At 33.3% G+C, this 72089-nt stretch overlaps 2 protein-coding genes across 12 annotated transcripts in view; one reads left to right on the forward strand and one right to left on the reverse strand.

Annotated features, from left to right (window-relative positions):
• Window positions 1-1011: 1011 nt before the first annotated feature.
• Window positions 1012-35438, reverse strand: LOC145333055 (neo-calmodulin-like). Of its 5 annotated transcripts, XM_080178200.1 has the most exons (12): window positions 35312-35438; window positions 29239-29300; window positions 12003-12067; window positions 11525-11564; window positions 9556-9600; window positions 6624-6647; window positions 6225-6274; window positions 5441-5476; window positions 4857-4909; window positions 3744-3799; window positions 2257-2331; window positions 1012-1715 (listed from the first exon to the last, which is right to left on the reverse strand). In XM_080178200.1, exons 1-12 carry the CDS (start codon window positions 35397-35399, stop codon window positions 1635-1637), a joined length of 675 nt encoding a protein of 224 aa, XP_080034326.1. In that variant the 5' UTR covers window positions 35400-35438; the 3' UTR covers window positions 1012-1634. The 5 variants fall into 5 exon arrangements, with proteins under 5 accessions (XP_080034326.1, XP_080034328.1, XP_080034329.1 ...); XM_080178202.1 differs by lacking the exons at window positions 29239-29300; window positions 35312-35438 and adding an exon at window positions 29119-29171; XM_080178203.1 differs by lacking the exons at window positions 29239-29300; window positions 35312-35438 and adding an exon at window positions 28999-29054.
• Window positions 35439-49000: 13562 nt separating this feature from the next.
• LOC145333729 (uncharacterized) overlaps window positions 49001-72089 on the forward strand; it is a 27593-nt gene continuing 4504 nt past the window's right edge. For 4 of the 7 annotated variants that reach the window (XM_080178939.1, XM_080178938.1, XM_080178936.1 and 1 more), the window contains exons 1-5: window positions 49001-49094; window positions 49803-49864; window positions 50319-50378; window positions 60754-60831; window positions 61236-61279. In XM_080178939.1, the coding sequence (XP_080035065.1) occupies window positions 49036-49094; window positions 49803-49864; window positions 50319-50378; window positions 60754-60831; window positions 61236-61279 (303 nt within the window). In that variant the 5' untranslated portion in view covers window positions 49001-49035. Of the gene's footprint in view, window positions 49095-49802; window positions 49865-50168; window positions 50229-50318; window positions 50379-60753; window positions 60832-61235; window positions 61280-72089 lie in introns of all 7 variants that reach the window. The other 3 variants (XM_080178940.1, XM_080178937.1, XM_080178942.1) reach the window with 1 other exon arrangement.

Below are 72089 nucleotides of genomic sequence, written 5' to 3' on the forward strand. Positions count from 1 at the left end.
TTTCAGTTTCCGCTGGTCCCCAAAGTCTAGTACCCAAAGTCCTATCCCTATATGCCTGGTGTGTCTGTGTGCATATGAGTGTAGAAATGGTTTCTCTTGGCATCAAGTGGCCAAGGTTTACTCAAATAATAATTATTTATCCTAAGGTATCACAGACAGCTTTCCGCGGATATTAAGAGGCAAAATTATAGGATTTTAACCAGTTTTGTTAGCCCAGAGAGGCCCGGGCTAAAAAACTTCGTGTCTTTATGTCTTTAATATGATGCTATACATGAGTTTTCAGTATAGCTGAGAACCAGATCTAAGCGGATATTGACCAGTTTTAAAGCCATTTTTGTCAATCAAAAGGCATAAGACAATGGCCCATAAATTGATGTTCATACCCCATAATTATTTTGTCGAGTTAAGTGCCAAACATTTCAACCATTGATTATAATTTACGGAAGGGGTAATTTGTGAATAATCATTGGATCAATTTATCGGTCATTGTCTTATCATTTTGAATCCCTAGATAATATAAACATTTTTTTAATGATCCATTTGTTAACAAGATCTTTTTATACAGACAGACAGACATACAAACATACATCCTTTTTCATATATACGCATCCTTATTTGTTGGCCCCGAATTAGTCGATTTGGCCACCTTTATACTGTGACGGACTTTAGAGAAAGTAGTTGTGCGTGTGTGTGTGTGTGTGTGCGTATTGGTGTGCGTATGTGAGTGTGTTTGTGTGCGTATATGCGCGTTTAAGGATACAACGATGGTGGCAGAGAAAATGTCGTATCTCGCGTTCGCGCAATTTGAAAGATAAAAATAAGTAAATTCAAATAGACGTACGGACAATCTGGTTACGATTATAGAGTTGCCAATCGTTCTAAACCGTACCTAAATACTACAAGAAGCACCATGCCAAATTCGATAGGACAACTCTAACATGCCTAAATAGAATTATGGACGTATGGACCCTAAATATATAAAAGCTTCGGTTTAAAAAAAAAAACATAATATAAAAAATTATATTTATTAAAGGTGATTAAAAAAGGGTCAATATATTATTAAATAAAAATAAATGATTAAATTAAGAGATATGTCATTCAAAGAAAAACTATATTTCCTCCAATTTTCCGCAAGTTAAGAATACTAAAAAAATGGGAAAAAATTGTGCCTTCATAAAAAGTACCTTGTTGAGCATTGAAAATACCATTAACCCTGATCCTTTAAAAAAAAAGAATTTAAATTAAAAGTTTTTTGAATGTTTTTTCAATACTTTTGGACTGGGCTTGAGCATAGAATATGTCATAATAATCAACAAAGAAATTATTGCGATAGGAATATTTATTAGTATTATTATTAGTATGGCTTTGAAACCGATTAATATCCTATCGATAAGAACTGGTTCTAAAAATCGTGTATAGCATCGTATCACAGACAATTTTCTACAAATATTAATATAAAAATCATAAAATTAATACTTTTTAGCCCCTAAGGGTTTTAATCTTATATTTTTTATATTACTATCCGCGGAAAGCTGTCTATAATACGATGCCATAAATAACTATTCCTGATTAGCGGAAAACTTGGAAGCCGAGTTTACAATTTTTCTTGAGGTGAAAATCCCATCCACAAAAACTTAAACAATATTATCATCCATAATGATACTCATTCGCCGCTTTCTCTCCAATTTCTCGGCTGAAATTGAGCCGTGTGGCCGCTGAAATAGAAAATAAATTAAAAGCTGCGCTCTTAACATTATGTTTGTCTGTCTGTCTATTTGTTATTTAAATCTTCAGCATTATTTGCAGTATTGCTTCCAAAGCGATTAATATCCGCTGGATTCAAACCTTGTATTCGCCCCATGATGCGGTAGGGGTTCGATTTTTTTTTTTTTTTTGGGGGGGGTTATAGCCTAAACCCAACACAGGACCAGTATAGCTAAATTCCCTTGATAGTAGAGCCTAATCGGTTCAGCGGTTATAGAGATAGGCAGACATCGTTCTACTTTGTTTTATAGATTATGTTTTGGGGTGGGATTTTTCCTTTCTTTGGGGAGTGTGGATGTCCAATCAACACGAAAATAGATTAAAACCACCACAGGACCAGTAGGTATATTCCCTGAAGAGTAAAACCATTCGTTAGCTATATTCCCTAAAGAGTAGAGCCCAATCGGTTCAGCGGTTGTCGAGATCTTAAACTTCAGACAGACGGATAGACATCGTTCTTCTTTGTTTTATAAATAACTTTTTTATTTGAACCTTAAAAAGCATGGTAACAAATTCTTCATAGTTGACATTTCCATCCCCATCTATGTCTGCCTCATTTATTAACTCCTAGGATAGATAGATAGATAGATAGATAGATAAATAGATAGATAGATAGATAGATAGATAGATAGATAGATAAGTATTTTATTATAGACTAGCGGCTTCGCCCCTAACAAACTGCGTTTGATCAACCCAATATTTTGTATTTTAGATTTCAAAGAAAAATTTAGGGGGAATTTTTTTTTGGAGAGGGGGGGGTAGTCGACCACCCCCTTTTTTAGTTTAGTTTTAAAAAGCAAAATTATTTTTATTTTGGTGGGGGGGGGGGAGTGTCCCACTTCCCGTGAAAATAGCTTAAAACCATCACAGGACCAGTAGGTATATTCCCTGAAGAGTAGAGCTCAATCGGTTCTGTAGTTACTGAGATCTTAAGCTTCAGACAGACAGATGGACAGACAGACATCGTTCTACTTTGTATAATTGATTTTGACTCTAATTGGACTACATAAAGATAGCTAAACTATTTATAGTCCTTAAAAAATAAATATTAAAATAAAATTAAAGTCTAAGGGCCAGTTAAATTACGGTGTATTTGTTTATTATCTATACAAAACATTTTTAAACTAGCTATTCTTTCCCTATAAGATTGATTTGATTTTTAGAAAACAGATCTATAATTTTAAAAATTTAACAAAATTTAGAAATTTAATGAGGTATAATACTTTATTTTAAGTTGAACGAAAAACAATTATTTGTTTAAAAATGTCTGAGCCTCTATTGAGTAAAATAAAAACTAATATTTAAATGAAAACTAATTAAAATTTTTTTAACAAGTGTTTTCAACACAAGTGTAAATTATATACACAATATATTACTACAATACAATACGTATTGATATAGAGACTAACAAGGATGACAACTTCTAAGTAGCATAGCACATAAGATCTAGGGTGGTAATACGGATAAGAAGATTTATAAAGCATTGGTTGAGATCAAGAACAAAAAATGTTAAAACCTTTCTCAAGTATTTCATATTTTTTTTTAATATTCATATTTTACAGCATAACAAACAGACTGACAGACAAGGTATATTACATACTGGATGCTCATTAGTTTAGACAATATTATCATAAAATCAGACTTAAAATCATAAAATCTTGAGAAATTACATATCCCCCATAGGGAAACGTACTGACAAGTTAAATTATTGAGTAGGTTCGCTACAAAAATAAAAAAAGGATATTACAGGTGTTACTTTAAGTATTTCCTTATACTAGCAAAATTTTTGAGTGGGTTGCTTCATTTTAATTAAAATTTAAATTTGGACTTGTATTATGGTTTAAAGTACATATTAGGAGATAAATAGAAAGATAGATGGATAGACAGATAGATTGATAGATATTTATATAGATAGATAGATAGATAGATAGGCATCGTGTTACTTTTATACAAGGATATATATAGATAGTGATACAAACCTCTGTTTCTTCAATTGATAATTTTTCACCAAGATTTTGTAAAACTGATGTCAAATCTAAAAAACAAGGACAATTATGCAGCGCAATTTCACTAAAGAATACTTTGATTATATTCATTGTTAATGGTGAAATATTGGTGGAAAGAGAATAGGCAATTTTTTGCTTACAATTAACGAATTTTCAATTAGAATTTTTTTTCCAGTTAAAACTTTGATTCGAAATATTTATTATTTTGAACACAGTAATAGTGTCTGACTGATTATGACGTAACAAAAAAAATTAGCCAATGAGAGGCCGTTATTGACCAATGGTAAAATTTATAGTGGCCTCTCATTGGCTAATTTTTTTTGTTACGTCATAATCAGTCCGACACTTTTACTGGGTTCAAAACTTTGATTCAAAATATTTATTATTTTTTACAATAGCATATTGTAATTTTAATCAGTAGCAAATAAGGAAGGATAAAAAATGTAATACTAGGTTGGCGAAAAAAGAGTTTTCCTTCAAATAAACCTTCCAACTTCACTGGCTTCTTTATTTTAATATAATGCAGCTTATTATTTATGATTTTAAAAACCACTGTTTTTAAGCAAAGCTTCTCTATAATTATGAGGGAGAGAGAGGACAAAGTTTTATTTTAAAGTTTTCTTATTCGTGGTTTAACATCTTTGGACACTTTTAATAAATTTTTATTAAGATATGTTATTATTTCAACCACTAATTGTAATCTACATAAGAGGTAATTTTGTGTAACATCATTTGGGAAGAACGTAAATTTGTTTGCCATTATCTTAGCCCTTTATATCATTTAGTGTTCAAATGTTTGAACTACTAATTGTAATTTACAGAGGGGGTAATTTTGTGTTTTAAGGATGAACATCAATTAATTAACCATTGTCTTATTCCCTTTCGATCCCGGAGCTGGATCTTTAAATCATTTTAGTGGTAAGCCAGATCGGGGTGAGCCAACTTTCCACCAATGAAAGCATAGCATTTTATGAAATGCCGCGCTGTGATTGGCTGAAATTCGGCTCACCCCGATCTGGCTTACCACTAAAATGATTTAAAGATCCAGCTCTGGAGAATCAAAGCTACTTTACAATTAATAACCACCTGTAGCTGTAATGAACCCGTGTCCTTCCCTGTCAAATACTCGGAAAGCTTCCCTAAACATAATAAATTTTATTTATCGCATTTTATCATAGACAGCTTTCCGCGGATATTATATACATAAGATTTAAACCAGTTTTGTTGGAACATCTTTAATATTCGTGGAATATTGTCTGTAATATGATACTCTACATGATTTTTTAGTATGGCTGACAAAAGGATCTAATCCATCGGATATTTGGTTGTTTCGAAGGACTTTTCGAATTATATATAGAGTAGCTTCGCTAATTGTTAGATTATACACCAACTTCCCAAAACCCGCCTATAATTAAAAGAAGTACGTATTTAATTCAAAGCAGAACGATTTCTGTCCGTCTGAAGATTAAGATCTCGGTCCAAAATATTAAATTTCCCCATCATATAGGTTTGTTCATTTTTTTTTACTTTTGTAAACAAAAACTTAGTCTTAGAAATACATCTATGCCCCAAGAGTTTACGGGTAAAGCTATGGCTTTAAATCCCATTGATTTCCCGTCGGATTAAAACCGGTTCAGAACTAAATTTATAGAAAGAAAAATAAACATTACCTTATTTCTTCTTCAATATCTGTATCGTGAATTTCTCTAAAAATTAATTTAATTTTAAAAAATTCATTAATAAACAAGGATGGCAACATCCATAAGTAGCGAAGCGCGGAAAAAATCTTAGAAAACCTTTAAATAATGAGGATTATGTCTTTCGAAGCATGACCGAAAGTCATACGAATAAAAAAATGTATAGACTAGATGAACATATATCTTAAGAATTTTCACTGAAATTCAGGTGTCTATCTTTAATTATCTAAATTACATCTAAAATTACATTTCTCCCATAGCGTTATGGACTGACTAACTGACGGATGGACTAACAGACAAAGTAAATTATAGAGTAGCATCGTTACTAAAAATTTGATTAAACCTAATCCACATTTTTAAATAAAATCAAAAGATCAATCTTCGAGAAATACTCAGGGGGGAGGGGACATTGTGATGTTTATTACACTAGTCCCCAAAGTTTAATAATATTCTCATTCGTTGGATTAACAACTTGGTTAATTGATTAGTTCAATAACTTGAGTGTCCAAACGTTTCAGCCACTAATTGTAAAATACAGAAGGCAGGTGATCTAAAGGGATAAGACAATGGCCGATATATTAATATATACCCTTGCTGTACATTAAAATTTGTGGTTGAATCGTTTGGACACTCAACCTAATGAACCAACAAATCAGAAGTCTCCAAATTTAATAAGCCAAAAAAAGAACAAATTTTATCATAAAATTTTGGGGACTAGCGTAATAAACAGCCCAATGTCCCCTCCCTCCCTGATTACCTTGTCATAAGCCAAACAAACTCGTTAAAACTTATACATCCGTTTCCATCCTAAGATTAAATATTTTTTTATATTAAAAAAAAAACAAAAGTTATCCTTTTTGAAAAATAATTTGTCTATATTAGAATCAGCTGTTTGTTTAGCGTGTCCCCTAGAAGCTCTTTTAAATATTTTTTTTTCTGTGGGGGGATACTAAAGAGAAGGGGAGATTGATTCTTTTGTAGGGGTATTTCTCTCGGGAGGGTGGTGGTACCATCCCAAAATAGTTATAAACCTTCCCAGGGCTAGGAAAAACTACATTGTAAAGAAGAACCATATCGGTCCTACGGTACGAACAGACCCACACACAGAGATCCTGTTACTTCATTATAAGGATATAACTTATTTATAACTTATTACCTGGTCTATCTCAGCTATCAACTCCTAAAAATACAGAAAAAAAAACAAATTAACAAGAACATATAAGTAGCGCCGCAATAACATGATGACAACAATAATGAAATAAAGGGAATCTATAATACAAAGTAGCTTGATGTCTGTCTGTGTGTCCGTCCGTCTGTCCGTCTGAAGCTTAAGATCTCGGTAACCACTGAACCGATTGGATTCTACTCTTCAGGGTATATACCTAGCGGTCCTGTGGTGGTTTTAAGCTATTTTCTTGGGGGGTGGGACACCCCCAACCCCCCTAAAAATGAAAATCCCCACCCCAATTTTTTTTTGCAGAATATTTCCTTGGTCCTTTTTTTTGCAGAAGATTTCCTTGGTCCTTTTTTTATGCAGAAGATTTCCTTGGTCCTTTTACGAATTTCGCCTAAATTTATTTTTATCTCCTCTTGGGGCAAAGCCCCTAGAGGCTAGGGGCGAAGCCGCTAGTAAAAGATATAAAGAAGTAAGGTTTTTTTGCAAAGGTCTTACTAACCACTGAAACGATTGCGTTATTCATGTTCTAGTTAATTGACACTTAGGGGACACTGAGGTGTTTTTAACAATAGTCCCCAAAGTTTTATAATAACGTTTACTTATTCGTTGGCTCAACAACTTTAGGGACTTTTATTGAATTTTGATTAATTGGTTTATGCATTTGAGTGTCCAAATGTTTCAACCACTAATTGTAATCTATATACAAGTGATATTTTTGTGTATCATAATTGGGATTGTACATAAATTTATCAATCATTGTCTTATCCCTTTAGATCCCTGTTATAAATGTAACTTTGATTCTCCCAATATTACCAAAGAACAGAAAAAGGAAAGTAATTTGGTTCAATCCTCCATACAACTCTGCAGTAAAAACTAACATTGCTAAGGAGTTCTTAAAGCTAGTTGACAAACACTTCCCTAAAAACTCACCACTCCATAAATACTACAACAGAAACACATTGAAAGTTTCATATTCAACAATGGCTAACATGGGAAGTATAATTCAAAGCCATAACAAAAAACTACTGGGTGAATCAAACCTACCTACAGAAAAGGGTTGCAACTGTAGAAATCCACAAGATTGCCCCCTGGATGGAAAATGCCTTACAGAAAGTTTGGTGTACAAAGCCCTTGTCACAGATGAAACAAACCAAACTAAATACCAATATATAGGGCTGTCATCTGGACCTTTTAAAAACAGATACTATAAACACTTGCACTCATTTAGACACAACAACAATGGTACTAAGCTTTCTGACTGCATTTTAAAGCTTAAAGAACAGAACAAGCCACACAGCCTAAAATGGTCAATAAAAGCCCTTGCAACGACTTACAACCAAAAATTCAAGAAATGCCAATTATGCCTGACAGAATGCGTTTCCATTGCCCATGCTTCAAAATCAACCACAACATCTCTCAACATGAGAAATGAAGTCCTCAACCACTGCATACATCGGAAAAAGTACTTACTGGACCAAACTTAACCTTGTATGGCCATATTATAGCAATTTTTTTTATATATATCATGCATAATATTCATTACTACAAAGTACATATTGCCTTTTTATGTGTTTAATAAGAAACATTAGTCATAATTAAATGGTAAAATTTAAATACCTCACCACCTTTCCCCTTTTTTATTACGCAAAATCACCCCCCCCCCCTCATTCCTTACCTCCACTTGAGGAAAAAAATCATCTTTTGTTTTTTAATAAACAGTATAAAACTTATGCTCATTAAAGCATCATGTCTTTTTATTTATAACCAACTGAAGATTGTTTTTTAACATGAAACACTGTGTATTGGACTTATCAAATAAAAATAACATGTTTAATTAAACTGTGTTGATCACTCTATGTAATATTATCAAATTAGAATATTTCAATTTCAATGAGAAAAACAGGGAGGGAGGGGACAATAGGCTGTAAATTATACTGGCCCCCAAAGTTTTTAAAACACATTCGTTCACTGTAAAATGTTGGGGCATTTATTAAATATTGATGGGTTGATAAAAACTAGCAGTGTTCAAACTTTTCCACCATTGATTTTAATCTACAGATGGGGTAATTTAGGATATCATAATTGAGAATGCACATCAATTTAAGTCTTATCCCTTAAGATCCCTTGGAAATCTTCATTTCAATGTTAAATTGAATTTAATGTTATTTCTCGTATTCATTCGAATCCGGTGGATAGGAACCGGTTCTCATCCATACGAAAAAACTATGTCTAGCATCGTACTATATCCAGTTTTCTACGAATACAGAAATGTACAATCATAAGATTAAAACCAGTTTTTTTAGCCCGTGCCTTCGGCAACTCGGGGCTAAAAAACTAGTTTTAATCTTATAATTGTACATTCTATATCCGCGGAAAGCCGTTTATAATACGATACGAGAAATAACTATTAAATATTTGAAAATAGAATTTCTATAGCTGAAATCGATTATATGTAGGAAGGGACGGGACATTGGACTGTAAATTACACTGGTACCCAAGGTCAAAGATTAATTAATTGTTTTAGTTTTAATTGGTTGGTTCCAGTTTAGCATTGTTTAAACTTTACCACCATTAATTTTAATCAACAAAAGGGATAAATTGCATAATCATTATTCATTATTATAATTAATTATTCATTATCCCTTAAGTTCAACAAGCTATCATTTAACAAGGTTGAACAAATGGTCAACGTTGACATATTATCGACATGCTTTTATGCAGAATGTCTATTCCAGCAGGGATCTAAAGGGATAAGACAATGGCTAATAAATCGATGTACATCCCCAATTATAGTAATAAAAAATTACTCCTTCTATTGCTTACAATTAGTGGTTGAAACGTTTGTAGATACTTAGATAAAAAAAGATAGATAAATATAAATATAGATAGATAGATAAATGTTATGACCCACCTGTAGTTCTCCCTCTGATGGATTCCAGCCAAATGTTCTCATCACCTGAACAAGATAAATCGGTGCTTTCTCTCAAAGTTCCATATCGAAAAAAGAACCCCCTCTCCACTTTTTAAAATAATTTGAAAACAAGGGTGAGGGGGTAGCTTTTTTATGCCTAACCACTACGGGGCCTATTCCTGCCGTGCTACTTAATACCCAATAATACCTTACCTAACCTGACCTAATGTATTAAACAAACAAATGAAAAACTATCATCCCCCCCCAATATTTATTTTGAATTTATTTTAAAATAAGGAGGGGTGGGTTCTGTGCTCAACTAGGCTTTTTGGGGGAAACCGCCAAAGAATCAATTATAGCGATACGTTAATTGATAGTAAATTAATCTTCTTACAAAAGAGGGTGGATAATAATGATTTATTGTAGCTCAGAGATGTTAGTAAATCAACCTGCTGGGCTACCCAGTTCCCAATTTAACCCAACCTAACCTTACATAAAGTACTAAACAAACAAATTATATACTACCCAGAGAAAGAGAGAGGTCAATGGGCTGTTTATTACACTAGTTCTCAAAGTTTTATAAGAACGTTTTCTTATTAGTTGGCTTAACATCTTTGTGGACTGTAGTGAATTTTGATTGGTTGGTTTATTAAGTTGAGTGATCAAACGTTTCAATCATGAATATTACGCTACAGAAGGGGTAATTTTGTGGATCATCATTGGGGATGTACATCAATTGTATTGGCCATTGTCTTATCCCTTTAGATTTCTACCCCACTACTCTTAATTAGATTAATATATCATCCAATGTCCTATCTCTGTACCATTGTGTATTATGTTGAAAATAAAAATATATTTTTCCTTATGAAACTTTCACAAACTCGAGACAGGTCCTAACTTAATTTTAGAAAGAACAGGGCCATAACAACTGAAGAAAAAACTTTTTTGTGCTTTTTAATGTTAACAGTTTAGATAGTTCTATGATATAAAGTAACAGGATGTCTATCTGTATGTCAAGAAAGTTCACGTAAGCAAAATAATAAGGGAAGTTTAGTATTAGTCAAGAGCAGGTTTTAGTTTATTTATGTAGGTAAAAGACCTAAAGTGATAAGACAATGGCTAATGAATTGATATACATTCCCAATTATGATACACAAAATTACCCCTTCTGTAGATTACAATTAGTACTTGAAAAGTTTTGACACTCTTTTTTATGAACTAACCAATCATATTTACTAAAATTTTGAAGCCAAAAAAAATATGTTTTTATAAAACTTTGTAGACTAGTTTAATAAACAGTCTAATGTCTTCTCCCTCCCTGGGGATATGTATGTTACTAAAAGGACGTCTAAGCTTTCTATTTTTTTTAAGGGGGGGGGGCGGGGAGGGGGAGGGGGAGGGGAATTAAAGGTTTTTGGGGGCTTTAAATTATTTCTTCTACATAAAAATAAAATAACTATGTCCCCATTCTTTTTTAGTTCAGGTGTTAATTACACGTTAATTTGAGACTAATTTGTTAATTGAAACATATTCAGTTTCAATTCATTTAAGGATCATCCTGTTAAACTTTGCTTACATTTTTATATCAACACAATACATCCATTATCAATGTATAGTGTACAGTATATCCAATAAAATTGCACATTGTACATCCATTATCACTGCTTGGCTGACATGCAAACCTAGCCTAACGTGTAGCGCATCCTATAATCGTCGGAGAGGTAATTGGTTTGAATCTCGGCTCAAAAAAGTGTCAGAACTAAAGAAGTTGAAAATACTTAATTCAGCTATTATGTGAGATGCGTGACATTAATGGATATCAGTAGACTTAAAGTGTTGAATGCCTTGGCCTAAATCAGGCGCAACTAAATACCTTGCACAGTTAGCACTTAAAGACGACGTAATTGACGAGGTGAGACGGACGTACAGACATACCAAAATTCTAGAGTAGCTGCGACGCAAAACATACCTGTCCTAATTCAACGCTAGTTATCGTTCCACCTCCATCTCTAAAATAATAATAAGTTATTTATCTTATTAAAGAACAGCTTTGCGCGGAGAAGAAAACGAAATATATTATATTATATGAATAATAATCAGTTTCTTAGCCATACTGTAAAATAGATTGATTTAGTACGTTTCTCAAAGTTGCTGTCGGGCACTACCCCCCCCCCCCCCCCTTTCCCCTTCAAAATAGATTGAAATAAAGATGATAGCGGGGGCATTATTTTTTCTTCATCTGACTAACTCTGCAGTGCTTCCCATTACCCAATAAAACTTTACCTAACATGACCTGAAGTTATAAACAAACAAACGAAGACTTACCCATCGCCCCTTTACATTAAATTTTTTTTAACAACAGTCACTTTATCACTTTGACCGACAGAAAGGTCGAAGAAAAATGTAATTCTTGGATCACAAACGTCTTTTTCTTTGAAAAATCTTACCTGTCAAAAAATGAGAATATTTCTTTATATTCTTCTAACTTTTCTTTGGACAATCCTTCTGTAACCTAAAATAAAATAAAAATTATGTTCGGATGGTCCTTTTAAAGTCATTAAAAAAAGGTAAATTTTCAATTAAACAGTTATTTGGAATGTAACAAATATAATAAGTCTTTAACTTCTTTGAAAGATAGATTATACTTTGTTTAAGGATCTATTTTTTATTGATTCTCAAAAAAACTAATTGCTTCACCCTTAGCTATTAGGGGAGAGGGAGAGCAGTTAAGATAATTAGCTTAAAACCACACTAATACATATAAAAAGCTTCCATAAAAAAGTACAAACAAAACTACTGACTATAAAGTCCAATATAATGAGCGAAGCATGTCTATAATTTAATCCTAAAAAGAAAGTTTGTCCTTCATTTAGTCCTTACTGTATTTTGCAACAAATTTATGTACAAGTTTGTTTAAACCTATAAATTTATGTTCTGCTTTTTAAGTTCACACAATTTCTGACACTCTATAATAGTTATTGTTCGTTTGACCTTCTTTTTTATTTTAGAGCAACGTTTTTATGGATGTTGTCATCCTTGTTTATTAACATTTTCATCTAACTTTCCTTTTGTGAGAGATTCTATGCTTATACGAGTTTATAAAATAGATTTTTACAATTAATCGATTATATTCAATATTTAATATTCAACATCATTTAAAAGTGTGAACTTTACTCAAATAATTAATAAACATTTTAATACTTTAGAATAGAGATTCTTCGTTTATAACAGTTTTTGCTCTATTTTCTGTTGTGACACAATAAATCATAAATCATTCCAATTTGCAACAAAAAGGTACTATTTGAAATCGGGACTTTTTAATGTTTATAAAGTCTTTTATAAATAAAATACTCTATGTTGCTTATATTAATAAAGGTACTATTTCTATTCTTATATTTTCTAAATACCATTAAGCGTACGAATAGATTCATATAATATGGCTAAAAAATTCATCCGAATGTCATTGTCCTGTAAGAGCTCAGAAATAACTGCTTAATAATAATGGATATAGAATAAGTGGATATATGTATTGAAATTGTGTTGTCAATTTGACTTGCCAGCAAAGGAGAAACCATGAAGTAAATATTCAATGTCTAAGCCAACCTACTTCATTGCTTGCTTTAAAATTACATTTTTGCGACAAAATACAAAAGTATATTTTGACAACATTGTTGAAACACCTTTTAAGAATGTTATAACAACATGAAAGGTTTTTGGAACATACGGAATAAATCAGGGATCTAAAGGGATAAGACAATGGCAGATAGATTAATGTTCATCCCCAATGATATTACACATAATAACCCCTTCTGTAGATTACAGTTAATAGTTAAAACATTTGGACACTCAACCAACCAATAAAAATTCAATAAAAGTGTCCAAAGTTGTTAAGGCGTTAATATAAAACTTTCAGGACTAGTGTAATAAACAGCCCAATGTCTCCTCCCTCCCTGGAAACATACGGAATAAATAATTCAGAATGTAAAATGTGAAACAAGCTGTAGGGGATTTCAATGAACAAGGACGTTCACAATCTATAGTTTGGATATAGGATATACGTGGATATATTGACAGGGGAAAATTTGTTGTCAATTTAGCTTGATAATATGGACTTAACTTATTGGTCAGTAGTAGAGGTGATATGGGTAAATTTGCTGAATGGTATTGGTATTTTAGCCTCCTGTAAGTTTCACTTTATTAGAGTACAAGATAATCTGATGTAAGATCCAGGCAATAATATATCCACTAACAGGCTGAAGATTTCAATGTATTAACAAGAACGTTCAATAGTTTGAAGAATATATATAGAAGCGGGGATACTTTATAATTAGGATCTACCGTACGTTTATCTGTAACTTGTTATATTTCTAAAACATCCTCTTTTGGGTGAATCTTGAGTTTGAGATTTAATAGAATAACATACAATTTAGGAGCGTTTAAAACAAATATCTATATTTAAAAGAAAAGACATGCATATAGAGTGGGAAAAGCAAATCCTTTTAGAACATGTATAGATATTTTAATCAATTCTTATATAATTCTTGTATTATCTATATATTGTCATGCATTTTAGTAGCGCAGCTACTCTATAACTAAGCTTTGTATGTCAGTTTGTCCGACAGTATATCTGACTTTGGCAGATAGTCAATTAAACGGAATACAACTACCTTTCCAGTATTGCTTCGAAACCGATTAATACCCGCTGTATTAGAACCGATTCTAAGCCAAACTTAAAATTCATGTATAGCATTGAATTCTAGTTATTTTTCTATGAATATTAAGATAAAAATCATAAAATAAATAACAGTTTTGTTAGCCCGGTCCTTTAACCCCTCGGAATAACAATACTGGATTAAATCTTTAAAAATTAAATGTTAAATATCGCGAAAAGTTGTCTATAATACGACGCGATAAATAACTATTGTCTTAAAATGTTATTAGGGGTCCATATTTGGATGACGGGAAGTTGCCCAGAGAGAGAGAGAGCTGTTTATTACACTAGTCCAGGAGTCCTCAAAGTTTTATAATAACATTTTCTTATTCGTTGGCTTAACAACTTATGATACTTTGTTTCAACCACTAATCTTTATCTACAGCAGGGAAAATTTTGTGTATCTTCATTGGGGATGTACATTAATTTGTCTTATCCCTTTAGATCCCTGGAAGTTGCTTTTGATCCTGCCAAAATATGTTAAGAACTAATCTCCCAAAAAAGAATGGATATAATATTACTTGGACATTTTCAAGTGATACTTGCAGCTGGCTAAAATAACGATACTCCCTTTACCCAATCCCCTCCAACTAGATAAACGAACAGACCATTTAATAACGTACATATAAGAAACATAAAGTGATGATAAATTTTCCCCTGTCATAATATCCACGTATTATATCTATCTATAAAAGAGATTAAGGCACAATCTTTCATATCTCAAGCGTAAGACCACCCCCAGTGATCTAAAGGGATAAGACAATGGCCGATAAACTAATGTACATCCCCAATGATTATACACTAAATTATCCCTTCTGTAGATTAGTGGTTTGAACGTTGGAAAATTTAACTTAACGAACCAATCAAAATTCAATAAAAGTCCTCAAAGTTGTTGAGCCAACAAAAAGGAAAAATTTTTTATAAAATTTTTGGGACTAGTGTAATAAACAGTCCAATGTCCCCTTCCTCCAAGCCTTCCACAACCTCAAAAACTACAATTATTTATTTATAAAAGAACAGTTAATAATATTACAGTTAGAAAAATAAAAAAAAACAGACAAAACCAGAGAGGGAGGAGACATTAAGCTTTTTATAAAACTAATCCCCAAAGTTTGATAATAAAATTTTCTTATTCGTTGGTTTAACAACTTCAGTAATTTTATTGAATTTTTGATTGGTTGGTTCATAAAGTTGAGTGTCCAAACGTTTCAACCACTAATTGTATTAACACCACTAATAAGTAAATTGCTGATTTACTAACATATTAACCAACTAACCTATGTTTGGTAAACGAACCTAACTAACACGAACCTTAAAAAATAAAGGATGCTAACCCAAATTAACTCTAAATATAGATACAAATTATAATTATCTACATATCTTAACATATGTAGAGGGAGGGGGGGGGGGATAGTCCAATAAAAAAATAAAGGAAGCTACCCCAGATTAACTCTAAATATAGATAAAAATTATAATTATCTACATATATTAACATATACTCCCAGTGAGTGTAAGGGGGGAGGGATAGTCCAATGAAAAATAAAGGATACTACCCCAGATTATAACTCTAAATATAGGTACAAATTAGAATTATCTACATATGTTAACATATACTCCCAGTGAGTGGGAGGGGGGGGGGGGGGATTGTACAATGAAAAAATAAAGGATGCTACCCCAGATTATAACTCTAAATATAGGTACAAATTAGAATTATCTACATATGTTAACATATACTCCCAGTGAGTGGGAGGGGGGGGGGGGTTGTACAATGAAAAATAAAGGATGCTACACCAGATTATAACTCTAAATATAGATATAAATTATAATTATCTACATATGTTAACATATACTCCCAGTGAGTGGGATGGGGGGGGGGGGATAGTCCAATGAAAAATAAAGGAAGCTACCCCAGATTAACTCTAAATATAGATACAAATTAGAATTACATACACATGTCAAAATGTTTAATCTCATTATTTTTATCAATTAATTCATCTGTATAAGTTTGAACCGTTTTTATCCTTATATAAAAGTAATAGGATATTTCTATGTCTGTCTGTTCCGAAGGACCTTGATAACCGCTGAACCGATATGGTTTTCCTTTTCAGTGTAGATTCTCTTAGGTCCTAGGAAGGTTTATAACTATATTCAGTGAGGGCGCCACCAATACTAAAATATAATTACCCCCTACAAAATTTTAAAAAAAATTTAAAGTGGGAAGGTCGACTCTCCCCTTCACTATCTCTGAAGTTTTTTTAGATGCCTCTAGGGGCGTAACCGCAAGTAAGGTATAATCTGGGAAGTGTAGCAACTTTATAAACAGTTTATTGAAAGTAAGTATGTCTTTCATCTACATCTACATTTGAAGGGGGAATTGGTGGAATAACAAAGTAAGTAAAAGAGTAGCTCTGCTGCTAATAATATAAAAAAATTATAACCAGATAAATCACAAGTTAATCCCTTATGAAACCAGTATTCAATGTAATAACAAAAGTTTAAATAGTTCCCAAAAAATTTCAATCTCAATTCGGTTTTAACTTTAAAAATGGATATAGAATACGTGGATAAATGTATTTTCAATTAAGGTTGCTAATAATGATCTCATGTATTGGTTAATTCGTTCATCCAGTATAAGGGGAGGGGACGGGTTATTGTTATTTCAGCCAGCTGTGAGTATCACTTTATTAGAGTACATGAAAATCTAGTGCAACATCCAAGTAATAATAAATCGATTACTTTAAATTGTTGACTCGTAAGAAAAGTTTGAAGAGCTTAATAATACGAGGAATCATCTACAGATTTAGGGCTGCTACTCTATAATATGAGTCAGTTTGCGAGTCCATAAAAGGTCCAATTTAACTGGTTGTTTATCGAGATAGACTTCTGTTTTGTTGTGTGTAGCTTTATGCACTACTTATGGTCATTATTGTTCTTGTTAATCCTTATACTAAAGTAACAGGATGTGTGTGTGTTTGTTTGTACCGATGGATCTCGCTAACCGCTGAACCGATCGGGTTCTCCTTAACAGGGTAGCTTCTCATAGGTCCCGGGAAGGTATATAACTATTTTCTTGGGGGGTGGGACACCCTCAACCCCCCCGAAAAATGAAAAATCCCACTCCCCCCCAATTTTTTTTTTATTTTTTTTTTACTAAAATTAAAAATTAGGGGAGGGGCATCCCCCCCTCCCGAAAAAATTTTTTTTTTCGCCTCCCCAAAAACTTATTTTTTTACTTTTTCTTTTAAAATCTAAAATAAGAAATTGGGTTATCAAATTCGACTGTCCCCTCCTCAAGTGCCCCTAGAGGCCTCTAGGGGGCGTAGCCGCTAGTTCTATTATGTAAAGTAGTAAGGTTTAAATGTCTGAAGCTTAAAATTTCAATAACTACAGAACTGATTCAATCTACATGTGGGGACTTATTTAATAAACAGCCCAATGCACCCTCCCTTCCTGGTTTATTACACTAGTCCCAAAAGCTTTATAATAAAATAACGTTTTCTTATTCGTTTGCTCAGCACCTTCAGGGACTTTTATAGAATTTTATTGGTTTGTTCATTAAATTGAGTATCCAAACGTTTCAACCAGTAATTGTATTCTATAGAAGGGGTAATTTTGTGCATTAGCATTGGGGATGTATATAAATTTTATTGGCCATTGTCTTATACCTTCAGAACCTCTGTTAAGGTTATAAGATTTAATATTCTGGACTTGTTCCTCTGCTAATCCCAATATTGAACATGATATTCATATGTAAGGATGACTACATCCATGACAGCAGCTCATATAGAAAGACATTGCTTTAAAAAATCTTGTTGCTATGGATAAAAAGAGTTGCATATTTTTCCACAATTTGGTAGAACTTTAGCTGACGTAAAGAATATAAAGGGAGGGGAGATAGGGCTGTTTACTACTTTAGTCCCAAAACTGTATAATAACGTTTTCTTATTCGTAAACTGTTAAATTTTGATTGGTTGGATCATTAATTTGAGTGTCCTAACGTTTAAACCGCTAACTGTAATCTACAATTGGTAAATTTGTGTATTATTGGGGATGCACATTAATTTATCGACCATTGTCTTTTTCCTGTATAAACAAGCATAAAAACTCTTGATTAGTGTTTGTTAGACTAAGACAAAGCATTTGATATTGTCTTCGTGAGATATTCATAGTAAAATAGATATATTATTACTTGGATGTTTCACCAGAATTTCATGTACTCAATTAAGTTATAATTCCAGATGGTTAAACAAGCTATACCTCCCATCTACCCACTTTACCCCAACTCCCTTCCCTCCTACTGTAAGAACGAACTAACCAAGATTAGGAATCTAAATTTATGATAAATTTTCCCCTGTCAATATATCCACGTATATCCTATATCCATTATGATGAATGAATATTTGTAGGTCCAGTAATTCTGATCATATTTTGTATAACATATTAATCAGTAGCCACTAGGAACACTGAAGGGGGGAGGGGTTGAATTCAACAAACAAATTTGTTCTTAGGGAGGAAAGGGATTTAATAACATAATACCTAATCTTTCTAGCAATCAATTTTACAAAATAAAGTGAATAGGAAAATTATTAAATTTAATCTAATTCAAAATTTTAAACTCAGTTTTTTTTAAATAGGAATTATTTAAAATAAAAATAACCTTGAAGACACTTTGCTTTATATCTTATATTTGAGAGGGAAATTCCGTTCTACAAATGTTGCTTGCAGTGAACTGTGTTTATTCAAGGATCTAAAGGGATAAGACAATGGCCGAAAATATTATGTACATCCCCATTGTCGATACACACAAAATTTTGCCTTCTGTAGATTACAATTTTTGAAAAGTTTGGACACTCTCCTTAGCGAACCAACAAATATAAATTCAATAAAATTCCCAAAGTTGTTAAGCCAACAAATAAAAAAACGTTATTAAAAAACTTTAAAGACTAGTGTAATAAACAGCCCAATTTCCTCCCTTTCTCCCAAGTGTCTATTACATAAATATTCTTAATAATATATATGCAGGGATCTTAAGGGATAAGATAATGGCCGATAAATTGATGTGAATTCCCAATGATAATACACAAAATTACACCTTCTGTAGAATACAAATTTTTATAAAGTTTGGATATTCCTCTTAATAAACCAACCAATCAAAATTGAATAAAGTTATTAAAAAACTTTGGGGAGTAGTTTAATAAACAGCCCAATGTCCCCTCCCTCTCTGATGTCTATTACATATATATATTCTTATTAATAAAGCAATATATAGGGCTGACTCAAACTAATTTATGCAGAGCTAGCTATAATAGATTTATGTCTTTAGATGGTCAAGCAGACCCAAAAATGCGTCCAAATTAATAAAAAAAATATAGCAGACGATGATTTTTGTTTATATGTATTTAGTCACATCCATAATATGAGTGCAGAAATTGGTTTTCCAGTATGGCTTCGAAACCGATTAATATCCGCTGGATTAGAACCAGTTCTAATCCATACTAAACATCATGTGTGGCATCGTATTATATCCACGAATGTAGAAATGTACAATCATAAAATTAAAACCAGTTTTGTTAGCTCATGCCTCGGAGCTAAAAAAAAACTGGTTTTAATCCTAAAATTGTACATTATATATCTGCGGAAAGCTGTTTATAATACGATGCGATAAATAACTATTACAATTTAATCTTCTTGAGCCAAGCTACTTTGTCCTGAAGCTACTTTGTCCTGAAGCTACTTTGTCCTGAAGCTACTTTGTCCAAAGCTACTTTGTCCGAAGCTACTTTGTCCAAGGTCCATTTCCTACAAAATTCTACTATTTGTCATATTAAATAAAATAAACAAATAACTGCCTTTTCGTACCAAATGTGTACACTGTATAACCAATAATATAGTAGGATTGCATGTGCACTAAGTTCCCATTGGCCTTATTATGGAATTGATCATCTAAACATTCTATATTTTTTGCCTATACCCATTCCAGGGTTAAAGAAATTGTTTAAGAAGTAGAAAAACAGTATTTTAGTTATTAATAAGCAGGAATTAGACAATGGCCGATAAATTGATGGAATTCCCCAATGGTGATACACAAAATTACCCCTCTGAAGATTCGATTGGTGGAGATTCAAGTTAAAGAACCAATCAATCAAAGTCCCCAAAGTTGTTAAGCCAACAAGCAAAGATGTTATAAAACTTTGGAGACTATTGTAATAAACAGTCCATTGTTCCCTTCCCCCCTGATTAATAAGTCTATGTGTCTAATTAAGTTGTTTCATATGTCCGTTTGTATGTCTTTAAATCGTTTATGATTCATTGTTTCTTCAGGGTGGAGTAAAGCTTATAGGGGAGGGTTGGTAGTTCTAATTTCAATACCCAACCCTTTAAGAAAATAGCTTAGAACCACCGCAGGTACAGTAGAATGTTTCCCTTAAGAGTAGCCCAATCGGTTCAGCGGTAGTTGAGATCTTAAGCTTCAGACGGAATAACAGAATACAGACAGACTTCGCACTTCTTTGTATCCTTAAAATAAAGTAAAAGGAAAGGATGTTTGTCTGTTTGTTAGTACTGATTGATCTCGGTAACCGCAGAACCGATCGGGTTCTCCTTTACAGGGTAGCTTCTCATTTTTTTTTCTTTTTAAAACTAAAATTAAACTAGTGGGGTCGGCCCCCTCCCCCCCCCCCAAAAAAAAAAAAAAAATTCTCCCCCAAAGAAAGGGGCGAAGCCGCTAGTAATAGATATAATAATGATGTTATTATCATTAGTTTTATGCCATGATTTACTTATCTAAATGTTCTGTGCATATCTTATTCAAGTATTCAAGTATTACTTTCTTTATTAATAATGGAAGACAAAAACTCATACAAAAATACTTTTTAGCGACAGGAAAGCTTCACTGAAGAAAAATATATCTGTTTCGCGAATTTATGTGCACTGAAGAAACATTTTACCGTGAATCGCACTAGATCCTTTCTTTTTTTCAAAGATCCTAAATGTTTTCTATATGAAATATATGAACAGCAAAGGTGGATTTTTAAAAATTAAAAAATATTTTTTTTATAAAAAGCCTTTTAATATGCATAAAAAATTTTTGTAATATGTATATAGTATAAAATCTTAAGTAATATCGAATTCTATTTCAAATATTTTTTATGAAAAATCGAAAGACCTATTAGCTTTTATTTAAGAATCCAACTCCGTACTTTTTCAATCCATATTTGAAAATATTTTAAATAGAATATTTAAATATACATATTTTGCCTCAGAAATAGAAAAAAGAAAAAAATCAAGGAATGCAACATTTGTAAGAAATTTATATTCGAATGTCCCTTCACTCCCAAGTATTGTAATTTAAAGTTTTTTTCTCGAATCCGGTGGATAGGAACCGGTTCTCATCCATACGAAAAAACTATGTCCAGCATCGTATTATTTCCAGCTTTCTACGAATATAAAAACGTTCAATCATAAGATTAAAACCAGTTTTTTTAGCCGGTGCCTTCGGCACCTCGGGGCTAAAAAAAACTAGTTTTTATCTCATAATTGTACTTTCTATATCCGCGGAAAGCTATTTTTAATACGATGCGAGAAATAACAACTATTCTTTTATCTAGGCCACGCTTATTCTAAATGCATTCTTACTTGTTTTGTTGCATATAAGCTAAAATAATCCGCATATATAAAATGATAATGGATATAGAATACGTGGATTTATTGACCATGGAAATTTTGTCGTTGCTAATAAGGACATCATTTATTGGTCAGTTAGATTATCCGGTAGTAGGGGAGAGAGAGTGGACATAAGTGTATAGTTATTTTAGCCAGCAGCGAGTATAACTTTATTAGGATAGATAAAAATCTGCTGCATTATCCAAGAAATAATATATCGATTAGAATAATATTACTTTTGTTTCATCAAATATTCATTAGATTACTCTTACATATACGAGCGGCTTTGCACCTAAGGGCCATAAAAGGGATAGAAAAATAGCTTAAAACCAGTCCTTAAATATGAAAAGAAAACAGCCTAGAACCATCACGGGACCTATGTGAAGCATCTCTAAAATATAGAATCCAATCAGGTAAGTAGTTATTAAAATATTAAGCTTCAGACAAAAAAACCTTACTACTTTATTAGCAGATCAAAAGGGTCTCCACCACTTGGGCCAGGTAGATGCCTGGATTTTGAATATTTACTTTTACATTTATTATCTATACTAAATTTAGTGCAATATCTTTTCAGATCTTCCTTTTTAATAATATTTTTTTGGGGGATGGGGGAGTATTTTGTCCAATGAATTTTTTAAGGGAAATTACTTTGATATTTGTTTATAAATATTTTGATATTAAAATACATGTAAATGCATTTTATAGATTTTTGAGAGAAATATACAAAATTTTCCAAAGATTAATACCTAATAGAGATTTTATTTAAGGATCTTAATGGATAAGACACTGAAAATTGGTGTACATGTAAAGAATACCTAGTTTTTGTCATAACGAATATAGCAATGTGGTTATAAAACTTTGGGTACTTTATTATTATAAGGTTTTCTTATCCGTTATGGACTTTTATTGAATTTTGATTTGTTGCTTATTTGAGTTGAGTGTCAAAACCTTTCAATCACTAATTGTAATCTACATAAGAGGTAATTTTGTACATTATCATTGATGAAGTTCATTGTACATAAATTTATCGGCCATTGTCTTATCCCTTAGATCAATTTAACCTATATTGTCCTAACTTAAATAATACCCAATTAGTGTTACTTCTTTTTTAACATGAAAAGTATTCAATTATAGACAATGCAATGGCCGATAAATTGATGTACATCCCCAATGATGATACCCAAAATATCCCCTTATGTTAAATGCATTAGTGGCTGAATAATTTACACACCAGACTTAATGAACTAACCAATCAAAATTCAACAAAAGTTCAGGAAATTGTTAAGCCAACGAATAAGAAAACGTTATTATAAGACCTTGGTGACTAGTGGAATAGTGGAATTTTCCCTCCCTCCTCCTTGTAGCCAATTAGTGTTTCTTTTTTTGATGAAAAGTATTAAATTATAGTTATAACAAAGGATCAAAATTAGATTCCAATTATTTTTAGTGGCGAAGCTACTTAATAGATTATTATGTCTGTCTGTCTGTCAGTCCGTAACGCTTTGGAGAATATGTGATTTTCTCAAATGCAATTTAAAGTAGTAGCATGTTGCTATCATATATTTTGGTACTTCCCTTATAGTAAAAAGTATTAAGGTTTTTTTTTGTCTAAAGCTAAATAAATTAAAAAATGCTCTTCCTAATGGGTGGTACTTTTAGGAATCTTTTTGTTTGTCTTGTGACAGTTTTAATCTATTTTCCTAAGACCCCCTCCTCCCCCTATATAGGATAGGGTCGAAGCAACTAGTATCTTTTTATTGTCTTTTAATTGTCTTTTTATTATGGTATTTAGAATATTGATGTAATAAGCTAAGCAACTATATAAACAATTCCTAAAATGTAAGTACGTCCAATATATGATTTTGTATAAAGGAATTTTGTAACATGTTTCGCTGTTATGGATGTTGTCATCCTTGTTTTTCTAACATTACAAAATATTTTTTTTGTTAATTAAAGAGTTTTCTTTTGTAGAAGTTAATCAATGTTATTTACCAGAGATGGAGGGGATATCTGTCCCCAAAGTTTTATTTTAACATTATCTTATTTGTTGGCTTAACAACTTTGGAGACTTAAATTGAATTTTACTTGGTTTGTACATTTAGTTAAGTGTCCAAACGTTCAAATCATTCATTTTAATCTATAGAGGGGGTAATTTTGTGTTGCATCATTGTGGATGTAACGAACTGACCATTAAGTGAGGTCCTACTAGCAACCTAAGAAGTAATTTTTTATCATCATTTAGGATGTACAGTAAGACCCTGCACGAGAAAAGTATTTTTTAGGGTTTCAGCCATTTTATAAACTTTGGCCTTTAAAATCTCCGTGTATCTGGACTAAATTGTATAGGAAACAAAAACAAATGGTGCTATTGATACTTTAAGAAATACGGCCTAAAAAATACTTTTACGTGGGTCTTACTATATATTCAATGTCTTATCCCCTAAAATCCCTGGGAAACTGGCTATACCTGGTTCAAGTCCAGATCCTGCTCTTCCATCCCAAAATCCTTGACACAAAGCTTTTTATAGTGCCTACAAAAAATGACGTCACACAATACAAATGACCAATGGTTGGCCAGTATACAGGCTAAATTACCTATGGCAGGCCAGTATACATTTTAATTTACCAATGATAGGCCAATACACAGACTAAATTACTATTGGCAGGACAGTATACTTTGTAATTTACCAATGATAGGCCAATACACAGGCTAAATTACCAATGGCAGGTCAGTAAACAATTTAATTTACCAATGATAGGCCAATACACAGACCAAATTACCAATGGAAGGCCAGTATAGATTTTAATTGACCAATGGCAGGACAGTATACTTTGTAATTGACCAATGGTAGGTCAGTATGACGTCATTTTTTAAAGGCACTATAAACCGCTTCCCTTGAGACAACTAATTTTGTCAGATATTTTTTACTAGCGACCACAGGAGCTCAACTAATTTTTTTTCAAAAAAAATCAAAACACTGGTCAATCAAAATTCACCTTTTCTATGTTTTTTTTAATAAAATTTAAACACACTTATATAAAATTCTAAATTTTAAGTGAAAAGCTTTTTATAACATTATTCTGAAAAAAAAACATGATATAAAAATTTGAGGTAAATATTTATCTTTTATGGTGCGCAGCTGCTCTGTAATCATTGTAAATACGTCCTTATCCTTATATAAATGTAACAGGATATGTGTCTGTCTCTCTGTAGAGTATGATCTAGCTTTCAATATGATTCTTCTTTTCAGTGAATCTTCTTATAGGTCAAGTAAAGTCTTAACTTAGGGAACAAAATTTAATTCTACAAAAGGAGTAATTTTGTCTATCATCCTTAGGTCCGTACAATTATTTATAATCCATTGTCTTATCCCTTAAGACCCCTGTAAATTAAAAGGCTGAATACTTTCCATATTGAAAAAGGTTAAGTCAAGTAAGGTTCCATAAAGGTCCCGCAGGATAAGAGCTACCTCTAAAGGTAATTAGTTTTAGGATATAAGGGTCATTAAATACATATTTTAAAAAGATTTGGTTTGCTAAAAATGACAAAAAATATTTCAGGTAAAAAATTGGATGGTCTAAACTATCAAGTACCACTGAACTTGGATACCTATAGGAAACTACACACATAGAGTGTGTCAAATCACCACTCACACACACATACACACACACACACACACACACACACACACATACACAGACACACACACATACACACACACATAAATACCTTACTATACTCACCTCTATACATTATATTGATATTAGAACCAAAACAGCAAAAAATATTTGATAAATTAGCAAATTATTAAAAACATCCCCAATGATGATAAACTAAATAACCCCCTATGTAATTTGAAGTTATTTATTGAAATGATTGGACGCTGATATTTTGAACCAACCAATTAAGATCCCCAAAGTTTTTAAGCCACGAATGGGATATTATGATCTTATGAATCTTGGTTACCAGAATAATTTACAACCCAATTTCCATTCCCTGCCCCCTCTGGATCGTCTAAAGGGGTGCTAATTATACTAAACAAGTATTTTTTTTATGAAAAAAGGGATTTAACCCCCTTAATAAATTTAGAGGGGGTAATTACGTCTACATGTAAATTTTATTAAATTGTGTTTTGTTATACAAAATGTTTGTCAAGTCTTTGACAATTTAGATATCCTGTTAGATATTATTATTTACCGCTATATTTATGTATATTAATGTTTTTTTTATGAAATTGCTTTTTTAAATATGTTTTGGTCCGGATTATGTGGACACCCCTCTCATCGGAATACCATGATTCCGTGAGAGAGAAAGAGAGAGAGAGAGAGAGAGAGAGAGAGAGAGAGAGAGAGAGAGAGAGAGAGAGAGAGAGAGAGAGAGAGAGAGAGAGAGAGAGAGAGAGAGAGAGAGAGAGAGAGAGAGAGAGAGAGAGAGAGAGAGAGATAGAGAGAGATAGAGAGAGAGAGAGAGATAGAGAGAGAGATAGAGAGATTTAACGAGGATTCTATATCATGGATAGATAGATAGTATAATAGTAATTTATCGCATCGTATTATAGACATCTTGCCGCAGATATATAAAAGAACAATTGCAAGATTTAAACCAGTTTTGCTAGCCGCGAGACAATTTGTGGAAAATTTAGTATAATACGATGCTTTACATGTTTTTTTTTCAGTATGACTGGGAACCTGTTCTTATCCAGTGCATTTTTAACGGTTTCGAAGCCTTACTGGAATACTGATTAAATTACCCTACAACCCTTTTTACACCCAATAATCATAATGTAATACATAAGTATTACAAGGATGACAACATCCATAAAAGCGAAGCACTGAAACAGTAGGACAAACGGACATGAATACTTATATAGTGTCAGAACTGAATAATCAGAATGTAAATGTATAAGAGTCGAAGCAAAGTTGTAAGTAAATTTGTTGAAAAACTGCTTTATACAGGATTAAGTTTATGGACATACTTACATTTTTAGGACTTGATTATAGAGTTGCTACGATATTAACATTATACTTTGTTGTCCCAGGAATCAATATACCAAAAATCAGATCAATCGGATGATTAGATCACATAAAAATTTGTTGTTACAAAAGTAAAAAAATCAACATGTTTAAAATGGACGTACGGACATTTTGGTAATGATTATAGAGTTGCTACGCCTTCTAAATCGTACCTAATTACTAAAGGAATCACCATTCAAAATTTGAAATCGATAGGACAATTCTAACATGCCTAAATTAACGAAAAAACGGACGGACCGACCCTAATTATAGAAAAGCTTCGCTTTTAAAAAACTAAATTGAGGGTATTGATTGATATATTTCCTAACGTCCTGTCCCTTTATCCCTAAGAATTTTGTACCATTCATGCTAAAATAGTGAGTGAGAGAGAGAGAGAGAGAGAGAGAGAGAGAGAGAGAGAGAGAGAGAGAGAGAGAGAGAGAGAGATAGAGAGAGATAGAGAGAGATAGAGAGAGAGAGAGAGAGAGAGAGAGAGAGAGAGAGAGAGAGAGAGAGAGAGAGAGAGAGAGAGATAGAGAGGAATAGAGGGAAAAAGAGATAAAAAGTAGGGATCTAGGGATAAGACAATAGCCGATAAATTAGTGTACATATCCAATGATGAAATGATGATACACAACGCTAACCCTTCTGCAGATTAAATTATTGTTTGAAATGTTTAAACACTCATCTTAATGTAACAACCAATCAAAATTCAATAAAAGTCCCCAAAGTTATTAAGCCAACGCATAATAAAATGTTATAATAAAACTTTGGGGACTAGTGTAATAAACAGTCCAATGTCCCCTTCTTCCCTCAATAAAAAGAGATGAATAGAGAGGAAGAGAAGTATTTAGAAATATCAGAAGAATGAAGAAAGAAAAATGTGATTCAAGTTCATAATTATCATAAATCGCCAAATTTTTCGCAGTTATAGCGTAAATTTTAGCAACTAGGGTTTTAAGTAAACTGGTTTTAATTTTATAATTTTTCATTCTAATGTCCACGGAACGCTGTCTAAAATACAATTCTCTAAATAACTATTAAAATCTGCCGCTAATCTAAAAATGCGGCATTATAACCCCTTATTTTATGTTTTTATCAATATATGTTAAAAATATTTAAACAGGATTTTAAGTTTAAATATACATTATTTCAATTTTTAGCAGTTTTAAAAGCAAAACATTTATAAAAGTAAATTTAGGTTAAATTCATTAGAGAAAATATTTTATTTCCTGCTTTTTTCAATAAGATTTTTTTAAAGCAAAGGTTTTCTTTAATAAGGGTCGGTACGTACGTACGTCCTTCAGTAACGGTTAGCTCTATTCTTTAATCTATTCATGTTATAATTATCGATTTGAAACATTAGTTCCTATAATAGTTAGATACGATTAAGGAAGCGTAGCTACTAATCAGTACAGAATGACTTTCTGTATGTCTTCCAAACTCTCGTAAACACATCATATCACATTGTCCAGGGAATGTTTTAGGCTATCTTGATTGAGATTCGATATCCCATCTTGGACACAATAAAAACTGTCCCGAATTTGTATTAATTTTGAGGAACACGACTCCAGTTACGTCAGAGGGGGAAAGAAAAAAAGGGAAGTGGGGGGAGAAAAAAGAGATGGGAGAAAAGGGGGTTTTCCCCATCTCTTTTGAAGAGATTTTCTTCCCCCCTTCCCTTTTTTCGGGAAAGAAAAATATGACGTCACTGGAGTCGTGTTCCTCAAAATTAATACAAATTCGGGACAGTTTTTATTGTGTCCCATCTTGGAGATATGGTCCCCTTAAAATATTTTCTTTTTTGAATGAAAAAGATTTCTTGTACAAAGAAAATATATGTCGCCTTTTTTACAAAGCAACAGCGTAAAACACACACACAGACGTACAGACGGACATATACTTGATATAGAGTAGCTGCGCTATCACAAATGTTATACCTTATCAATTTTAGCCTTGACATCCCCATTGTTATCTTCGTAATCCATTAGGCCAAACAGACGTACATACGGACATATTCCTGCTAAAGAGTAGCTGTGCTACCACAAATGTTATACCTTATCAATTTTAGCCTTGACATCTCCATTGTTATCCTCGTAATCCATCAGACCAAACAGACGTACAGACGGACATATTACTGTTATAGAGTATCTGCGCTACCACAAATGATTTTATACCTTATCTATTTTAGCCTTGACATCCCCATTGTTATCCTCGTAATCCATCAGACCAAACAGACGTACAGACAAACATATTACTGTTATAGAGTATCTGCGCTACCACAAATGATTTTATACCTTATCAATTTTAGCCTTGACATCCCCATTGTTATCCTCGTAATCCATTAGGCCAAACACACCTGAAAAATCATCAGTTATAGAGAAGCTGCGCTATTTGACATTACTAGCTCTTTCGTCCCTAGCCTCTAGGAGGGTTTGGTGGGGGTCTAAACATACCTAAAAAATAATTAGTTTATAGAGCAGCTGTAACAAACACAACTGACTTAATACGAAAAAATATTTTTAAATTTCAGCAGATCTTTTTGTGTTTTGGGGGGCGACGCGTCGTAGTAAAGACGCCCCCAAATATTTTTTTATATTTATTTCGCTATACCTTATTCCTGGTGATAGTTTAGCTGCGCTTCAGACAACTAAAATCTTACTACTTTTTGTAATAGGAGTATGAAAATAGAAGATATTATAATTCATAGGTAGAGAAACAATGATAATTATTAAAAACTTTAGGATAAATTGTGTATTAGGAGCTTCAAGAATAAAAAAAAACCAGTTAACTACAATTAGACAAATATAAATAGTTCTAAACAAAGTTTTTTTTTAAATGAAGGGAATTTTATATTTTAGAACGAAGCTAGTAAAAGTGGCTGACTCAGATTATGACGTCAAAAAAATTAACCAATTAGAGGTAGTATACACACTGGAATTGACCAATGGTAAAATTTATAGTGTCCTTTCATTGGTTAATTTTTATTGACGTCATAATCTGAGCTTCTACTTTTCCTAGCTTCCTTAGAACACTAGTAGATCCAAAATAAGATATTTCCTTAGAATCAAATCGGTCCAAAGATTTCTGAGATCTTAAGCTTCAAATGGACAAAGAGATGAACAGAAGTACAAATAGACATTATTGTACTTTGCAAAAGTAACTAAAAAACAAAAGAGGAAATATAATATTGTTGATTTTTCAGCTTTGGTCAAAATGTATTCATATATTAATACTATGATCTTAAACTTTTTTTTTCTTATAAATCGGGCTAAAATTCACTCGTTCTACCCCTTTACCACATCCCTTCTACTGGATGACCGAACTGTTCAATAAATAAGTTCCATATATCCATTTTAGGCAAACATACACTCAGTAGAACATTGCAAACGGGAGATTCTAAGCATTAAAGTACATGCATTGCATGTAAAGAATAAGATTCTATTCAATTGAATAATTTATCTATTAAACTATTCCATACATAAATGTGAATTAATAATGGATATAGGATATACATGGATATATAGACAGGGGGAAATTTTTCGTCAATTTAGGTTGCTAACATAGACCTCATTTATTGGTCTGTTCGGTCATCCAAAAGGAGGGTAAGGGATAGATAGGGAGTCTCCATTTTTCAGGTAGTTTCACTTATCCTATAAGTAGTAAGCTTTTTTGTCTGTAGCGAAGGATCTCGCTAACCGCTGAACCGATATGGTTCCTCTTTACAGGTAAGATTCGTATAGGGCTTGAGATGGTTTCATAAATAAGTCTGGGTATGGTTTTATGTTATTTTTCTGCCCTTTCATATCCCTTCGAATATAGAACACCTTAATGATAGGGGCGTAGCTGCTAGCAACACATAGAGTACTCATGTAGTTCTATTTTCATTTATAAAAGCAAAGCTACATATATAAACTAAGTTTCATAGGGCTTCCCTGGCCATATAAGAAGCTTCATTGTAAAGGAAAACCATATCGTTATAGACAGATGGACATGCTGTTACTTTTATATAAAGGTTGATTTTTTGTTAATAAACAATCACTAGACTTTCTCCATTGTTCTATGATTTTAAGTTTCCATGGAGGTAGGGGACAATGGCTGTTTATTATACTAGTCCCCCAAAGTATGAAAATACCGTTTTCTTATTTGTTGGCTTAACAACCTTGGGGACTTTTATTAAATTTTGATTAGTTGGTTCACTTAGTTTAGTGTTCAAACGATTCAACCACTAATTGCAAGGGTCATTTTATATATCATCATTAAAGATGTAAATAAATTTATCAGCCATTGTCTTATCCCTTTAGATCCCTGAAGTTTTGTAGCATGAAATGTCAAGATCCATATAAAATGCTACAGAAAAAACTTTTTTTTGATGGAAAATGAAAGAGAAAACTTTGCAATTATATTTTTACTTTTTTTATGAGGGGAGAAGCTACTCAATAAATGTGTAAGTAACAACCATTTAAAATGAATTACAGCACATAAATCTATCTAAATTCTAAGGTTTGTCATTTAATATCTTGAATAGTGGATGCGCCCCTAGTATTAATTTAAAGGGGTATTCAAAAGTGTATAGAAGGGGCAGAAAAATAGTCAAAAACCATCCAAAGGCTTGAATTTAAAAATAAAACAGCCCAAGACTATTTCAGTACTTATATGAAGCTTTTGAAATGGAAAACTTTTTCTGTTCCTTGTAAAAAGCGAAGCTTTTCTAAAATTATGGTGGGTCCATCAGTTCGTAACGGATAGCTAGGATCGTTAATTTTAAGATTTAAGACGTATAAGCAGTTAGTTATAATTATGAAAGCGTAGCAACTAAAAAACGTAAATAATGTATGTTCATGAATTTAAAACCTATTGTTTAATTAATGGATATTATTTTTGTGGTCATGCTTTCTTAAGACATATTCAGATTTTTCTAAATTTATATATTTTGTTTCTTTCATATTTATTTTTTGTCTGGCTTATTAAGCTTTATTTTAACCATTTTTCCAAATGGCATCCGAAACGATTAATATACGCTGGATTGACACCGTACTGAAAAATTATGTATAGCGTCATGTTTTAGACAATTTTGCACAAATATTAAAATAACAATCATAAAAGTAATAACAGTTCTAATCTTATGATTTTTAAAATTTTCTTATTCGCGGAATGCTGTCTATTATACGAAGCGATATTATATTAAATTAAGTTTGTTATTTTTTAATGTTAGTTTGTCCATCAGATTTATTGAGCTTCGCTTTAATGATTGTTGTCATTAAGTGCAGTCAATATTCTCTAAAATGGCTATAACATTTGGAATGATTGTGCAGCTATTACCTTTTATGATACAAATAAGGATTTTAATTGCCAATTATCTGAAAAGTTTATATCTTTGAGCTAAATTTTTTTTTTAATTTTATAACTCTGCTAACCCTAAATCTTCATGCGGTTTTTAATATCTTTGTTATGATTCAATCCACGCATATAACGATTGCTTTAATCGTTTTCCAGGTCCCATAACTGTGCTGCTAGACCTTTATTTTTTAAAAATCGGTTCAGAAATAAGGATTTTAGAAGCTATAATATTAGAATATATATCCTTATCCTATTGGGGAGTCTGATGGAGGTCAGGAACAAAGCCTAAAACCAACCCTAAGACATTTATAAACCTTCCCTTAAAAGTGTAACCAAATTGGAACAGTATTAGCAAGCTGTTTTCGTTATCGGCCGGCCGGAAATCGGCCGACTTCGGCCGGATTCGGCCGATGAACATAATCGGTCCAAATTTTCTTCATGTTAAGTTTAAAAATATCGTATTCGGCTATTCCTCAGCCGATTTAGTCGTCTAAGGTGGCAAAAAAATAGTCCTGGTCGTAATAAATTCAAATCCGTTGACCAATCTAAAATCCGTCCACTGGTTGTCGCGTAACGATGTTTTTAAAGTTGTAGACATGATAATAATTGCATAAAATAGAAGTAAAATTTAAAAATACCGTAGCCGGTTATTCCTTGGCCGATTTAGTCGGCCAAGGTGGCAAAAAAATAGTCTTGGTCGTAATAAATTCAAATCCGTTGACCAATCTAAAATCCGTCCACTGGTTGTCGCGTAACGGTGATTTTAAAGTTGTAGACATGATAATAATTGCATAAAATAGAAGTAAAGTTTAAAAATACCGTAGCCGGTTATTCCTTGGCCGATTTAGTCGGCCAAGGTGGCAAAAAAATAGTCCTGGTCGTAATAAATTCAAATCCGTTGACCAATCTAAAATCCGTCCACTGGTTGTCGCGTAACGATGTTTTTAAAGTTGTAGACATGATAATAATTGCATAAAATAGAAGTAAAATTTAAAAATACCGTAGCCGGTTATTCCTTGGCCGATTTAGTCGGCCAAGGTGGCAAAAAAATAGTCCTGGTCGTAATAAATTCAAATCCGTTGACCAATCTAAAATCCGTCCACTGGTTGTCACGTAACGATGATTTTAAAGTTGTTATAAATGCTGCGTATATTATAAATATAATAATGTCGTCTTCGAAATGAAAATGTCACTCTAAGAAAATTTTTGAACTACAAACAAGTAACAAATGTGATTTAGATGGACCTTTTACCATAAAATTACTTTTTCATAAACTAATTATTATTTAACTACCTTTTTTAAAGTAGCTGCAACCATTTTCCACCCAAAAAAAATTATTGACTGCACTTAGTTGTCATGCTTGTTTAAATTAAAATTATTGGTTAATTTTTGTTGTACTTATTAGTTATTGGAAACATTCAGGGTCCGTCCGTCAGTCCGTCCATAACGCTATGGGGAAAATAGGATTTACTCAGCTCCTATAAAAGATAGAATGCTGAAATTTTTTGACAACATTCCCATCATTAAGGAGAACAATTGACCGCTTTTTAGCAGGTTTTAGGCTATTTTTGTATTTTTCACATTTTTCTCCATATCTTCAGTGTTTATGGTCCGATTTTCAAAAATTTTTCAGTTAAAGATATCAAAATTAAATTTCCCGTCGTTTAAAGAAAAACAACCATGAAGGGCAGACTGCCTTTTATCAGGTTTTTGGCTATTTTTATATGTTTTACATATTTCCCCATAATATTTGGTATTTTTGGTCCAATTTTTAAACTTTTTTTGGATATCAGTATCAAAATAATTTTTCCCATTGAGAATCTTTTATGTAATTTACTTTGACCGTTGTCATCAAACAAAATAAATAAGGTTTTGTGTTTATTTTTTCCAATAAATCTATTCTTGATTTTAATAAATTCACTTTAAATCTACTTTTATGTATTCGCATCCACGATTTCTTGTGCTTCGCTACTTATCTTGTTGTCATCCTTGTTTGTTTATATTTGGCTTAATTCATTTATAAGTAGCAAAGTTACTCTTCACTCTCTCCGCCTTTCCGTCCGTCAGTCCGACAGTCAGCTGCTTTTCTATATTTACGGCTGATTTTTTTTGGGGAAAAATCCTTCTACCCATGAGCAATTTGAATTATATTTTACATCCATTATTGTACACTAACGGCTTCGCCCCTAGCCTCTAGGGGCTTTGCCCCCAGAGGTAAATAAAAAAAAAAAAGTACCCCCACTAAGGTATCCCCACTACTTTCTGTTAATGGGGGGGGGGGGGGATTTTTTTTGGGGGGGTTAAGAAAAAAGCTTAAAACCACCACAGGACCAGTAGGTATATACCCTGAAGAGTAGAATCCGATCGGTTCAGTGGTTACCGAGATCCTACGCTACAAACAAACAGACAAACAGACACACTGACAAACACACAGACGAACAGACAGACATCGTTCTACTTTGTATTATAGATAATTCAATTGAGAAAACATAACGTCATTGATAAAAATTCTCATTTGTAAAATAAAAAATCGATGCACTCTAAATTGCCAAGGATATTAATGCAAAAATAATATTTTTTTGCATAGAATCTAAAATGAGGGATATTGCACTTGGATAAAATAAATGTAACCCCAAACTTTTCCAATAATAGAGTAGTTTCTTTGAGTGAAAAAATACAACGCGCGAAAACATGTAAAAAATAAACTCCTTGTTAAGCTTATAGAATTGTCCCAATGATTTAAAACGTATTCATTATTCTTGTAAAAATAAAGCATGATTTATGAAGCTCAGAAACTTAGAAAGCATTACTGGTTAAAATTTGACATTGAGATATAATAACCTCATTTTTTTTTATTAAACTAATATTCTATTATTTTAATTTAGTGAAAAAAAAATTAGGTACCACATCTGGGCTTAAAACTTTGGTTTCTTTCTTTTGTTTCTGATTCGTTTGTAAAAAAATACCACTTTTAATAAATAATTAAAGGATCCCTGAAAACTTTCACATCCATTGTCCCTGTAAACTTACCGTTCTGCAGCGAATCTCCCGAGACAATTTCTTTTTCTGTGTTCTTGGTATTCGTTTTTCTACCAGAAAACCAGGGCATAATTTTCATTTCATTCAAGTTTCTGACGAAAAAAAACAAGGATCCACAAAAGCGAAGCTCTAAAATCAGAAGGAAGGACAAACGAACAATAACTTTTGTAGAGTGTCAGAACTAAATAAGTAGAACATTAACCCTTAACGGTCAGGGGGGGGCGTTGAACGCCCCCCCATCCGGTTTTTTCTATCTCATTTTCTGTGTGTGAAAGATAAAGAGCCCAAACTGCGTGACTTTTTAAGTTTGGGTATGACACATAACTGAGAGTTGGAATGTTTTGAATATCTCCATCCTGGCGGGCACAGGATGCCAGCAAACCTGGCAGGGTCATCCAGGTAAAGAGCAAAAATATTTTTTTGACTTAAACAAAGTATTTTATCTTGCCAAAATACTAAAATATCCTCTAGTAGTACATCCTTATATGAAATACAGGTGTTAAAGTCAATTTCAGGTTCCAGGTATGATCCTGCAGGTCCTGATCCTCCAGGTCTCCAAAAATCTTTAAAAGGCTCCTGTGGCCTCAATTTTTGACTTAAAGACTTCAAATTTTAAACTTAAGCTTTTCTTACATGTCTACATAACGTATTAAAATTTCATAAAGATCCACCGCCGTTTTCCCGCCGACCGCCGACTGCGGCGGCTGGCAGCTGCCAAGTACAGCTGCGGCCGCTGAAATTTATATTTTGACATTTCAAATATAAAATTTACATAAAGATAAACATTTTCTGCAAAAAAATTGTTCTTCTAGCTTCAAAATAAGAAAATTACAGCCGTTTGGAATTTTTAAGTAAAAAAGTACCTAAAAACAAAGGTTGTTAAATAAAAGGGTGAAGGAAGCGAAAATTTAGCCCTCTAGCTCTAATAGGAACTGAGATAATATGGGGGGGCGTTGAACGCCCCCCCCCCCCCGACTGATTAAGGTGCGGCAAGGGGCCCGACTGTTAAGGGTTAATTTGTTGACAAAATTGTACATTTTGTTGCAAAATTGCCTAAATACAGGATGAAGTAAAAGGACATACTTTCATTTTTTATGATTTTATTATAGGATAATTATATCATAAATTCTTTTTTTGTCAAAGTTAAAAATCTGCCTTTTTAAAATGAACGTACAGAATTTTTGGTAACGATTAAAGAGTTTCCTACGCTTTCTAAATATACCTAGCTGTAACAGGAATTATCATAATTTAGGATCGAAATACTAGTTAAATAATATATATTTTTGTATTTTTCATTTACAAAATAATTTTAGTTTGCAAAGAAAAAGTTTTAATAAAAACTTATTTGAATGTTTTTACAGTTTTATGCTTTTACATAAATGAGTTACAGGGAGGGAGGGGACATTGGGCTGTATATTACACTGGTCCCCAAAGTTTTATAATAACGTTTTCTTATTTAGTGGCTTAACAACTTTGGTGACTTTTATTAGATTCTTATTAGCTAGTTACCCAAATTGAGTGTACAACCGTTTCAACCACTAATTCTAATTTCAAGAATTTCAGTTTTGTGTATCTCTATGGATGTAGATTAATTTATTGGCCATTGTCTTATCCCTTTGGATCCTGAATGAATTACCACTTGTATGCTATTACATGGCTGCACCATTACTTTATAAGTTTGTCGGACGGTCAGCAATCAATTTATCAAATGTACATCAGTTTAAGTAATACGCATAAAGGGGAAATTACACTGGTACCTAAAGTTTTTAAAGCATATTTTGTGATAAATACTGTGAAAATTAAAACCTTGATTGATTTGTACAAATAAAACAGTATTCAAACCTTTCCACCAATGATTTAAATCTACAAAAGGGTTCCTTTTTTAAAAAAGAATTGGGAATGTACATCAATTAATCAGTCTTCGTCATATTCCTTGAATATCCGCTGAAGAGGGAGGTGTTTAGCACACCACCTCCCTCCAACATTTTTTTTCTATTTTATGCATGAAAATGATAGAAGACTATAACTTTAAAGTAAAAGAATATAAGGGGCATGAGCTATATGTAACTCACAGAGCGGGGACCCTGTCCCGATTTTGTATTGGACCTTTGAAATCTGCTAATATGAAATATTAACATAGCCAATTTCCTAAATTACAACATAAAGCAATTGGCTAGAAGACGTAAAAGGTCTCCGTCACTTGGGCCAAGTTATTGTAAGGATTATACTTATATAATTATAAATTTATTGCTCTGACTCATAACTCCCACTCAATTAGTTCCAATGCTAAATTTGCAGTTACAGCCTCAAATCCTCCAATTATATAAAGTAGTAAGCGTTTTTTGTCTGTCCCGAAGGATCTCGCTAACCGCTGAACTGATATTGTTCTCCTTTACAGTGAAGCTTCTTATACGTCCTGGGAAGGTTTTAAACTATTTTTGGAGAGGGTGTCTTCATTGCCCCCCCCAAAAAAAAATTTTTTTTTAAAGTCTCTTGAAACTAAAATTTTAAATTGGATTAGATCGACTTTTCCTATCCTACCAGTGCCCCTAGAGGCTTCTAGGGGCGTAGCCGCTAGTAATAGATAAAGTAAGCTCGATTTCAGCCTTTTAGGTTCTTATACAGCAGCCGTAGCAAAGAAAAAAAGTTTAAAAGAAAAATACTCAGATGAAGTAGAGCTTTGGATGTAATTGTTATTGGTTAAATGAAAAAGCTTTCATGCTACAAACCTTATTTTATGACAATGATAAATCATATGTTGAAACAATTTTTACAATAACAAGCTTTTCATTTAAATGGATATAATATTACTTTGATGTTGCACTGGATTTTAATGATCTCTGATAAAGTGATGCTTGCAGCTGGCTAAAATAACGATTCCCCCCAACAATCCCCACTCCCTCCCCTCATACTGGATCAACGAACTGACCAATAAATGAGGTCCATAGTAGCAAGCTAAATTGCAGACAATTTTGTTAAGCACTAATACCCCCCCCCCCCCCTCCTCCATCCACTTCTTGAAATTAATTGAAAATAGAAAGTGGGAAGTTCTCAATTTGTTTGCTTATTACTATAGGTCAGGTTGGGTTATATTGATAGCCATGCAAGGTTAGAGCACCGCAGGTATGGGCCCTATAGAATTTCGGCCCATTGTCCTTTCCCTCCATACGAATATCATAACTTCTTTAATGTATAGTATTTGAATTATTAATGCTTCACGTAAAAGAAGATCACAAAAAAATATTTTTATACTATTATTAAAAAAAACATATAACATTTATGTGAATAATTAAAAGAAATAAGTTGTTGCTTGAATTGTTTGTAATGGTGCTATGTTTCACTACTTACTGTGCCAATTCTTCATATCGAATAAGTTTTCAGTCAATTGCTCAATTGGATCGCCCTCCGTAAAATACAAGTAATAATTTTATTGTATTTAATACAAGAAAGTATGCATTACCGTATCAATTTTGAATACAGGAATATGCCTTACAATATTACAAGATGCAGATAAGTAAGTAAGATATAATGTTGCTATGTTTCACTGCTTACTGCGCCAATTCTTCATACAAAATAAGTTTTTAGTCAATTGTTCAATTGGATCGCCCACCTTGAATATAAGTAATAATTTTATCGTATTTAATACAAGAAAGTATGCATTACCGTATCAATTTTGAATGCAGGATAATGACTTTATTACAAGACGCAGATATGTAGGTAAGTTGTAATTGTGCTATGTTTCACTGCTTACTGTGCCAATTCTTCAAACCCGAATAAGTTTACAGCCAATTGTTTAATTGGATCGACCACTTTGAATATAAGTAATAATTTTATCTTATTTAACCCTTTACAGTCGGGCCCCTTGCCGCACCTTAATCAGTTGGGGGGGGGGGGCATTGAACGCATCAGTTCCTATTAGAGCTAGCGGGCTAAATTTTTTGTGCAAGTCCCCTGTTTGATAATGAATTTCCGACCTTTTATAAGTCTAGGTCAGTTTTCGCTTCCTTCACCCTTTTATTTAACATCCTATGTTTTTAGGTCCTTTTTTACTTAAAAATTTCAAACAGCTGTAATTTTCTTATTTTTGAAGCTAGAAGAACAATTTTTTTCCAGAAAATGTTTATCTTTATGTAAATTTTACATTAGAAATATCAAAATATAAATTTCAGCGGCTGCAGCTGTACTTGGAAGCTGCCAGCCGCCGCAGTCAGTGGTCAACGGAAAAACGGCGGCGGATCTTCATGAAATTTTTATACTTTAGGTAGACATGTAAGAAAAGCTTAAGTTTAAAATTTAAAAGTCTCTAAGTCAAAAATTGCAACCACAGGAGCCTTTTAAAGATTTCTGAAGGATCAGGACCTGCAGGATCATACCTGGAACCTGAAAGTGACTTGAACACCTGTATTTCATATTAGGATGTACTACTAGAGGATATTTTAATATTTTAGTATGATTTAATGCTTTGTTTTAGTCCAAAAAAATTTGCTCTTTACCTGGATGACTTTGCCAGGTGTGCTGGCATCCTGTGCCCGCCAGGATGGAGATATTCAAAAAATTCAAACTCTCAGTTATGTGTCATACCCATACTTAAAAAGTTACACAGTTTGGGCTCTTTATCTTTCACAAACAGAAAATGAGATAGAAAAAACCGGAGGGGGGCGTTCAACGCGTTCGACTGTTAACGGTTAATACAAGAAAGTATGAAATACCGTATCCATTTTGAATACAGTAATATGCCTTACAATATTATATCACTGAATTCTCATTGGTCGTTGATTTAGTTGTTGCTTGAAATGTTTGTAATGGTGCTTTGTTTCACTGCTTACTGTGCCAATTCTTCATACTGAATAAGTTTTTAGTCAATTGTTCACTTTGATCTACCACCTTGAAATATAAGTAATAATTTTATCGTATTTAATACAAGAAAGTATACTTTACTGTATCCATTTTGAATACAGGAATATGCCTTACAATATTACAAGACGCAGATTCGTAGGTAAGTTGTAATGTTGCTATGTTTCACTGCTTACTGCGCCAATTCTTCATACCAAATAAGTTTTCAGTCAATTGTTGAATTTGATTGACCACCTTGAAATATAAGTAATAGTCATATATCACATCTAATTATAAACAGCTTGCGCAGGTATACAAATGTACAATTATAAGATTAAAATTATTTTTTTTTAGTCAGGAGATACCAAAGGAATGGACTAACAAAACTGGTTTTTTTTTAATATATTTTTTTATATTCTTAGTAAACTGGATGTAAAACACGATGCCATACATGATTTTTCAGTTTTGCTGAGAACCGGTTCTAACCCACCGGATATTAATCAGTTTCAAAGCAACATGGAAAAAATTGCCTTGTGCCTTTTGGGGCTAACAAAAATTGTTTTATTTTATTTATTCTAATATCCCCAGACAGCTGTGTATAATAGTAATACAATTCAATAAATAACCATTTCCAGTATGTCTTCAAATAAGACTCAATTTCTGCAATATAAAAATTGGTTTCAAACAACTGCTTTATTCCTTGAGGTTGGTTTTTTTCCATTTTTCTGTACATTAAACTGGCACCAAAAGTTTCAAACCAGTATTTTCTAAACTTTTCAATTAATAATTTCAACCTTCATATGGTTTCATTTTGTTCATCGTCGTCATTGGGGATCAATTTATAGTAAATTGTCTTATCCCTTAAGATCCCTTGGGGATTAGAGTAAAACACTAGAAGGAGAAAGGATTAAATAACTGTATATCCCCATCGCAACCGTCTTGTGCAACCTTTCTATTGGGTCATTGAAAATCAACCAATGGTATTGCTTATATTACATAGCCAAGTAGCAGAAAATTATTTAGAAGCAGACGAAAGAGGTCTTTGAAAAAGAAAGGGAGATAGTTGTCTGTATATACATCTATACTATAAATCTGTTCCTGGGTGGAAGTTTAACAAATTCTACAACTGATTTATAAAGTTTGGTTGTATACAGTGTAATATATAAATACAAGTCAGGAATCTAAAGGGATAAGACAATGGTCGATAAAAACTGATGTATATCCCCAATGATGATACACAAAATTACCCCTTCTTTAGATACACTTGGATACTAAGCATACTGAACTAACCAATTAAAATTTCCCTAATTTTGTTGAGCCAACGAATAAGAAAATGTTATTATAAAACTTTGGGGACTAGTGTAATAAACAGGCAAATGTCCCCTCCCTCCCTCCCCGACTACAAGAACTATGCAATGGAGGTAATTAAACAACAATAACTTTACTTGTGTAGCGAAGCTACGCTACATAACTATATCTAGTCTAATTTGTCTTTAAATAGCATACAATTAAAAATGAAGTTGTACAAGGAAATAAGTTCATAAACAGTTAAACATACAATAAAAATCAATTTAAATTAAAGTTCTGTAGTACTGGATATACGTAGATATATTGTCATATTTATCGCTAATATAGAAAGCATTTATTGGTCAGTTCTTTCATCTAGTTAAAAGGAAGGGGATATGGTAAAGGGGGTAGCTGTGGGATATTGTTATTTTAGCCAGCCGGGAGTGTTACTTTGTCAGAGCATAAAAAAACCTGGTGCAATATCCAAATAATAATATATCGATTATAAGCTAAACTGACTAACTTTTAGACATATTTATAGTTTCTGAACTAAGCACCTTATGTATGAATCATATTATAGACAGGTTTTATGCTATTTTTTAGCATGGTTATTATCCTTGTCATTGCTTAAATACAAAAGCAAGGAAAGTTTGTTGGCATTAAGAAATATGTAAATTGGTTGAAAAAGTTTTTTATTTTTTTTTATTAAAAGCGGCTTTTCTATAATTAGGGTCGGTCCGTCCGTCCGTCCGTAACGGATAGCTTTTTTTCGCAAATTTAGGCATGTTAGAATTGTGATTCCTGTAGTAGTTAGGTACGATTTAGAAAGCGTAGCAACTCTATAATCATTACCAGAATGTCCGTAAATTTTTATGTGATCTAATAATCCGATTGATCTGATTTTTGGTATACTGATTTCTGGGACAACAAAGTTCAATATTATAAGCGAAGCAACTCTATAATCAAGTCCTAAAAATATAAGTATGTCCATAAACATTATTCTGTTTCTAGCAGTTTTTCAACAAATTGACTTACAATTTTGCTTCGACATTTATACATTTATATTCTGATTATTCAGTTCTGACACTATACAAGTGTTCATGTCCGTTTGTCCTACCGTTTCAGTGCTTCGCTTTTATGGATGTTGTCATCCTTGGTTTGATAGCAATTCTTTTATCAAAGTATAGTGAAGCTTCTTAAAGGTCCTGGGAAGTTTATAAAGAACTAAATTGAAAATAGAGAGGGTTTTAACTCCCCCCCCCCCACATCAAGAGCACATAGAGGTCTCTAGGGGCAGATCCACTAGTCCATATATTAAAGTAACAGGATGTATATCTGTCTGTTTTTAGCAAAGTATCTCTCAAAACGCTTGACTGATATTATTTTCCTTTACAGCGAAGCTTTTTATTGGTCCAGGGAGGGTTTATAACTATTTTGGGGAGTGTGCCTCTACCCTCCCAAGTAACATCCAACAGATAACAAACTATTGATTGCCGGCCTTTGTCTGGATGTCCTAACTTTGCATTGTAATCCGTTACTTTTAGTGTCATGCACCGGACATAGCAGCAGTATGTACCATTTTTAACGTGTTTGGTATGTGGCCTAGACTCGAACTCGGAGGAATAAGACAATGGCCGATAAAGTGATGTACATCCCCAATGATGATACACAAAATTACCCCATCTGTATTTAGTGGTTGAAACGTTTGGCATTAGACTTAATGAGCCAACCAATAAAAATTCAATAAAAGTCACCAAATTGTAAATTCAGCCAATAAGAAAACGTTAATATAAAACTTTGGGGACTAGTGTAAGAAACAGTCCAATTTCCTCTCCCTCCCTGAATAATTTAACTTACCCATCCCTAAATTTCATGTAAAGTAAACATTGTATAAAAAACTTAAATACACCATACCTACACCTTTTTTATATTAATTAAACATTTCCAGTATAGCTTCCAAACCGATTAATATCCGCTGGATTAGAACCGGTTCTCAGCCATTCTGAAACATCATGTATAGCGTCGTATTACAGACAATTTTCCAAGAATATTAAAATATAATAACCAAAATAACCATTCCCTCCCCCCCTCCTACAAAATGAACGAATTGACTAATCCATATTAGCAAGCTAAATTGACAACAAATTTTCTTCTGTAAATTTATCCACGTATATTCTATATCTATTTGTGACTATAACTATATGTATAGAACTCTAATTTTCAATAATTATGTTTTTATCAACTAAAAATAAAATGCTTTGTAAGAAAAATCAATACGTTTTATGTTAAAAATAACATTTTACGTACAATTATTATATTTTATTAATATAAACAAGAATAACGATATTCATAAATTATTAGGGATGTATATGATTTTTTTACGTAAAGTCTTATCCCTTTAGATCCCTGGCATATAGTACTTATTTTTAATATTCAAAAATACAAGGTTTAATGTTTAACTGACTAAAAAGTCAAAGGCAAACTAGTCTTTCTTCGGGCAAATATGGATATAGAATATACGTGGATATTATGAAAGAGGGGCAAAAGTTTTGTCAATTTAGGTCATTTAATGTTCAATTCGGACATCCAATAGGAAGGGAGGGGATTACGTAAATGGGTTGGATAGGGGATATCGTTATTTTAGCCCGTTGCGTATTTCACTTTATCAGAGTACATGAAAATCTGGTACAACATCCAAGCAATAATAATATCGAATACTGGTCTTGATTACGCAATTTAGATTTAAAATGTACAAATGAACGCAATTGTGAGCCCAGCTACAATATAACTAATGTATGTTCGTCGAAACCTTACTTTTTCCTTTATGTATAACTATTTGCCTCCCTCCTAGCTTCCAGGGGATCTGCTTTCACACGGGTGGAGAAAATAGCCTAAAACCATCACATGACCTATATGTAAAGCCTACTTAAAAAAGAGAACACAATAACGTTTCAGTAGTTATTGAGATCTTAAGCTCCATATAAAAAAATAGCATTACTTTATAGAATGTATGGAGTATTTTTCAGCGAAGCTACTCATGAATAAATATTCATTTGACCATCTGAATGGAAACATTAGATAGATATACATATTCTGTTGATATCTTTAATTTTTATTTTTTTTGCTATACATTTGGATGTTGTCATCCTTGTTTTTTTAAAATAAAATTAGTATAACTTTGCTATTGCTTTGCTACTTGTATACAATTCTAATGTTAATCTTATTTAGATTGCAGTTGGTCATTTCTATAGAATCAATGACTTTTTTCGCTCTTGTCTTTTAACAATTAAAAAGTACATTTTTTTTTCTTCAAAATGTTAAAGATTACTTTTAAGTAGTTGTGACAAAAAGATGATTTGGGTGACTTTTCAAAATATTTATGAAGTGAATTTTCTTTCCAGTACGGCTTAGAAACCGATTAATATCCGCTGGATTAGAACCAGTTCTCAGCCATAGTGAAAAATCATGTAAAGCATCGTTGTACAGACATCTTTCATCGAATATTTAAAAAATCATAAAATAAAAATCAGTTTTGTAAACTTAGAGCTTTAGGTCTCAGGTCTAACAAAACTAGTTTTCATTATATAATTTTTTATTTAATATCCGCGGAAAGCTGTCTATGATACAATGCGATAAATAACTATCAGCCAATGCACAAAAAAAAGAAATAGTGTTCAATTATTTTAATTATCAACTGCATTTTCAGCGGCCGTTTAGCGGCTGATTTGAAATATATAGGACTAGTGGAATCATATTTCACAATTGTTTATTTTTTATTTGGTTTTTCCATTTATATTTTAGCGTACGCGGTGATTCACAGTTTGGTATACAATTTTATACATTCTTCCAGGGAGTAAGGGGACATTGGTGTGTTTATTGCACTAGTCCCCAAAGTTTTATAAAAACAATTCCTTATTCGTCGGCTATTAACTTTGGAGGTTTTATTGATTTTTGATTAGTTGGTTCATTAAATTGAGTATCCATACGTTTCAACCACTATTGTAATCTACAGAAGGGGTAATTTTGTGTATCATAATTAATACCATTTTAGAAGCCTTACTTCCCACAGATCCATTTGAAATTAACAATAGTTATTATTGTATTATAGACAGCTTTCCACGGAGGGTAAAATTATAGATTTTATTTTATTATCCAGAGAAAATTCTCTGTAATACGAAACATGATTTTTTAGTATGGTTCGGAACCTCTTGCGTCTGCCGAGCCTAGGAATTTATCCTTTGAACAATGATTACTTTTTATTATTTGGTTTTTCCATTTTATTTTTTTGCGTACGCGGTGATTCACAGTTTGGCATAAACTTTTAAACATTTTTTTCACAGATTTAGCTACATTAATCAAACAAAAATACCAAAGCTATATTGGTAGAAATGTGAAAAATAAAAAAAGAAGTCAAAAGCTGCTTATAAGTTTGTTTTGCAGTTAATTGTGCCAAATAATAATGAAATGTTCGGCCCTCTATCTTGGAAAAGAGCTAAGAAAATAAAAATTCTCTCAAAACGTATCGTACAGAATGACATACGGACATTTCGAACAACAAAGGAGCTTCGCTACTAAAAATGTGAATTACTTTAATTGAAACTCCTCTTTTACATGTAATAATTATATTATCCCAGATTGGATCATCAAAACCAATGGATTTTTCACTTCTTGGATGTTCATCCAGATTATCATGATCTAATAAAGTAAAACTTGCAGCTGATCAAAATAACGATCCCTCCATCCACCCCCTTTACCCCAACCCTTCCTCTTATACTGGATAAACAAACTGAGCAATTGATGATGTCCATATCAGCAATTTAAATAGCTAGGTAACAAATTTTTCCCTGTTATAATATCCACGTATATTCTATATCCATTAACAAAACCTAGTAACCGGAAAAAAATCACTTTTTTGTATTTTACAATACATCAAAATGATTAGCGGGGGAAAAGTCAGTAACTTATGAACTGTTATGGTGACAACGTAAAAAGTTATTTATTGCATTGTATTATAGACAGCTTTCCGCGGATGTTGAAATAAAAATATAATATCAAAACCAGTTTTGTTAGCCCTGATTTTTATTTCAATATTCGTGGAAAAATTTATGTAATAATGCTATACATGAATTTTCAGTAAGGCTGAGGATATGTTCCAAGATGGAAATTTATTTATCATCCATTTTCTGTATTTTTTTCTGAAAGTGACATATAAGACGACCTTTTGTATATAATTATATATTTACTTTAATTTAGAAGTATTATTCTTATATAAAGGTTCAGGATATCTATCTGTCTGTCTGTATGTACCGAAAGATCTCTTTAACCGCTGGACCGAAATTATTTTCCTTTTGGGGGGGAGTAGGGTACCATATTCCCCCTAAAATAAATCACCCCGTTTGTCCGTTTTTCCATTTCTGGTCTTTTGTGCTTCTATACTTATGGATGTTGTCATCCTTGTTAGTAGCGCGCGAAGCTACTCTTTGATTTTAAATGTCAGTCTGTATGGATGGATGAAAGTCTGGAACGTTTTGGGGAAACGTAATTATCTCGGCTCCTATTCAAGATACACGGCTGAAACTTTTTGTCAACATCCAAAAGGAGATTTATTAACTAAAAACATCTATGGCTCTTTTCTTTTTTCCTATATATCCATGATTTTTTATGCTTCGATACTTATGGATGTTGTCATCCTTGTTTCTTTTAAGCTCTTGTTTTTTTCAAAATTCCCCTCCAACAATTAACATAAGGCAAGCATATGTATTAATTCAGGGATATATTAATGAAAGAATAATTAATATTTCCTTCCTTAAAATTATATAGTAGTACCTTTTTTTGCTTCGATACTAGGCTCTGTATAAATAATTTTAACTTCCATTGCCCTCTTTCTCTCTGATGAATAAATAACACATGATTTTTGGGAACAGAATTTTGATGTCAAGTAAAGATTTATCTAAAAACACTTTACTAAAATGCAATTGGATCATATAAAGATATTCAGATATTTCAAGAATTATATTATATGCTTTCCCTCAAAGGGCTAGATATTTTCTTTCAGTATAGATTCGAAACCGATTAATATTCGCTAGATCAGATCCAGTCCTCAGAAATACTGAAAAGTCATGTATAGCATAGTATTACAGTTAATTTTCTAATTACAGTACATAGAATAACATTAAGAAAATAAGCCCGGGCATACAAACAGGTTTAAATCTTATACTTTTTTATTTAAATATCCGCGGAAAGCTGTCTATAATTCGATGCGATAAATAACCATTGCACTCTACTCTACAAAACTTGTACATATCTATCAATTCTTCGTTAGTTGATTTATAAACCCCATAAGTCATTTTTAAAATAAACATATTAAGATTTAGTCAGCATATGTGCTCCTTATACATGCGTTCTTAAAGTTAATATCTTGTTATATTTTTCAAAGCGAAGCTTTTCTATAATTAGGGTCGGTCCGTCCGTCCGTCACAAACGGATAGCTTATTTAGTTAATTTAGGCATGTTAGAATTGTCCTATCGATTTTAAACTTTGTATGGGGAATCATATAGTAGTTAGGTACGATTTAGAAAGCGTAGCCACTCTATAATCATAACAAGAATGTCCGTACGTCCATTTTAAACATGTTGATTTTTTACTTTTTTGACAACAAATTTTTGTATGTTAAAATTATCCGATTCTTCTAATTTTTTGAAAACTGATTACTATTACAACAAGGTACAATGATATAAGCAAAGCATCTCTATAAACAAGTCCAAAATGTAAGTATGTCCTTAAACAGTATCATCTATTTATGCAGTTTTGCAACAAATTTACCTACAATATTGTTTGTACTAATGCATTAATATTCTGCTAATTCAGTTCCGACAATCTACAAGTGTTAATGTTCGTTTGTCCTTCCATTTCAGAGCTTTGCTTTTATGGATTTTGTCATCCTTGTTTTAATAACGTTTTGTGAAACATTAACATTCTATTCAGGGAGTGAGGGGACATTGGGATGTTTATTACACTAGTCGCCAAAGTTTTATAATAACGTTTTCTTATTTGTTGGTTAAAAACGTTTTTTTTTGTATTTTCATTGGTTATTTTATTTAGTTGAGTGTCCAAACGTTTTAACCACTAATTGTAATTTACAGAGTGGCACTTTTAAGTATCATCATTGGGTATGTACAGCAATTTATCATCTATTGTCTTATCCCTTTAGTTCCCTAATTTGTTATTCATACATCCTTCAAGTTAATGACTTCCCTAAATTTGACGAACCCCAAACTGTCCCACTTTGAGAAAGGCGATTCCAGTGACGTCATATACGTTTAGGGAAGGGGGAAGAAAATCTCTTCCCTTTTCTCCCATCTCTTTTGAAGAGATTTTCTTCCCCCTTCCCTTTTTCTTTCCCGAAACGTATATGACGTCACTTGAATCGTCTTTCTCAAAGTGGGACAGTTTGGGGTTCGTCCTAAATTTTCTTGTGATATTTTAATAAAAGTTTTGTGAAATATAAAAATTCTGCTAAAGCTTTAAATCCTCCTTACCTTTATTTGATTTAACCAAAAAACCCTTTCATCCCGTTAAATTGCTTTTAGATAAAATGAAAACATTTGAAGTGCTACTCTCATGTTTATTTCTCCATCAAACTGTCAGTGGAAAGTAAGTAAAACTTTAAATCATTTCCAGTATAGCTGCGAAACCGATTAATATCCGCTGGATTAGAATCAGTTCTCAGTCATACTCATAAAAAATCATGTATAGCATCTTATCATGGAAAATTTTCTATGAAAATAGAAATAAAATTTATAAGATTAATACCAGTTTTGTTATGAATTAGAAATAGCATTTATAAAAAAAATTACATGTGTTCAAACTATTCTACCAATAATTTATCATCAATTGTCATATCACTGTGTATCTAAACAGGGAGGGAGGGGACATAAGACTATTTAATTCGCTAGTCCCCAAAGTCTTATAAAACGTTTTCATATTTGTTTGCTTAACAAACTTGGAACTTCTTTCGTATTTGATTCATTTAGTTCGGTGTCCAAACGTTTCAACCGCTATTCTAAAGTACATAAGAGGTAATTTTGGGTATCATCATCGGGGATTTACATCAATTTATCGGCCATTGTTTAAACCCTTTAGATCCCTGGTATTAAACAATCTTATTTTATGACTCTGCTACTGATTGATATTGTTATCCTTGTTTTTAGTGAGATAGAAAAAGTGTCATGTGTGACGTCATTAAATATGTATAAATCCATCTCTTTTTTTGGGTTTCCCATCCCACTTCTCCTCTCATCCTTTCTTTTAAACGTTTTTTATGACGTCACACATGACACTTTTCGAATCTGCTGTTTTTAGGATCTCGGATATAGTATCAGAGATAATTGATGAGACTTATGAAGACAACAAAATTGAAAAAGGTATAAAAACAGATTTAATTGAGGTGGGGGGGGGGGGGGGGGGGTTAGTGCTCATACTTTCTAGTATGGCTTCGAAACCGATTAATATCCTCTGAACTAGAACCAGTTCTCAACCATAATGAAAAACCATGTATAGCATCGAATAAAACACAATTTTCCACGAATATTAAAATAAGAATAGTAAAATTAATACCAGTTTTGTTAATCCGGACCTTTTATTTTAATATCCGTGGAAAGCTGTCTATAATAGGATGCGATAAATAATTATTTTTACAACTTAATAATTATTCATTCCTGAAATTAGATTCTGATGCCATTGTCTTTCCTGATGATAACAGCATTCCCTTGCTCCCTGAACCAATAGGTAGGTAGATAGATTGATAGATAGATAGATAGATAGATAGATATATAGATAGATAGATATATATATATATATGTATAGATAGATAGATAGATTCTGATGCCATTGTCTTCCCTGATGATAACAGCATTCCCTTGCTCCCTGAACCAATAGGTAGATAGATAGATAGATATATATGTATAGATAGATAGATAGATTCTGATGCCATTGTCTTTCCTGATGATAACAGCATTCCCTTGCTCCCTGAACCACCAGGTAGATTGATAATAAGATAGAATTATAGATAGATATAAGCAAATATTTTTAAATTTTGTATTATATTGAGTTGATAATGTGATTAGACCAGAAAAATAGATAGATATAGATAGATAGATAGATAGATAGATACAAAGATAGATAGATGGATACAAAGATAGATAAATACAAAGATAGATGGATAGACAGATGGACGAGGTATCACATAGCCCGGGCCTGAGAAACCCAGCAATAGGGTATTTTAATTTCCCGCCTAATTTTAAAGGTCTCTGTGTCGGTATGTATTTCTTGTATTCCCTGGCAAGTTCGAACCCATTAATTCCCTTTTCCTTACACCAGAGAATGAGTGTGTTACGCGGCATTCCTAACTATCTCCGCGCGTGGCTTGTAAACAAACAAAAAAGACGCGCACTTTTCCTTTGATGATTCCCATGTGAGGAGCTACGTGAATGAAAATAATGTATTGGTTGAATATACATGCGCTCTAATCCGTGGAAGATCTCAAATAAGCCTTCCTGCTTAGTTTGACATCATATGTGGTAAGAATTTATCTTTTAATTCTTGAAAATAAGCGTAGAATGGTACAATTTATGAAGAAATTTAAATCATTAATTTTTCAACAAATAGACCATTTAACTGCTAAGTTTTGACATACGAATATTTTCCTTTATATTATTGATTATTTTATTCTAAAATTATCAATTTCTGATGCGATTTAATATGTTTCGTGCCAATTTAAAGTTTTTTAGAAAATTCATATTTTTATTAAATTGAAATCACGCAACCTCGATGTTACAAAAATAATAACCATTAATTTTATGTAATTAATTCTTATATTTTTGTTTTAGACTTACTGTTTTCAGGGTAATAAATACACATTCGTAAACTTCACTATGTTGGTCATTCGGAGGGCTTCATGATAAGATTTCGAGAACGGCTAGGCAATGCGTTCCGAAACAATGAAAACAAGACAGAACAGATGCAGCTAAGAAGAATCTGTGAAGTTTTGTGAATGTGTTGGTTGTGATACCTTACCACACATTATTATAGTCGTAATCAGTACAGTTAACTTTAGTGACAATCATGGGTCCTAAAAAGAATAAAGGCGCTCAATTGGGATTGCGGCTGCGCCCAGCCGTCGAGGCCCTAACCAGTGAACTAAGTAAAGTGATGAAGTTGGTCAGTGAATCTTCAGAACTTGACGTTAGACATTTCACTAAGGAGTCAATCCTTGTCCATGACAAGTTCGAGACATTCGATAGCATCATGGTCGGTTTTAGCAAGCTTGGTGTGAGAATCCAAGAGCTTGAGGAGTTTAGTGACATTTATTCTGATATAGTTACTGTGCAAAAAGACTATAGTGCTTTGAAGGATGCTCTTGACGCTATAGAAGAGCTTAGTGACATTCAAAGTGTTGTTGACTTAGTTGGTGATAATTTGCCTGACCATAAGGCTGAACTATATGATCGATGCTTAAAGATTGTGAAAGTTATTAAAGGGTCATATTTTCCCTTACCTGAACCAATTATAAACACTTTGTCTGCTTTGATGAAACGGCTGGCTGAGGTTAAGCTTGAACCTGTGAAGCCACCCACAACGACGGCGGGTGCCTCGACAGCATCGCCATTTGTGTCACCATTTGGCACACCACACTTCGGCACCGGTTCTATGTTCACGCCAGGATATATGAATCGTGTCGACGAACGTCTTCTTCCCAGCTTTGACGGCCAAGAAGCAGCCTACGTAAGTTTCAAAGACAATTTTAAAAAGCTTACTGTAGGACAGGACCCGTCATATTTACAGTTATTGTTGAGCAGTGAAAAGGTCTGTAAAAATAAAGAGTTGAGACTCCAGTTAATTCAGATTCAATCGCATGAATCTCAGTGGGCTTACCTTGATGCGCGTTTCAAGTCCAAGACACGTCAGATGCTCTGCCTTTTCAACCAATGGGAGAAAAAGTCTAAACCGTCGGACTCCAACCAGATTGTGACTGTGTTAGCAGAGTTTGGTGGTGCAGTTAGCCAGCTCGAGCAGCTGACTAAAGATGATGATGATGATGAGGTTACCACAAGCCAGTGGTTGACCGTGATCCTTCTGGAGATGTTATCCAAGAAGTTGCCCCGTGATTTTCAAGATAAGCTCAACCTAGCGTTGGGCTCGATGGATGTCCCAGATGTGCCAAAGTTGTTGAAGATTATTGAAGAACAGCGGGGCGCCATTTTAATGAGGTGCTCGACTGATGTGGACACCCCCTCCAAGAAGAAAGGTAATCCTGCGGCCGCAGCTACAGCCGTAGGTAAACCTGGGTCTCCAGCTAAGACCAAGAAGAAACAGCCTTGCCCGTCGGAAGGTTGTAGTTCTGAACACCTGTTGTTTAAGTGTTCCAAGTTTAGGGACCTGTCTGTTCCTGAACGTAAAAACTTCATCAAGAAGATAGGAGCCTGTTTGTTGTGCTTGCAGAAAGGGCATAGGGTTGCCGATTGCCCTAAGGCCGATAGACTTGGCAGCTGTACCATAGACAGCTGCAACCAACCCCATAATAGTTTAATTCATGAGTCTGTTGCTGGACAAGTTGCGGCAGTTTATGAATCACAGTTGTTTAGCAAGAACAATTTTATGCTGATGTTGCAGCAGCTCCCAGCATTGGCGGCTGACAAACGTCAAGTCACCGTCAATGCTATGTGGGACTCTGGAGCAAATCTTACATTGATTTCAAGAAGTATCGCCAAGAAGTTAGAGTTGCCATCAACTGGTCGCACAGCTACTATTTCTTTGGCAGATGGAAAGAGCCAAGCATGTCCTACAGTTAAAATCTGCTTGGTTGACCGCAACCGGAATTGCCATATTCTGGAGGCGGCGGTAGTGCCCAGCATTGGTACTGAAGAAGGGTTGCGTTCTATTGATCCTGCAGCCGCCGCCGAAATTTTCAACATGAAGCCTGATAATTTCTCTATGGTTGACGGTAAGATAGATATTCTTATCGGCCATCTAACACCAGCTATGTTCCCGTGTGCAGATAAAATGGTTGGTGATTCTAGACTGTACAGAAGCTTATTTGGTACAGGTTATTTAGTTGTGTCTGCGGACGGCAGGACTGTTACTAATCCTGTCGCTTGTAAAGCTACTAAGTTGGAGGTCAGCAAGATGGAGTTCCTGAGTACAGAAAGTTTGGGGATACAGCCGCCATTGATGTGCAGCGGTTGTAAGAACTGCCGTCATTGCGCCGCCATTGCCGCCGGGCAGTCCGCCTTGGACGAGCGTAAGCGGCAGCTGATTGAAGAAGGATTGACGTTGGATCTTGAGAACCGTATCTGGACGACCTCATATCCTTACAAGCAGCCGCCAAGTGTGTTGTTTGATAACTCAGAGCAGGCGTACAAGATCTGCTTACGTGACCGGCAGAGGATGGTCAAAAAAGGTGAATATGACACCTTCTGCCAAGTGTTCCAAGAAGCTGTTTCTCGTGGCGTGTACACAAAAGCGTCGCCAGAAGATCTAGCTTATACTAAGCCTGTGTATTATTCGAGCTTAGTCTGCGCATATAAAGAATCTATTTCCACGCCGTTGAGGATATGCGCCAATTCTAGCCTCTGCTGCAAGGGGCTAAGCCTCAATAGTATTATGATGGACGGGCCAGTTCCATTATATTCCCTGATGCACAATCTTATTCGGTTCAGAAGTTACAAGTGTGCATTCGTGGCTGACATTCAGAAGTTCTATAATAGTTTGTTAGCTACCTATGAAGATTCTCAGCTGAAACGTGTTTTTTTCGCTGATACAGTTGATGGAGAGCCGGAGGTTTATCTCACCAGAACCATCAATTTTGGTGAAGCCTTGGCCGGCGATATGGCCGTGACCGCCCTCAGACTCACTGGTCGTATTTTTGGTGGACGTTCCCTGCAGGATGTTCAAGATGTTTATGGATCTGAGAAGATTAGAGGTTCTGATGTTGTAGCCCAGCAAGATGTGTGGAGAGATGTTCAGCAACCACTCAGATCTGAATTTGTTTTGTATCAAGATCCTCCTTCGGTCAAATTGGAGACTTGTACTTACGTGGATGACTGTTTAAGCGGTCATAACAGTAAACCTGAAGCTGTCCAGCTGGTCCGAGAGCTGGAAGAGATGATTGAACCTGGAAATTTCAGATTTAAATCTGTTATTTATTCTGGAGATGATGTTGACAGTGTGAAAGTTTTGGGCATTGTTTGGGTCCCAAAACAGGATAAATTGTTCCTGCCTGTCAGAGCCAACCACGGCGAGAAGATCAAGGGTAGAAAGCTACTAGAAGACCTGGATCTGGAGGATCTCTGGAGAAGTCTACCTGAGTTGATAACTAAACGAGAAGTTTGGAGAATTGTGCAACAATTATATGACCCGATGGGTCTTGCAGCACCATTGCTGCTTAAATCCAAGCTTTGTCTGCGCTCAGTTTGCATACATGGATGCAACTGGGATGATGTCATACCTGGAGAGTTGAGGTCAGAGCTCGTGAGCAGCCTCCAGGACCGGGCGGCACTTGGAAATGTGTCGTTCAGACGTTCGATGGTTCCTGATAAGCCATTGGGGCTTCCAATGGTTGTTGGTTTCTGTGATGCATCAAGCTCAGCCTATGCAGCCATCACCTACCTGAGATGGCCAGTTTCTGGAGGATTTGATGTAATTTTGTGTTGCGCCAAGTCACGTGTCGCACCAGTGAAGATAGAGTCTATACCAAGGTTAGAAATGCTTAGTTGTCTGATTTTGGCAAGGCTTGTGGATACAGTTGTCAGAGCTCTACCTTTCAGCATTTCTGGCAAAGTATTTTTTAGTGATAGCAGCTGTGCCCTGGCTCAGTTATCCAGTGACAGTGTTATGCTAAATGTTTTCAACAGTCATCGTGTCTCTGAGATACAACAGTTGACGAGCCCTGAAGATTGGAGATGGGTTCCAACCCAACACAACATCGCCGATTTGGCGACGCGAGGTTTGTGTACGATTGAGGATGTACAACCTGGATCTACATACCAGGAAGGTCCAAGCTGGTTGCGCCTGGAACAGGACCAGTGGCCCGTTAAAACGGCGGGTGAGGTTAATGCATCTATTCCCGAGAGTGAGCTAAATCCAAAGATGGCGAAGCTCAAGGTAATGTTCACACAAGCAGTGGACAATGATTTCTGGAGGTCCCTGGCAAGAAGGACCTACAGGCAGGCAAGGAGGACTGTGGCCGCAGTTCTTAAGGCTGCCAACTGCTTTAAAATGTTGCTTGTCAAGAAACGTGGTGTTGCAACAAATGAGGATGGTGTTAGCAACAATGATAGTTCTAGGTATTACGAGAACTATACTTTCACAAACACTTACATGGATTCTGTTTGTGACCTGTTTTTGACATCCTTCAACCAAGAGAAGGAGATGACCATGGACGCCGAGGGGAAATTCGACTCCCTTCAACCCTATCATCACAAGGTCCAGGTTTGTTGGCCCATAGTGGGTCATGATGGATGTTTTCCTCTTAGGTCATTTACAATATTGAAAATGGCCGCCAGAGGAGATGAAGCTCTTGAGGCCGCAGCTGGAGGCCCCAGGAAAGTTATGAAGGACAGCCCAGGTGTTGTCTTGCTCAGCCGCCACAACAGGCTGGCGAAGCTCATCCTCCAACAGTCTCATGATGAGCTGGGACATGGAGGCCATCGTAAAAGCCGAAGGTATGCTTGGATCACACATGGCCGCATGGAGGCTATGAAGGTGGTCAAGAATTGTGCTGCATGTTCCATTGAATATGCCAAGCGTTCGAGTCCTGCAATGGCTAATATTCTGCCAGACCGTGTGGAGCCCTCAGTGCCCTTCCAAGAGGTGCACATGGACCTTGCGGGGCCGATAGAAGTTGTTAAACCTGGCGTTGGCACCAGGAGTTCCAAGACTAAGTACAAAGTCTGGTTGTTGATTGTAGCTTGTAGATTTACACAGGCTGTGTTTATTGATGTGTTGACCGATTATTCAACTGAAGCCGTGCTGGTCGGCTTAAGAAAACTTCAGGCGTTTTATAACATGCCTAGAAGGGTTACTACAGATCGTGGTACCAATATGGCTGGTACCAAACGCATTCTAGATGAACTTTTGAAGGATACCAGGATGCATTTTGAATGGCATCTTGTGCCCACCGCAGCACACTCGTTCGTTGGTACTGTGGAGAGGCAGGTTGGGCTGGTCAAGCGTGTGTTGAACAAGAAGTTGGCTGGTGCTACTGTAACCTTCAATGATTTATTGGTGTTGTGTGCTGAGACCGCTAGAGTGTTGAATTCTAAACCATTGACGTATGCCACCCAAGGAGAAGACGTCAATACCTGGAGGATAATTTCACCTGCTGATCTGTTAGGCGGCAGGACAAATGATGCAATCTGCACCTTCGAAACAGGTTGCAAGGAGCCCATTACCAGGAGGCTGGAGAACTTGGAGGAGTTGACCCGTCAGTTCCATCAGGTGTACAAAGAGCAGCTCATGCCCGAGCTACTCAAGTCCGTCAAGCGGCGCCGCAACGAGGTGCTGCTCGAGCCGGGAGACGTGGTGCTGATTGATGACCGCACAAGTTTGATGAAGAAGTTCAGATTGGGACGTGTTGAAGAAGTGCGCCCAGGTGGAAGGACCGTGGTTTGCAAGTATAAATTATCAGATGACGCAGCCGCCACGAGTAACGAGACTTCCGCAAGACGTCTGCTCAAGATCAATCTACCCAAAGTTTAGTATAAGTATCGTTCTTGTTTAACTTTGAATTTTATTTTTACGGTAGATTTATCAGATTTTTTTTCGAAAGACAAAAAACGCAATTTTTGATGCAATTTCGTTTAAACTTTCAAATCGACCCAAGATTTTTTCATTTGAAATGCAAACTTAAGTTTTTTATACGTTTACGCAAGTTCTTTCAATGATTTAAGTCTTTCCGGGACCAGGGATTTTTTTCGCGGAAAATTTCCTAGGTACCTACGCAGATATAAACATTTTTATCCTTGTTGGATTGAAATTTGATATGATAAGAAATTAACAAAATGAGATTTTTTTACATCATTTAAATATTTCTTTAAGATTTATTACAATCACATAAATAATTTAATATTACATGCATATTAAAATTATTACTATTTACCTTTTAACCGATGTACCTAAAGAAAAAATGCAGTTTTTTTTTTTGCCGATGAATTAAGTAGATTCTTTGAGTATCGTAGAATTAAGCTTAATAAGACCGCTTTACGCCGTACCTAAGCTCTGTTTCCTCGGCCAGGCATGAAGCAAAACGGCAAAACTAAAGCATAAGATAATTTGTTTTAATTTCGATTTGCTTTGATTGATGATTTAAAAGTTTTCTTTGAATTATTTCATGATTCTTTTTATTTTAATTTGATTAAACATCACTAATTATGTTTATTTTCAGTTGATGCAGCCCTGCGCCAGAAATCCTGTTGGAAATTATGCAGTATCAAAAGTTGTGATGGAAAGACATAACGTCCGACAGGATAGCTGGAACATGGCATTTATTAATATTTGATGGATTTGTTAGTTTGTATCTTGAGGGATTCATTCTGACTGAGGCCCCAAATTGCCTTAATTATGACTGTTTGAATATGTATAAGTTGCTTTCTTCTTAAAACAGAGAGAAATTGCAAATTCAGCATTTAGAGAAGTTCTTTTCTTATATTGAGCTTTTGTTTTATTTTGGTAAATTTAATTTGCATATTTCAATTGCAATTTTAATTTTACGCAGTTTTGATTCACGAAGATTTAAAATTATGAAATTTAATTTTCGAAGTTTGATGATTTTTTACAGTCATATTTTATTTAGATTTAAGTATCTATTTTATTAAAACATGTTTAGATTTAAGGATCTTACCTATCTTATCTGAAAAATGTTTAGATGTAAGCAAGTATTTTTCCGTCGGAGAAAAATTCTAATTATTGAGAAGTTTTTATGCAATTTTACTTTTCTTTTCTAGCAAAAAGATTTAGTAGAAGAAATGTCATTATTTAATCTTTCTTTCTTTTGATGAAAAAAGTTTGAGTTGATTATTTAATTATCGATGCGATTTTTAGTATAAAAATCATTAACTATTTTATTATTTAGGTACCTAATTGAAGTTTAGGTACTATTGATTATTAATTCATGTATTCGCAATTACATGGTCTGTAATTCTAATTTTATTGAGATTATGAGGCCATGATATAATGAGATGTGTGAGTGGTAAATGTGCATTTCATGAATGTTGAATGCTTTTCCCATTCCTTATTCCTGTCCTTATGTGGTAGCTGAGGCGGTTTGAGTTATTGTGGTGTTCGTAAGTTACCATAATTAAGTTTAGGCCTTATGGCCATGACATTTTAAACTCTTGTAATTTATGCGTTATGAGATTGTGATTTTGTGGACACTGTCTGCACGCATGATGCTAATATGAGGTAATGTGTTCGATTCCCAGTGACTAGACGGGTGTGTGTCGGTATGTATTTCTTGTATTCCCTGGCAAGTTCGAACCCATTAATTCCCTTTTCCTTACACCAGAGAATGAGTGTGTTACGCGGCATTCCTAACTATCTCCGCGCATGGCTTGTAAACAAACAAAAAAGACGCGCACTTTTCCTTTGATGATTCCCATGTGAGGAGCTACGTGAATGAAAATAATGTATTGGTTGAATATACATGCGCTCTAATCCGTGGAAGATCTCAAATAAGCCTTCCTGCTTAGTTTGACATCATATGTGGTAAGAATTTATCTTTTAATTCTTGAAAATAAGCGTAGAATGGTACAATTTATGAAGAAATTTAAATCATTAATTTTTCAACAAATAGACCATTTAACTGCTAAGTTTTGACATACGAATATTTTCCTTTATATTATTGATTATTTTATTCTAAAATTATCAATTTCTGATGCGATTTAATATGTTTCGTGCCAATTTAAAGTTTTTTAGAAAATTCATATTTTTATTAAATTGAAATCACGCAACCTCGATGTTACAAAAATAATAACCATTAATTTTATGTAATTAATTCTTATATTTTTGTTTTAGACTTACTGTTTTCAGGGTAATAAATACACATTCGTAAACTTCACTATGTTGGTCATTCGGAGGGCTTCGAGATAAGATTTCGAGAACGGCCAGGCAATGCGTTCCGAAACAGTCTCAATGTTAATTATTGGGGTTGAACACCCTGAACAGCGCTAATAAGCATTATAGATAGAATTTTTAAACTGCTTTGTTATTTTGTGCCAAAATATTCAAATAATTTTGAAAAAATATGTTGAGTTTTTAAAAAATACTGATTGAAATGCTCAAAAATGGTAATTTATAAAAAAAACTTACTAAAATAGACATTTTATTATTGTAGGTATTACTGAAGCATAAGTGATAATGATATTTACCCACCCTCATTAAGAGAATTTATTATACATGCCATATAATTCCCTTTTCTAATGTATCCCCTCCCCTCTCCCCAGTTATCTTCACACAATCTACAAAGAAACAGGAAATATGATAGTGGACCGAATAATAACAACCCCGGTGCACAATGTTCTTTCTCAATTAAACTAACCCCCCTCCCCTTGAAGGAGTCTTAGAAAATACCATTTCTCGCGGTCGTTGCGGTCATACGTCATGTTGGAGGGTGACGCAAACTTCAGCTCTTTGATATCGCGATTTGAGAAAAAATTTATCTTGATATCATAGCGAATCAAATAATCTTGCAATCCTTATATAGTAAATCAAATTGTGAAAACTAAGATCTTACATTTGTGTCACCTTTCCAACATTTCATATGACTGCGTACGACCGCGAGAAATGGCATGCTATTAAACTCATTATTATTATCCCCTTTTCCCTACCTTAAAATCCAATTTGAGGGCAATTTCAAACCGGAATAATTTACCTTGAAATTGGTGGGAATCCCAAAATATGAACTTTAAATCTTATTACTGGGTTTTTGAGGCGGGGCATTTGAATGTTTTCCCAGACAGATATCTAGATAGATATTAATACTTTGTAGCATTACTGATAGACCGACGGACATTTAAATTGCATGCTGGATGCTCATTGGTTTCAGGAATTTTTATAAGAAAATTTAGACGTTTATCTAAAATAATAGCTTAGAAAATTGTATTTACGGACTAGATTATAGACTGACTGAGTGACGGATAGACGGACATAAAAGTTCGATTATAGAGTTGCTTTGCTACTAGATTTTTTTCTGTTTATTATCTGAAATTTTTTAAATAAAAAATGATTGATATCTTTGTAGATTTTTTCTTATTTTTAGACTCTGGATCCAACATGACTACAAAACCCAAGGCCTATGCTGGCTGCCCTTGCAAGAAGCTACTAGTCTCGTCCTTAGGTAAGTAAATATCCCCTGGATTAAAACAGGTTCTTAGCCATATATTGAAAAGTCATATATCGCATTGTATTACAGACAATTTTTCACGGATATTAAAATAAAAATCATAAAATTAGTGCTAGTTTAGATTTGCTGGACTTTGGCGCCTCGAGACTAAGAACACTGGCTTTATTCCTATAATTTTTCATTTTAATTTGCGCGGAAAGCTGTTTATAATACGATAAATATTAATAGGTGAAGCTTTTTAAAGTGCTTATAAAAAAAATGACGTCATTCAACACAAATGACCAATGATAGGGTAGTACACTAAATAACTAATGGCAGGCCATTATACATTTTAATTGACCATTGGTTGGCCAGTATTTCGCCATTATTTATAGGCACTATAAAAACTTCATTTATAGGTGAGGCTGCAAACACACAATCCCAAGCTCTGGGCGTATATCAGGTTATAATATTTGGAGATACTGAAAGTGTCATGTATGACGTCATAAAGATGATTGACTATAGATTTTCTGAAATAGATTTTCTGAATGGACATAAATGTAGAAAAAACGAATAGACTGCGTGGGGACAGGGGAATATTCAAAATCCTAAAAAAGTCGGGCTATTTGATTAGAGCATTTAATAACAAACAAAATTCTAAGACAATAGCAGTAACTTTGGAATAAGTGGATTAAAATTGTCAAAATTAACTATTCCTCAGGGCCCCTCTTAAGTTTTGGAATTTTTGGTTTTTGGCATTGGTTATTGACTGTACCATTTTCTTAGTTAGTATCTGAGGGATGTAATTCTTAAAACTTGCACCTTAAAATATTTTTTTTTATGTTTTTAGTTATCTGGGAGGTTAAATATGGTTGCATTATTGCAGTTATACCACTCCTAAATTTATACCAAAGTAGTGATCATTCTCTTTATCCCTGCCATGTTAAGATATCAGTTGACCTAACAGGTGCAACAATAAAGAATACATTGTGTTTATACATTTACACAAAAAAAATTAAATTGGAAAATGATTATAAATAGAAGATTTTGAAAAAGAGGCTAAATTGTATCACGATAGATACTCAATTATCCTGTTTTTAAAAATTCTTCTAATACTTGAGACAACAATCTTTCGGTCCCCAATATATTTTAGAAACTAAAATACTAAAAGCTGGAAGCAATATTATTATTTGCAATATTTCATATCTTATTTAAATACACTAGCGGCTACGCTCCCTTAGAAGCCTCTAGGGGCACTTAAGGTAGGAGGGGGAAAATTCGACTCCATTCCATTTTAAATTTGATTTTCAAAATTGTAAAAAAAAAATATTTTTTGGGATGGAGGGGGGTCAAGACACCCTTCCCAAAAATAGTTTAAAACCTTCCCAGGACCTATAAGAAGCTTTACTGAAAAGAAGAACAATATCAGTTCAGTGGTTAGCGAGATCCTTCGGGACAGACAAAAAGCCCTAACTACTTTATATAATAGGATGGATATATAGTATGAATGTACTTTATTTGGGCAAAACCAGTCTACTCTAAACTTTGATACCCGTTTTTTTCTTTGTTGTTATGTATTCACAACAAATGTCAAAACTATTTCAGAGGCGTAGCAATTCTTTAATTGTTACCAGAAAGTTTATTTAAAACATGCCTTTTAAAACTTTTTTACCACAAATTTTGTATGATAAATTTGTCCTATTTATCTGATTTTTTTTGTAATAATGATTCCTAGGCCAACAAGGTACATTATAGTAATGTAACGCATCTTCATAATCAAATTTTAAAAATGGAAGTATGTTCTATTACTGCATCCAGTATTTAAGCAATGTGGCAATTCTGCAACAATTTTATATAATATTTGTTGAGATTTACAAATTAAAGTTCTACTTATTATGTTTTGACACTCTGCAAGAGTTATTGTTCGTTTGTCCTTCATTATGATTTTACTATCATTTTAGAGCTTTGCTTTCATGGAAGTTGTCATCTTGTTATGAATGAACTTTAACAAAGATTTCTATAATATGAGTAAGTCGTTCCTTCTGTCTACCAGTCAATAACGGATAGCTTGTATAGTCTCTGCGTCACCTTACAGCATGCTGTTCTTTTTAACTTTTTGTATTACATGATAATCCAAGTTTTTAGTAGCGAAGCTACTCTATAATTCACTTTGTCTGTCCATCCGTCCGTCCGTCAGTAACGCTATGGGGGAAACGTGATTTTCTCGGCTCCTATCCTTCGCTTTAATGGATGTTGTCATCCTTGTTTTATCATTATTTGGAATGTACGTAAATCTATCGTCCATATTTGCATAGGATAACATTTATTTACTAAAAAGTTTTAATACATATCATTGATTACTGTAATTTAAAATCTTATTTTTAAAGTAGCTTCGCTCCTAAAAATACAATCTGTATGGGTTGTATTGTCCCGCCTTTTATTAATGTAACTCCTCCTTTTTTGTCAGGGATCTAAAGGGATAAGACAATGAACGATAAATTTTTTTTCTCGTATTCATTCGAATCCGGTGGATAGGAACCGGTTCTCATCCATACGAAAAAACTATGTCTAGCATCGTAATATATCCAGCTTTCTACGTATATAGAAATGTACAATCATAAGATTAAAACCAGTTTTTTTAGCCGGTGCCTTTGGCACCACGGGGCTAAAAAAAACTAGTTCTAATCTCATATTTGTACTTTCTATATCCAAGGAAAGCCGTTTATAATACGATGCGAGAAATACCTATTAAAACTGGAAAACTGTAGATTACAATTAATGGTTAAAACATTCGGACATTTAATTCAATGCACCAACCAATCAAAGAAGATGTATCAACTTTTTTTTTATAGCTAGCCGGTTCTTTTAGTAAGTAGTAGTAGATGTAAAATTTTTCATAGAATTCAGATATGCAATCGTTTTTTTGTAGACCTCTTATTTTTTAAGTAATTTAAGTTTAAAAAAAAAAAAATTTAGTCGATTTTAAGGTACTAAAATGCAACAAAAAAAAGAAAGAAAATGGCCATTATGAACAAAAATAGTAAGATCTTTAATTTGACACCTTACTTTTTCAATTCTGTCAGGTAATTATTGAAAAAATCGATTTTTTAAAACCCACGAGAATAAAAACTTTGAAATTAATTTTATCATTTCACAAGTAAAAAAATATGGGTTCATATATACCTTTAGAATCAGAAAAATATTACGAATCCATTGTAAGCAAAATTGAGAAAAAAAAGTTTACAATATAGTATATAAACTACAATAAAAGGAATTATATGAAAATATCATATTATATTGTACAGGCAACGTCTTAATTCTTGAATTGAGTATAAAAATGGGAAGGGGGTAAAGAGGGGGTAAAAAAGGGAAGACGATAGTGTTGCCTGAACAAAAAATATAATTGGCCATTTGTTTATTTTTTTATTTTTTTACTTTTTTTCAATTTTGCTTACAATGGATTCGTAATATTTTTCTGATTCTAAAGGTATATATGAACCCATGTTTTTTATGTCTGTTTGAGAAAATATTTAGGTCTAAAGTTTTTATTAAACCGAGGTTAAAAAAATAGATTTTTTCAATAATTACTCAACAGAATTTTAAAAGTAAGGTGTCAAATTAAAGATCTTACTATTTTTGTTCTTACTGGCCATTTTCATCTTTTATTTTGTTGCGTTTTAGTACCTTAAAACCGACTTAATTATTTTTTTTAAAAAACTTAAATTACTTAAAAAATAAGAGGTCTACAAAAAAAACGATTGCATATCTGAATTCTATGAAAAATTTTACATCTACTACTTACTAAAAGAACCGGCTAGCTATAAAAAAAAAGTTGATACACCTTCTTTAAAAGAATTCTCCAAAACCGAATAAAACATAATTATATTGGAGACTAGTTTAAAAACAGCACACCATCCACTCCTGTCGTTTTTTTAATGTTCTAAGCGAAGCATATTTACCTTAAAAAATTGGTATATCCATAATAAGTACCCTTTAATTAATTTTTGTCCGAACTTCTATACCTATATTATTGACATTTAATGTCCTATAACACTACATGTGTTTATATGTGTATATCCATTTGATTTATTGAGCTATGCTTTTATGAATGTTGTTATCCTTGTTTAATTAGAAACTCTCATCATAATGTTACTGTACTATTTATAAATTATCTCAAGTTTATATTCTAACAAGGATGACAACATCCGTAAAAGCGAAGCTCTGAAACAAACGAACATTAACAATTGTAGAGTATCAAAACTAAATAAATAGAATATAAATGTATAAGTCTAAATAAGATGCCTAAATACAGGACAATGTGTAAAGACATGTTTTATATCATAGTATCTTGTTGTAATAGGTAAAAATAAAATGATCAGGATAATTATATCATATAGTAAAATTTGCTGTCAAATTTTTTTAAAAATTAACATGTTAAAACATTCTGGTAACGATTACAGAGATGCTACGTTTCCTAAATTATTCAATAGAAATAATATAGTAATAATCATACAAAATTTGATAAAAAAAATTTAAACATGTTTAAATTAACGAAAAAAGCTATCCGTTACGGACGTGTAGACAGACGGACGGACCGACCCTAATTATAGAAAAACCTAGCTTTTAAAAATTTTGTCAATAAACGTGCTGAGTAAAATGAGACAAATTAACAAGGACATTCATGGACGTCGATAATAATTTGTGTGATGATATGTTAAATCACATAAATAATACACAATTTCCAAGATAATCTATATACTACATATGGCCCAAGAGGCATGAATTTTTGTTTTGGTTGTAAAAGTTTAAAACAATTTTATCCTATTTTACTTTTAAATGTTATGTTGTTTGAAGATCATCTTTATAAAGTAGCTGCGCTGTCAACTTAACATAATTTCTTGTATTGGTATTTTCCTCCTTATTAATTACATTACTCCTCCCCCTCGTAAAGTTAAGGATCTGAACATAAATTTTATTTTAATTTGTCGTAAAAATGTGGAAAACACGTGATATTAGTGGCATATGAAAGGAGTGTATAGAAAGGTGTCAACACCCCCCTTAAAACTAAAATTGGGATTGCTTGTCTTCCACTTTTTTCAACCGCTAACGGTTGCACCAACTCCTGGTGTACGCTGTGCATGCCACTGCTTTTTTTTTAGATATTTTGATAGAAAGTCAATCCGTAGATTTAGAAAATCTTAGCTAAAACTTGAATTGAAGTATAATTTGATTTAATTTTCATAAAATAATAATTTTTTTAAAAGGTATAAGTAAAAGAAGAAAATTATCTTTAGCTTGTTTATGCTGTGAAATTATGGTAATATTTATGTTTGTTTGAAATTCAACTGCTTATCCTTATTACATTAACTCCCCAACTCTAATTTTCACACAGGAAGTTGTTTAATTGTCCAAAAATTTTCTGTCAAGGATAACTAACAAACAAGTTTAAAAAGTTAATCAACAATAAATGTTAACACAAAATAACACACAGGGTCCTGCAAGGCAAATCCCTATTGAAAGTACTAGAAACATGTTTTTTTTATTAGAAATTAGTATCATTGTAATGAGGGAGAGTAACACAAAATGATGGTCCATATGAGTGAAAATATCCAAAATTTCTTTTTTTTTAAATCTTTTTCTAAACCTAATTATAAAACACTCTACTAAAAAAACTGATTCCAAAAAAAGCACTCTAATTAAAAGAGCTGAGTTTGCATGAAAGGTATGACTTTAATTTTTAACCTTATGGTATAAATTATTGAAAACTGCACAGCAGCTGTTTCTTGTAATTTTACCCTTTCTCAGGGATACAGGAAAAAGTAAATTAAAAATAAATTGTTTCCACTAAAATAATTTAAGTCTTTACAAACTAAGATTTCTTGTAAAGTAAAGGTTGATTATGTTATCATTTATTGACCTATAATTGTTTACAGTACTCCAAGATACAATCACGTTTTTTTAAATATAAAAAAAAAATATTTGAAAAAATTTAATTTAAAAAATCTTAAATTATTTTTAAAATATTTTTCTATTTACCTTTAAAAATACGTTTACTTTTTAAATGAGAAAAAAGTTGTATTTAATACAATAAATTTCTTTAAAATTATGATCTGTTTGCATTGCATATGATTATAACTGTTATGAATAGATTATGAATAGACCTTTTCAGAAATACTACTATTCAGAAAATCTACACGTATGCAAAATCTACGCATGACCATTAGATCTTTTCATGAAAATACCCATTCTCGAATTTCATTCTTCTGCTAACCTAAAAAGTTACTTTAGGGGCCTAGAAATACATGTACAAAATTTCAGCTCTTTATCTCTACTGGGGACCTAGCGCCAGGCATGTAAAATATCAACAGATAACGGTAGCACGGCGGTTTTAACAATATCTCAGTAATGTGCAGGTTTTAAGCTCTTCTGCATATTTCAATTTAAACACATAAGGCCAAAGATATTATATCCAAAAAATCTTTTGTCAAAGTCTACTCTACACCTAGCGCCAGTCAGTTTTCTAAAATCATGCATTTTATACCTGTGAAAAATGAAATCGCCAGCGCTAGGTGTAGAGTAGACTTTGACAAAAGATTTTTGGGATATCATATCTTAGGCCTTATGTGTTTAAGTTGAAATATGCAGAACACCTAAATTCACCTTCCAAGCCATTCTCTATGCATTTTAAATTTTTTAATGAAATAACGGGATTTCAAAACTGCCTTTTGAAAAGGCCTAAAAAGTATCTTTTTTTGTCCCTTTTTTCACTGTTTATAGTTACAACTTATTAAGATATTATTCTCAGTTAAAAAAAAATTGGCGCTTCCAGCACCAAAACCGGCAAAAACAGGCAGTTAAACTTCTGTACCCCTACTTAACCCCCTAACAGACCCCCCCTCTATCTCGGCTCCTGTTACAGATAGAGACATAAAACTTTTTTCTGGTGGTTATGTGTATTTTTAGAGAAAATTACTTTTCTAGTCATAGCGGTCAGACCGCTCCTTATCCGCTTTTTAGTGGCCAGCCGCTAAATATTAAAACTGCTGTAGAGCAGCCAATTTTGAAGCTAAGAAAACCAAATTTAACAACGAACTATTATTTTTTATAACAAAAAAATACCTTTTCTGACCATTGCCGAAAAACGACAAATAACGGAAACCGCAAATTTTGGTGGTAAAATGGTGGCGCTAAATAATATTTTTATCTGTTTATAGTTACATTTTATTAAGATATTATTCTCAGTTAAAAAACAAATTTGCGCTTCCAGCACCAAAACCGGCAAAAACAGGCAGTTAAACTTCTGTACCCCTACTTAACCCCCTAACAGACCCCCCCCTCTATCTCGGCTCCTGTTACAGATAGAGACATAAAACTTTTTTCTGGTGGTTCATGTGTATTTTTCGAGAAAATTACTTTTCTAGTCGTAGCGGTCAGACCGCTCCTTATCCGCTTTTTAGCAACCAGCCACTAAATATTAAAACTGATGTAGAGCAGCAGATTTTAAAGCTAAGAAAACCAAATTTTATGACAAACTATTATTTTTTATAACAAAAAAAATCCATATTTTTTTATTGTACTACATAAGTTTTATTGTCCCTCATTTTTATTTTATTTGTCAAAATTTATTCAGAAGGTACCATGTGATCAATCATATATATTTATTCATACTTTTCTACACTTTTTGTGTGTCAAATCAGATTGATTCCTAGATTTTCAAATTCTTACAAAACATAGCAAATTCTTGGAAAACTTAGCTTTTCTGTCCTTCACATAGCTAATTCTTGCAAAACATAGCAAATTCTTACAAAACATAGCAAATTCTATGCTATGTGAAGGAAAGAAAAGCTAAGTTTTCCAAGAATTTGCTATGTTTTGCAAGAATTAGCTATGTGAAGGACAGAAAAGCTAAGTTTTCCAAGAATTTGCTATGTTTTGCAAGAATTTGGTATGTTTTGCAAGAATTTGCTATGTTTTGCAAGAATTTGCTATGTTTTGTAAGAATTTGCTATGTTTTGCAAGAATTAGCTATTTGAAGGACAGAAAAGCTAAGTTTTCCAAGAATTTGCTATGTTTTGCAAGAATTTGCTATGTTTTGCAAGAATTTGCTATGTTTTGCAAGAATTTGCTATGTTTTGCAAGAATTTGCTATGTGAAGGACAGAAAAGCTAAGTTTTCCAAGAATTTGCTATGTTTTGCAAGAATTTGCTATTTTTTGTAAGAATTTGCTATGTTTTGCAAGAATTTGCTATGTTTTGTAAGAATTTGCTATATTTTGCAAGAATTTGCTATGTGAAGGACAGAAAAGCAATAATTTGCAATGTTTTGCAAGAATTTGCTAGGTTTTGCAAGAATTTGCTATGTTTTGCAAGAATTTGCTATGTGAAGGACAAAAAAGCTATGTTTTGTGAGGTTTTGCTAGAAATTGCTATGTGTAGCTAGAATTTGCTATGTTTTGCAAGAATTTGCTATGTTTTGCAAGAATTTGCTATGTTTTGCAAGAATTTGCTATGTGAAGGACAGAAAAGCTATGTTTTGTGAGGTTTTGCTATGTGAAGGACAGAAAAGCTAAGTTTTGCAAGATGAAGGACATAAGCAGCCTTCCTAATGTAAGAATTTGTCAGACAAAGGACATAAGTCACCTCCCTTAAGTTAGATTTTGTTAGATGAAGGACATAAGTAGCCTTCCTTAGATCAATTAGATCAATTTCCAGTGACTTCTGTCCTAATTAGGAATGACTTTGTTTTCTTTCCTATTTCTAAATGTTGATTTATTTAATTGCCTGCGTCTGACATCTGACTAAAATAAAAATCTGTTACATTAGTTTCAACAATTAACTGTGTTGCCCCTTTCTGGACCTTAATCAGCCAATTTTTGTATGAAGTCTTTTATTGTGATCATAAACAGATAAAAATATTAATTAGCGCCGCCAACAGCCATTTTACTGCCAAAATTGGCGGTTTCCGTTATTTGTCTTTTTTGGCGATGGTCAGAAAAGGTATTTTTTTGTTATAAAAAATAATAGTTCATCATAAAATTTGGTTTTCTTAGCTTTAAAATTGGCTGCTCTACAGCAGTTTTAATATTTAGCCGCTGGCTGCTAAAAAGCGGATAAGGAGCGGTCTGACCGCTATGACTAGAAAAAGTAATTTTCTCTAAAAATAAACATGAACCACCAGAAAAAAGTTTTATGTCTCTATCTGTAACAGGAGCCGAGATAGAGGGGGGGGTCTGTTAGGGGGTTAAGTAGGGGTACAGAAGTTTAACTGCCTGTTTTTGCTGGTTTTGGTGCTAGAAGCGCAATTTTTTTTTTTTAACTGAGAATAATATCTTAATAAATTGTAACTATAAACAGATAAAAATATTATTTAGCGCCGCCATTTTACCGCCAAAATTGGCGGTTTCCGTTATTTGTCGTTTTTCGGCGATGGTCAGAAAAGGTATTTTTTTTGTTATAAAAAATAATAGTTCGTCATTAAATTTGGTTTTCTTAGCTTCAAAATTGGCTGCTCTACAGCAGTTTTAATTTTTAGCGGCTGGCCGCTAAAAAAGCGGATAAGGAGCGGTCTGACCGCTATAAATAGAAAAGTAATTTTCTCTAAAAATACACATAACCACCAGAAAAAAAATTTATGTTTCTATCTGTAACAGGAGCCGAAATAGAGGGGGGGTCTGTTAGGGGGTTAAGTAGGGGTACAGAAGTTTAACTGCCAGTTTTTGCCGGTTTTGGTGCTGGAAGCGCCAATTTTTTTTTAACTGAGAATAATATCTTAATAAGTTGTAACTATAAACAGTGAAAAAAGGGACAAAAAAAGATACTTTTTAGGCCTTTTCAAAAGGCAGTTTTGAAATCCCGTTATTTCATTAAAAAATTTAAAATGCATAGAGAATGGCTTGGAAGGTGAATTTAGGTGTTCTGCATATTTCAACTTAAACACATAAGGCCTAAGATATGATATCCCAAAAATCTTTTGTCAAAGTCTACTCTACACCTAGCGCTGGCGATTTCATTTTTCACAGGTATAAAATGCATGATTTTAGAAAACTGACTGGCGCTAGGTGTAGAGTAGACTTTGACAAAAGATTTTTTGGATATAATATCTTTGGCTTTATGTGTTTAAATTGAAATATGCAGAAGAGCTTAAAACCTGCACATTACTGAGATATTGTTAAAACCGCCGTGCTACCGTTATCTGTTGATATTTTACATGCCTGGCGCTAGGTCGCCAGTAGAGATAAAGAGCTGAAATTTTGTACATGTATTTCTAGGCCTCTAAAGTAACTTTTTAGGTTAGCAGAAGAATGAAATTCGAGAAAGAATATTTTCATGAAAAGATCTAATGACCATAAAGATACGTTTCAATCCATCACTTTTTTTAGGGTTTCCTTTCCCACTTCTCCTTACATCATTCTTTTTTAGACGTATTTTTATGACGTCGCACATGACAATATCCATATCTTTTGTTAAATTAATTACTTGAGGCTACGCCCCCTAGAGTTCTCTAAGGGCACTTGAGAGAAAGGGGGGAGGTACTAACTTTTAATTTTAGTTTTAAAAATGATAAAAACTAATTTTTAAGGGAAGAATAATTTTCTCATGGGGTGATTTCTTTAAGGAGAGTGTAGATACTCTCCCTAAAAATCTTTTTTGGGCCTAAAAGAAGCCTTACTATAAAGTAGAAACATATCGGTCCAGCAGTCACCTTGATCTTGATTTATATATAGACAGACATGCACACTTTATGATGCTTTTATATAAGAATTATATTTTTTAGTAGCGAAGCTACTCTATAATTCACTTTGTCCGTCAGTTCGTCAGTCCGTCAGTCCGTCAGTCAGTCAGTCCGTCAGTCAGTCCGTCAGTCAGTCCGTAACGCTATGGGGGAAATGGGATTTATTCAGCTCCTATAAAAGATAGATGCTGAAATTTTTTGACAACATTCCCATCATTAAGGAGCACAATTAAGTATAAAACATCGATCGCGGTAGGACCGCTTTTTAGCAGGTTTTAGGCTATTTTTGTATTTTTCACATTTTTCTCCATATATTTGGTGTTTATGGTCCGATTTCCAAAGATTTTTTAGTTATAGATATCAAAATTAAATTTCCTGTTCTTTAAAGAAAACAACTATGGCGGTCAAACTGCCTTTCAGCAGGTTTTAGGCTATTTTTGTATTTTTCACATTTTTCTCCATATCTTTGGTGTTTATGGTCCGATTTCCAAAAATTTTTCAGTTATACATATCAAAATAAAATTTCCTGTTGTTTAAAGAAA

The sequence above is a fragment of the Acartia tonsa genome, chromosome 12 (assembly GCF_053477335.1).
Source record: "Acartia tonsa isolate MP-2025a chromosome 12, ASM5347733v1, whole genome shotgun sequence".
Taxonomy (NCBI): domain Eukaryota; kingdom Metazoa; phylum Arthropoda; class Copepoda; order Calanoida; family Acartiidae; genus Acartia; species Acartia tonsa.

Coding starts and splice junctions, on each gene's coding strand:
- LOC145333055 (XM_080178200.1), bottom strand. CDS start 35,399: ATGAAAATTATGCCCTGGTTTTCTGGTAGAAAAACGAATACCAAGAAC. Junction 12,068..29,238: donor TCAAGGCTAAAATTGATAAG/GTATAAAATCAT, acceptor ATTTTATTTTAG/GTTACAGAAGGATTGTCCAA. Junction 6,648..9,555: donor CATCAGAGGGAGAACTACAG/GTGGGTCATAAC, acceptor CTGTATTTTTAG/GAGTTGATAGCTGAGATAGA.